The 72,089-nt window shown below is 45.8% G+C and overlaps 5 non-coding genes across 5 annotated transcripts; 2 read left to right on the top strand and 3 right to left on the bottom strand.

Annotated features, from left to right (window-relative positions):
• The first annotated feature begins 50,142 nt into the window (after positions 1-50,142).
• Positions 50,143-50,215, top strand: trnak-cuu (transfer RNA lysine (anticodon CUU)). Its single transcript has one exon. It is a non-coding gene; the product is annotated as a tRNA-Lys (tRNA).
• Positions 50,216-50,293: 78 nt separating this feature from the next.
• Positions 50,294-50,376, top strand: trnal-cag (transfer RNA leucine (anticodon CAG)). The gene has a single exon. It is a non-coding gene; the product is annotated as a tRNA-Leu (tRNA).
• A 2,065-nt stretch (positions 50,377-52,441) lies between these two features.
• Positions 52,442-52,514, bottom strand: trnav-aac (transfer RNA valine (anticodon AAC)). Its single transcript has one exon. It is a non-coding gene; the product is annotated as a tRNA-Val (tRNA).
• A 425-nt stretch (positions 52,515-52,939) lies between these two features.
• Positions 52,940-53,013, bottom strand: trnan-guu (transfer RNA asparagine (anticodon GUU)). Its single transcript has one exon. It is a non-coding gene; the product is annotated as a tRNA-Asn (tRNA).
• A 7,147-nt stretch (positions 53,014-60,160) lies between these two features.
• Positions 60,161-60,233, bottom strand: trnam-cau (transfer RNA methionine (anticodon CAU)). The gene has a single exon. It is a non-coding gene; the product is annotated as a tRNA-Met (tRNA).
• Positions 60,234-72,089: the final 11,856 nt, after the last annotated feature.

The raw sequence follows: 72,089 nt of genomic DNA, 5'->3' as shown, positions 1-72,089 counted from the left end.
GGTATCACTGTCGACATTCTGCATTTTAATTTCCGCCATTTTGTTCAAGATGTCTGTCGTACTTGCCGCCATTTTGTCAAAATGGCCGCCGTTCTTGCGGCAATTTTAACCAAGATTTTGTCCCAGAGAGCCGCCGTACTTTCCGCCACTGCGGGATCTCTGTGGGGTGACTGGGTGCATTCTGGGATCAGTCTGATGTCCCGTGTGTAATACTCTGGGATCACACTGGGGTGACTGGGTTTAGTTTTCGATCCCCAGCTGCACACTGGTATCCGTCTATGGTGACTGGGTGCGTTCTGGGATACCTGGGTGCACTCTGGATCACCCTGGGGAGAATAGATGCAAACCAGGATCACTAGGTGCACTCTGGGATCACTCTGGAGAGACTGTGTTTACTTTGGGATCCCTGGGTGCCCCCTGGGATCACTGGGTGCGACTGTGGGTTAACTCTGGGGTCACTAGGATATTGTTGGGCCACTGTGGGATCACTGGGACACTCTGCGCGGTACATTCCGCCATTTTGTCCAAGATGGCCTCCGAACTTGCTGCAATTTTGTCCAAGATGATCGCTGTACTTGACGCCATCGTGTCCAAGATTGCTGCAGTAATTGCCGCTATGCTGGCCGGGTGCAATACTCTGGGTTCACTATGGGGTGTCTGGATGCACTCTGTGATCCCTGGGTGTACTCTGGGTTCACTCTGGGTTAACTGATTTTACTCGGGGATCTCCGGGCGCGCACTGGTATCACTCTTGTTTGACTGGTTGCATTCTGGGATCACTGGGTGCACTCTGGAATCAATCCGGGGAGACTGGGTGCACCCGAAATCCCCAGGGTGCACTCTGGGGTCACTGTGGTGTGATTGGGTGCACTCTGGGATCATAGGGTGCGACTCTGGGTTAATTCTGGGGTCACTGGGACATTGTGGGGTCACTGTGGGATCAAAGTGGTCTCTCTGCGGTGTACTTGCCTCCATATAAACTAAGATGGTTGACGTACCTCCATTTTGTCCAAGATGGCTGCCGTATTTACATCATTTCTGTTTAAGATGGCTGCCGTACTTGCCGCCATGCTGTCCGTGTGTAAATACTCTGGGTTGACTGGGTGCACTCTCGGATGAGTGGGTGACCTCTGGTATCCATGGCGCACTCTAGTATCACTCTTTGGGTGACTGGGTGCATTCTGGGATCCCAGGGTGCAATCTGGGATCACTCAGAAGTGACTGGATGCACTCTGGGGTCACCGTGTTCATTCGGACATTCTGGGGTTACTGTGGGATCACGCGGGACATTCTGCGCGTTATTTCCACCATTTTGTGCGAGATGGCTGGGTGCTTGCCGCCATTTTGTCCAAGATGGCTGTCGTTCTTGCCGCCATTCTGTCCAAGATGTCGTCATGCTCGCCGTGTGTAAATACATATATATATATATATATAGTATATATCTGTTATAAATAGAAGCTGCTCTTGTTGTAGCAGTAGTTATGGCGGTGGTCTAAATATAAAGACTGCCACTCTGGGATTCCTATTTGCACTCTTTATCACTCTGGGGTGACTGGGTGCATTTCGGGATCCCTGGGTGTATTCTAGCATCACTCTGGGGTGACTGGCTGCACTCTGCGTGCCCTGGGTGCAGTCTGGGTTCACTCTTGGGTGACTGGCTGTTCCCTGGAGCGACTGGGTGCACCCTGGCATCCTGGAGTGCACTCTGGGATAACTCTGGGTTGACTGAGTGCATTCTGCGATCACTGGATGCACTCTGGAATCACTCTGGTGTGACAAGGTGCACTCTGGGATCATTGCGTGATCACTGAGCACTCTGTGTGCAATTGTTGCCGCCATTTTGTACAAGATGGCCACCGTCCCGACCGCCACTTCGTACAAAATGCCGCCATTTTGGCCGTATGTAAATAGATATATATCATAAATACAAGTTGTTGCTGTTGTAGTTGTTGTTGTTGTTGTGGTCTAAATATGAAGACTGCCAGTCTGCGATCAATCCGGGGTGATTGGGTACACTGTGGGATCCCTGGGTGCAATCTGGAAAACACTGGGGTGATTGGGTTCACTCCACAGAAACTGTGATATCACTGGTTACACTCTGCGCGATACTTGCCCACATTTGTCCAAGATGGCCGCCGTACTTGCCGCAATTTTGTGCAAGATTGCCGCCGTGCTGGCCATATGTAAATACATATATATATATATATATATATAGTGAATAGAAGTTTTTGTTGTTATATTAGCAGTTATTGTGGTGGCGGCCGAAATATAAAGAGTGCTAATCTGGATCACTCTGGGGTGCCCATTGCCTCCCTGAGAGGGGACCGGTCGAGGCCTCCTCCCGCAAAGGGAACAGACCGAGCCCTCCCCCAGAGGGGACCGACCGAGACCTCCTCCACAGGCTGCATCCAAACAGGGTCCACGTAAGTTCAGTCTGTTTATTCCACTGGGTTTAATTTCCTCTCTGGGCCCTGGTTTTGGGGCCTTGGTTTAACATGTTCCTGTTCGATTGTGACCGTTGTGATTTAACCAGGATAAAGCCTGGGGATAAAGTTGCCCGGCCTGCAATGTTATACAAACACGTTAACCCAGTGTGAGACAAACAGGGGCCGAGAGAAGATTAACATCGGGAACGTGAACCCCTGTACAGGCTGATAGGGTTTGTTATAATTTCTAAATGCTGCTTGTGTTTCGGGGAGATGGCACAACTTTGAGGAGACAGAGCGGCCATTTGAGGGGTTTTGATGGAGTAAATAAGGAGTAATTGTTTCCAGTAACCAGAGGACACAGATTCAAAATAACTGGCAAAAATGCCAGAGGTGACATGAGGAAGGATTATTTTTACGCAGTGAGTTGTTATGATCTGGAATTTATTGCCTGAAAGTGTGTTGGAAGCAGATTCAATAGTAACTTTCAAAAGGAAATTGGATAAATACTTGAAAAGGAACAAATTGTTCGGTTTGGGGAAAGGAGTGTGACCAACTGCAAAGCGGCTTCACAGGCTCGAAGGGCCGAATGAACTGCTTCAGTGAAATATCATTCTGTGATATTGCTGGCTGGTTGTTGGCGGCCATTTTGCAAAAGTTGCATGGCTGTAATTTTGCGTTGCATTGTGGCCACATTACATCGCATGTCGGTCGGCCATTTTGTGGAGTCCCAGCTGAGCTCCCCCACCCCGCGTAAGACCCACCCGGTTAATAGACCGACCGGTCACATCTATGGTACCAGTTGGAGGATGTGTGATGCAGTTTCCAGGAACCTTCACACAGGCACATGTTCCAGATTCTGACTCGTCACTGGCAGAGTCACCCAGGAGAACCGAATCCAATTATCAGTGTCCCACTGCAGCCCAGACTGAGCCCCACCCTGGGCCCTTCCTGTCTGCACATTGACCCAGTGTCCTACTGCAGCCCAGACTGAGCCCCACACTGGGCCCTTCCTGTCTGTACATTGACCCAGTGTCCCACTGCAGCCCAGACTGAGCCCCACCCCGGACCCTTCCTGTCTGCACATTGACCCAGTGTCCCACTGCAGCCCAGACTGAGCCCCACCCTGGGCCATTCCTGTCTGTACATTGACCCAGTGTCCTACTGCAGCCCAGACTGAGCCACACCCGAGGCCCTTCCTGGCTGTACATTGACCCAGTGCCCCACTGCAGCCCAGACTGAGCCCTACCCTGGGCCCTTCCTGTCTGTACATTGACCCAGTGCCCCACTGCAGCCCAGACTGAGCCCCACCCTAGGCCCTTCCTGTCTGTACATTGACCAAGTGTCCCACTGCAGCCCAGACTGAGCCCCACTCTGGGCCCTTCCTGTCTGTACATTGACCCAGTGTCCCACTGCAGCCCAGACTGAGCCACACCCTAGGCCCTTCCTGTCTGTACATTGACCCAGCGTCCCACTGCAGCCCAGACTGAGCCCACCCTGGGCCCTTCCTGTCTGTACATTGACCCAGCGTCGCACTGCAGCCCAGACTGAGCCACACCCTAGGCCCTTCCTGTCTGTACATTGACCCAGCGTCGCACTGCAGCCCAGACTGAGCACCACCCTGGGCCCTTCCTGTCTGTACATTGACCCAGTGTCCCACTGCAGCCCAGACTGAGTCCCACCCTGGGCCCTTCCTCTCTGTACATTGATTCAGTGTCCCACTGCAGCCCAGACTGAGCCCCACCCTGGGCCCTTCCTGTCTGCACATTGACCCAGTGTCTCACTGCAGTCCAGACTGCGCCCCACCCTGGGCCCTTCCTGTCTGTACATTGACCCAGTGTCCCACTGCAGCCCAGACTGAGCCCCACTCTGGGCCCTTCCTGTCTGTACCTTGACCCAGTGTCACACTGCAGCCCAGACTGAGTCATACCCTTGGCCCTTGCTGTCTGTACATTGACCCAGTGACCCACTGCAGCCCAGAGTGAGCCCCACCCTGGTCACTTCCTGTCTGTACATTGACGCAGTGTCCCACTGCAGCCCAGACTGAGCCCCACCCTGGGCCCTTCCTGTCTGGTCATTGACCCAGTGTCCCAATGTAGCCCAGACTGAGCCCCACACTTGGCCCTTCCTGTCTGTACATTGACCCAGTGTCCCACTGCAGCCCAGACTGAGCCCCACCCTGGGCACTTCCTGTCTGTACATTGACCCAGTGTCCCACTGCAGCCCAGACTGAGCCCCACCCTGGGCCCTTCCTGTCTGTACATTGACCCAGTGTCCCACTGCAGCCCAGACTGTGCCACACCCTGGGCCCTTCCTGTCTGTACATTGACCCAGTGCCCCACTGCAGCCCAGACTGAGCCGCACCCTGGGCCCTTCCTGTCTGTTCATTGCCCCAGTGTCCCACTGCAGCCCAGATTGAGCCCTACCCTGGGCGCTTCCTGTCTGTACATTGACCCAGTGTCCCACTGCAGCCCAGACTGAGCCCAACCCTGGGCCCTTCCTGTCGTTACATTGAACCAGTGTCCCACTGCAGCCCAGACTGAGCCCCACCCTGGCCCCTCCCTGTCTGTACATTGACCCAGTGCCCCACTGCAGCCCAGACTGAGCCCCACCCTGGCCCCTTCCTCTCTGTACATTGACCCAGTGCCCCACTGCAGCCCAGACTGAGCCCCACCCTGGGCCCTTCCTGTCTGTACATTGACCCAGTGCCCCACTGCAGCCCAGACTGAGCCCCACCCTGGGCCCTTCCTGTCTGTACATTGACCCAGTGCCCCATTGGGGACCATCCAGCCCCGGATATCCGGCAGAATCAGCGCTGGGGGACCGGGTGACTGAGTCTCGTGACCCTGTCGCTGGGCCTCTGACGTCACAATGGGAGACGACGCTCGCTCAGCTCGAGCTGGAAACCGTTTAAGGGCCGTTCGGATTTGAACCTGGAGCGCGGCCGGTTAAAGGGGAGAGACAGAGAATCGGCCAAAAATATTCATATAATGAGACCAGGAATGGTTATAAATTGAAATGTTCATGTAATGAGACCAGGAATGGTTATAAATTGAAATGTTCATATAATGAGACCAGGAATGGTTATAAATTGAAATGTTCACACTCCCACACTCAGTCCGGGTCTGGATTCCCGCAGTGACTCCAGGTGTCTCTTTCCGTTTGAACTGAACAGATTCCCCCCCAGCCTGAAACAGATTAAAGATTAAACAGGAAATAAACAGATTGAACAACAGTGTAAATAACAGGGAGACTGGTGTTAATATTTCAATAATAATTACAGACTAACATTACCCATAAAAGGGACATAATCCCATTGATATTTTATTTATTAGATTGAACTTTGACACAAACACTCACCGGATCCGCTCCAGACTCCTGCGTGTCAGTATGAGGGAGCGGAGAGCGGGGACAGATCGGTCTGTGAAGGAGTTTGATCCCAGGTTCAGATCCGTCAGTGACCGGTCTGTGCTGAGAGAGGAGACGAGATCCTCGGTACAAGAATCTGTGAGACCGACATCATCCAGACTGGGGATCAGAGAGAGAGAGAAATAACAGGAATCAGGGTAAATCCCCAGTGTTTATTAATAACACTATTACTGATACTAATAATAATGTACAGTTTTTATTCATAACTATATTACTGATACTAATAATGTACAGTGTCAGACATCCAGTTATTATAAACACAATCTCACACAGTCTGATACTTACTCCAGTTTCTGTATTTTACAGTCCGGGTTCCTCAGAGCCTCAGACAGTAGTTTCACTCCTGAATCTCCCAGTTTATTATTACTCAGGTTCAGAACCATCAGTGACCGGTTTGTACTGAGAGCGGAGGAGAGATCCTCGCTGCAAGAACCTGTGAGATCGTTAGCCCATAGACTGGGGATCAAATTGAGAGAAATAATAGTAAATCTCCAGTGTTTATTTATAACTCTATTGCTGATACCAATAGTAATGTACAGTGTTAGACATCCAGTTAATATAAACACAATCTCACACAGTCTGATACTTACTCCAAGTCCTGTATTTTACAGTCCGGGTTCCTCAGAGCCGCAGACAGTAGTTTCACTCCTGAATCTCCCAGTTTATTATTACTCAGGTCCAGACCAGTCAGTGACCGGTTTGTACTGAGAGCGGAGGACAGATCCAAGGTACAAGAAGCTGTGAGTCCGTTTTCCCATAACCTGGAGACCAGAGAGAGACAGAGACAGAGAAAGAAATAACAGCAATCAGAGAAGTTTCTCAGTGTTTATTTGTATTATTATTTTTTATACTGACATTAATGCAGAGTGTTCATCATCCAGTTATTATAAACACAATCTCACACAGTCTGATACTTACCCCAATGTCTGTATTTTACAGTCCGGGTTCCTCAGAACCGCAGACAGCAGTTTCACTCCTTAATCTCCCAGTTTATTGCATCCCAGTCTAAACACAAACAGACAGAGAGTGAGAAACAAACTGAGTCCAATCCCCGATCCGACACAATTTCTCTCTGATATTACAGGAAACACTGAAAAATCTTCAGGAAATTAATAACCAGATTTCCCTGTCACTGACAATGAATCTCACTCTGTCCAACTCCCCATATATTCAGTAAATGTATTTATTAAATAAAGTGCTGTCTGTGTGAAGCCTTTAAATGTCCCTCAGTCCGGTCTCATTCCCTGATGATCAGAATTACCCTCCTGGAGGTCCAGTCATGTTTGGTGAAACTTGTCTCATTTCTGCTGGTGGTAATTTCCCAGATTTATGGGAATGGGGCGATTTTCTCCGAATTAAATGATAAAGCGATGATTACCTCTCCTTTATGCAATATTATATTAATGTCGAAAATATCTCGGAGTGAGTTATATTGTGAAACAGCGCTAACGGCTGCTGTAAAATCCGTGCCCCAGGATTTTATGTGACAAGTAGAGTTTATTCTGTCCGGTTACAAGTCTTAAATGTCCCTTTACTCCTAGTTTATAGGGGAGGGGAGTCTCTCTCTCTTTATTCCCATTGAACTGGCTCTACATTTATTTCAGGTGTAACGGCTCGACAGTTTTTGGGGAATTTTTCTGAAGTTCCCTCCCCGAGCGGGGACTCACACACAAGGGGCAGATTATGGGAAATTCCCGGGTTCACTGCCCCCTGGTTAAACCAGGAACCTCCCGCTGTGTGTGAGGCCCCACCGCTGGCCGGTGTGTGTCTGTACTCCTGGGCTAATACCCCACAACCCGTTAGATTTGAACATTTTTACTGGCAGATTTTAGTTCCCAAATCCCACTGAAGTGCCGGCCTGGATTAATGAGCGAGGGGCCTGAATCCACGACCTTCTGACTCAGAGGCACGAGTGCTGCCAGCTGGGTGAAGAGATGGTGGATGTATTGGAGAGTGTGAGGGGCTGTGTCATTGATGAGTGAAGATAACGGACCGACGTCCTGTGGGGAAAGCTCAGCTCGCCCACTGGCGGTTGACTGCCCGAAAGCTGTATTTTGCTCTTTGTTACTGAATGTTCGGTGTTTCTGCTTCCCTCTCCTACACACGTTGACAGTCCGGTGACTGTCACTTGCCCCCACACCTCGGTAAGAGGGTGGGATGCTCCGACACACGGACTGCTGCAGTTAGTGTCGGTCTACGTGTCAGTAACAGTGAGAAGGAACCTCTTCAATGGACATATCTCAGGCAGTGAGAAAAACAGCAATAAATATCATTTATTGCAATTAAATTATCAGACTCTTTCAGTGACCTGTATTTACTGATCTGATAAAGACTGTAAAATCCAAACCTGTTCACAAGGATCCATTTTAGATTCTCCAGTCCTTGGGGAATTAATAACCTATCCTCTTATCATGTGTCATATTTGTGTTGAATCTGCTTCTCTCTGGTTTAACTGAACAGTTTGTTTCCCTTCATTCCGAAGCAACAATACAATCCGTGACTGTTCCACAATTGGCCAAACAGTTGGAGACAAATAAACAGTTACCTCAACACCTGACATTTGTGCAGTGCGGGTCCCAGCCACTGGAGTTCTTCACACTGAATGGAGCAGTTCTCCAGATCGAGGTGTTTTATTGTATCACAGAGTCCAATGACATGAGACAGCACCGTACAGTCAATCGGGGTCAGTCGCAATCCATTAAATGTAAGTGTTTCCACAGATCCCACTGTGACCCGAGCCAGTGTTTGATTCTGAGTCTCAAACAGGTAGTGGAATGTGTTCAGGAGGTTCCTTTTACCAGTTTCACTCCCTGTGTTTCTAATCTCTTCTTCAACCTTCTCCTTAACCCAGTCAATCACTCCGCAGATTATTTGATGAAGAAATGGACCCAGAAACTCCTCCAGCGGCCGAGCTGACTGTGAGGAGGAGAGACCAACAACAAAACGGAGAAGTATCTCAAATCGCCCATCTTCCTTGCTGTGGGCTTCACTGAGGAGTTTCCCGATGTCCCCTGGATCTGGAATCAGGAATTGTGCGAGTGCAGCTACAAACTCTTGGATGGTGAGGTGCGGGAATGTGTAAACCACACTCTGGGCAGAATCATCTCTCTCCAAAAGTTCCATCATGAACCCAGATAGGAACTGGGAAGGTTGCAGATTGTACTTGATCAAATCTCCATTTCCAAACACAATCTTCTTCTCCGAGACTCCAGTGAAGGCCATTTCACTGATCTTCAGTAACATATCACGGGGGGATTCAATCTCTCGGCCATGGTTTTTCAGAATGTTGTAAATATAGTAGGAATATAGTTGGGTGATGGTCTTGGGAACTCACTGCTGTTTCCTGTCTCTTTGTGTGAAGAAGGGACCCAGTGACAGACCGAGGATCCAGCAGTAGGAAGGGTTGTAACACATGGTGTACAGGATCTCGTTCTCCTCCACATGTTTGAAAACAGCTGCTGCCACCGACTGATCTGCAAAACACTTGTTGAAATATTCCTTCCGTTCTACACCAACAAATCCCAGGATTTCAGCCCAGACACTGATCTCAGCCTTTTCCAATAAATGTGATGCAGTGGGGCGGCTGGTCACTAGAACTGAACATCCTGGGAGCAGCTTGTGCTGTATTAAACTGTACACAATGTCAGACACTTCACACCAGTCTTCAGGATCTGTGCACATGTGCTGAGGCTCTGTGTTTCTCCGATTGTCAGCAAAATCGATACTGTCCTTGAATTCATCTAAACCATCGAATATAAACAGTAATCTCTCTGGGTTCTTCCAGAGATCTACCAGAATATTCCCAAAGTAAGGATAGAAATTTAGTATCAGGTTCCATAGATTTATCCTACAGTTAATAGCGTTTAACTCACGGAATTTAAAACTGAAAACAAATTGAAAGTGTGGGTATATTTTCCCAGTGGCCCAGTCATAAACATTCTTTTGTACCATTGTTGTTTGTCCAATCCCCCCGACTCCACTCACTGCTGCTGAATTCCCAGATTTTGATTTTCTCCGGGAAAAACTGCTCTGGAACAATTGATCAGTTCGGATTTTTTCCAGTTCTCTCCGGAGATGTTTCTCTCTCCACTCTTCATGGTCTCGGCCTCTTGCCAGCAGTTCATGTTCTACAAGTGTCCAATCTCGAAAAGTAGAAATGACCGTTAGCTCAGTGTATAGAGTGACCAGCTGGAAAATCTTAACCTTCTCCTTTATTAGGATCGTGTTCACTCTCAGTGTTTCAGTTTGGACCCGGAGTGTTTCCTTGTGTTTCTGTTGAACATCTTCAATTAGAACAGACGGAAAGTGGGGGGAGATGGCTTATCAGGGGAAAGCAGCAAGAGCCCAGTTCGGGGCACCACGGGTGGCTCTGCTGCACAGGAGGGGAGAAATAAGAGTGGCAGGGCTATATTGATAGGGGATTCAATCGTAAGGGGAACAGATAGGCGTTTCTGCGGCCACAAACGTGACTCCAGGATGGTCTGTTGCCTCCCTGGTGCGAGGGTCAAGGATGTCACGCAGCGGCTGCAGGGCATTCTGGAGGGGGCGGGTGAACAGCCAGTAGTCGTGGTCCATATTGGTACCAACGACATAGGTAAAAAAAGGATGGGGCCCTGCAAGGTGAATTTAAGGAGTTAGGAGATAAATTAAAAAGCAGGACTTCAAAGGTAGTGATCTCAGGATTACTACCGGTGCCACGTGCTGGTGAGTATAGGAACAGGAGAATCGACAGGATGAATGCGTAGCTGCATGGATGGTGTAGGAGGGAGGGATTTAGATTCCTGGGACATTGGGACCGGTTCTGGGGAAGGTGGGACCTGTACAAGCGTGACGGGTTACACCCGAGCAGGACCGGGACCAATGTCCACGCGGGGGTGTTTGCTAGTGCTGTTGGGGAAGGTTTAAACTAGAGAGGCAGGGGGATGGGAACCTGAGCGGGGAGTCAGAAGGGAATAAAGTTGAGAGCAGCAAGAGCGGGGAAGACCCAGGAGAAATCTACAATACAAATAGTACAAAGAGTTGTTCAAGAACAAGTGAAAGGGAAAAGCGTAGAGCAGCGGAAAGAAAGTGTACTTTAGCACGACAGCTAAAATAAAATCTAGAAGGCTAAGACGATTAACCCAACATTAAAGCTGTGGCAGGGGGTTGGGAACCTGAGCAGGGAGAAAGACGAAAGCGTATCAGGAAGGGACAGAAGGTATGGAGTGAAAGGTAAATTGTTAAAAAAGGAAATAGCAGGAACTAAGTGTCACAAAATATATTTGAAAGTTCTTTATCTGAATGCACGTAGCATTCGTAACAAATTGGACGAGTTAACAGCACAAATAACTACTTTTGGGTATGATCTTGTGGCCATTACAGAAACATGACTGCAGGGTGACAACGACTGGGAATTAAATATGCCAGGGTATTTAACAATCGGGAAAGACAGGCAGGAAGGAAGGAATCACTGTAATACAGAGAAAAGATATTGGGACAAAGGATCAGGATAATGAAACAGTTTGCGTGTAGATCAGGAATAATAAGGGGAGAAACACTCGTGGGCGTAGTATATAGGCCTCCTAATAGTTGCAACTTTGCTGGAAGAAGTCTTAATCAGGAAATAGTCGGGGCATGTAATAAGGGAACAGCTATAATTATGGGGGATTTTAACTGTCATATTAACTGGACAAATCAAATTGGGCAGGGCAGGCTGAGGAAGAGTTTATTGATTGTATTCGGGATGGATTTCTTGAGCAGTATGTAACTGATCCTACAAGCGGGCAAGCAACCTTGGACCTGGTCCTGTGTAATGAGCCAGGAATAATTAATAATGTCCGAGTTAAGGACCCACTTGGAAGGAGTGACCATAACATGGTTACATTCCATATCCAATCAGAGGGTGAGAAGGTTGGTTCTCAAACAAGCGCACTGAGCTTGAATAAATGAGACTATCATGGTATGAGAGCGGAATTGATTAAAGTGGACTGGGAAAAAAGTTAAAAGGGTAAGACGGTACATGAACAGTGGTGTTCATTTAAGGAGTTATTTTGCAACTTTCAAAAAATATATTCCACTGAGAAAAAAAGGGTGCAAAAGAAATGACAGCCATCCGTGGCTAATTAAAGAAATTAAGGATAGTATCCGACGAAAAACAAGGACATAGACTCATAGAATCATAGAAGTTTACAACATGGAAACAGGCCCTTCGGCCCAACATGTCCATGTCGCCCAGCTCATACCACGAAGCTAGTCTCAATTGCCTGCACTTGGCCCATATCCCTCTATACCCATCTTACCCATGTAACTCTCAAAATGCTTTTTAAAAGACAAAATTGGACCCGCCTCTACTACTGCCTCTGGCAGCTCGTTCCAGACACTCACCACCCTTTGAGTGAAGAAATTGACCCTCTGGACCCTTTTGTGTCTCTCCCCTCTCACCTTAAATCTATGCCCCCTCATTATAGACTCCCCGACCTTTGGGAAAAGATTTTGACTATCGACCTTATCTATGCCCCTCATTATTTTATAGACTTCTATAAGATCACCCCTAAACATCCTACTCTCCAGGGAAAAAAGTCTCAGTCTATCCAACCTCTCCCTGTAAGTCAAACCATCAAGTCCCGTTAGCATCCTAGTAAATCTTTTCTGCACTCTTTCTAGTTTAATAATATCCTTTCTGTAATAGGGTGACCAGAACTGTACACAGTATTCCAAGTGTGGCCTTACTAATGTCTTGTACAACTTCAACAAGACATCCCAACTCCTGTATTCAATATTCTGACCAATGAAACCAAGCATGCCGAATGCCTTCTTCACCACCCTATCCACCTGTGACTCCACTTTCAAGGAGCTATGAACCTGTACTCCGAGATCTCTTTGTTCTATAACTCTCCCCAACGCCCAACCATTAACGGAGTAGGTCTTGGCCCGATTCGTTCTCCCAAAATGCATCACCTCACATTTACCTAAATTAAACTCCATCTGCCATTCATCGGCCCACTGGCCCAATTTATCAAGATCCCGTTGCAATCCTAGATAACCTTCTTCACTGTCCACAATGCCACCGATCTTGGTGTCATCTGCAAACTTACTAACCATGCCTCCTAAATTCTCATCCAAATCATTAATATAAAGAACAAATAACAGCGGACCCAGCACCGATCCCTGAGGCACACCGCTGGTCACAGGCCTCCAGTTTGAAAAACAACCCTCTACAACCACCCTCTGCCTTCTGTCGTCAATCCAATTTTGTATCCAATTGGCTACCTCACCTTGGATCCCATGAGATTTAACCTTATGTAAAAACCTACCATGCGGTACCTTGTCAAAGGCTTTGCTAAAGTCCATGTAGACCACGTCTACTGCACAGCCCTCATCTATCTTCTTGGTTATAAGGTAGACAAACTTAGTGGGAGGATAGAAGATTGGGAAGTCTTCAAAAGACAACAAAAAGTAACTAAAGGATTGATTAAGAAAGGGAAGATAGATTATGAAAATAAATTAGCAAAAAATATGAAAACATAGCAAGAGTTTCAACAGTGATATAAAAAAAAAGGTGGCTAAGGCAAACGGAGGTCTCTTAGAGGATGAGACCGGGAAATTCATGGTGGGAAACACGGAGATGGCAAAAATGCTGAACAAATATTTTGTTTCAGTCTTTACGGGAGAGGACACTAAGAATATCCCAAAACTGGACAAACAGGGGGCTCTAGCGGGGAGGAGCTAAATACGATTGAAATCACGAAGGAATTGGGACTCAGTAAATTATTGGGACTCAAGGTGGATAAATCCCCTGGACCTGATGGCTTAAATCCTCGGGTCTTGAGGGAAGTGGCAGTTGGGATTGTGGATGCTTTGGTAATAATTTTCTAAAATTCTCTGGACTCGGCAAAGGTCCCGGCAGATTGGAAAACTGCTAATGTAACACCCTTATTTAAAAAGGGTAGTCGGCAGAAGACTGGAAATTATAGACCAATTAGCCTAACATCTGTGGTGGGTAAAATTTTGGAGCATATTATTAAGGAGACAGTAGCAGACCATTTGGATAAACATAATTTAATAGGACAAAGTCAGCATGGCTTTACGAAGGGGAAGTCATGTGTAACAAATTTGCTTGAGTTCTTTGAGGATATAACGTACACGGTGGATAAAGGGGAACCAGTGGACGTAGTGTATTTAAACTTCCAGAAGGCATTCGACAAGGTGCCACATGAAAGATTATTGCTCAAGATAAAGAATCACTGGATTGTGGGTAATATTCTGGCATGGGTGGAGGATTGGTTATCTAACAGGAAGCAGAGAGTTGGGAAAAATGGTTCATTCTCGGACTGGCAACCAGTAGCCAGTGGTGTTCCGCAGGGGTCGGTGCTGGGTAACCAACTCTTTACAATCTATATTCACGATTTGGAGGAGCGGACCGAGTGTAACATATCAAAGTTTGCAGATGATACAAAGATGGGAGGGAAAGTAGAGAGTGAGGAGGACATAAAAAATCTACAAGGGGATATAGACAGGCTGGGTGAGTGGGCGGAGATTTGGCAGATGCAATACAATATTGGAAAATGTGAGGTTATGCACTTTGGCAGGAAAAATCAGAGAGCAAGTTATTATCTTAATGGCGAGAAACTGGAAAGTACTGCAGTACAAAGGGATCTGGGGGTCCGAGTGCAAGAAAATCAAAAGGTTAGTAAGCAGGTGCAGCAGGTGATCAAGAAGGCCAACGGAATGATGGCTTTTATTGTTAGGGGGATAGAATATAAAAACAGGGAGGTATTGCTGCAGTTATTTAAGGTATTGGTGAGACCGCACCTGGAATACAGCATACAGTTCTGGTGTCCATACTTAAGAAAAGACATACTTGCTCTCGAGGCAGTACAAAGAAGGTTCACTCGTTTAATCCAGGGGATGAGGGGGCGGACATATGAGGAGAGGTTGAGTAGATTGGGACTCGACTCATTGGAGTTCAGAAGAATGAGAGGCGATCTTATTGAAACATATAAGATTGTGAAGGGGCTTGATCGGGTGGATGCGGTAAGGATGTTCCCAAGGATGGGTGAAACTAGAACGAGGGGGCATAATCTTAAAATAAGGGGCTGCTCTTTCAAAACTGAGATGAGGAGAAACTTCTTCACTCAGACGGTAGTAGGTCTGTGGAATTTGCTACCCCAGGAAGCTGTGGAAGCTACATCATTAAATAAATTTAAAACAGAAATAATCAGATTCCGACAAGTAAAGGGATTAGGGGTTATGGGGAGCGGGCAGGAAATTGGACATGAATTTAGATTTGAGGTTAGGATCAGATCAGCCATGATCTTATTGAATGGCGAAGCAGGCTCGCGGGGCCGATTGGCCTACTCCTGCTCCTATTTCTTATGTTCTTATGTTCTTATTGTGTCCGATGCCGCGTGGTCTGATGCCGTGTGATCCGTCCGATTTTATTCTTGTTGTGAATTTTTTTTTACTGAGATTTTACAACTGAGTGTCTTGCTAGGCCATTTCAGAGGGCAATTAAGAATCAACCACATTGCTGTGGGTCTGGAGTCACATGCAGGCCAGACCGCGTAGGAACGGCAGGTTTCCTTCCCTCAAGGACATCAGTGAACCAGATGGGTTTTTATGACAATTCGGTAGTTTCATGACCACCATTACTGATACTCGTATTTTAATTCCAGATTTTTCATTTTAGTTTAATTAATTGAATTCAGTGGGTATTTCACCGCGTTCTTCAGCTCCTCTCTGAATTTATTCTGGGTCAGGACATAAATACACGTGTTTGTGCAGGAACTAAGAAGCTGCAGCATTGTTGCAGTTTGTTGAGTGATATAAACAGGGTCAGAGAAGGAGTAATAATACTGAATGTCTGCAATTCGCACATAAATGTAAAATACAACCTGTGTCAGCCACAACAGTATAAAACTGCCCGATATACTGAAGAGTAAAATGATGGATTTCTTTCGGTTCTCCATCTCTGGATCACTCTGATTCTCTCCATTGCTGCGGCCCCGGAGTCACCTGCGGACTCGACTGGACACTAAAATACGCCTTACCGTCAGAACATTGAGTAGCAAAATAAGACAGAACGGGATACAAGGTGTTAAAATGAGGTGATACATGTCATATGCGGCCCATGCGGGGGAAGTACGGAAGCTCGGTTTAGTCTCACAAAACCAGGGAACATTATCAACTATATATACAGGTTTCAATGTAAAGCACCACGGGACACTCTGTAAACAGCCCAGCACACTCACTGTTCCCAGAACCACAGCCGCTGTTTTCTCGGTGCAATATTCATTTTTCAGCTTCTCGCAACAAATGGCCACAAATCGATCAAAGGTGAAAGCGACGGTGAACCAGACGGAAACCACAGTGACTGCAGCATTCAAGGAGGTAATACAACTACACACGGGAGTAATGAGCAGGAAGGAACCTCTGAAATAAATCATACCAATCCATTTCAATGTCACACTAATGATAACGACCAGGAGATCGGCCACTGCCATTCCCACCAGGTGGACACTGATACATTTAGAGAGACCGCACTTTCCTCGGGACAGGATCACAATCGCCACCAAGTTAACTGTAAGAGAGAGAAAAGGAAGCTGAGAAATTATTCATCAGGCCTGGAGCCAAAGCAGCGGTTTGAGAGGATCTGAGGCGAAATTTCCAGCTTTGTTGCTGCATCGAAGGGTGGAAAGTGACTCATTGACCTGAGCAGTGCTTTCGGGCAGAGAGATGTTTTTAAACACAATGATGAATAATTAATTGGGAGATGGATACAGAAAGAGAATAAATTGAACATCAGATCCACAGGAAGGGCTGAGTGAGGGCGCAGTGCTGGTGGGGAAGGGAGAACGGGTTTGACACACCGGGAATCCAGCGGATTAAAGCAGGATTTGGGCTCCAGACGGACGAGGAAAGAAAGCGAAGGGTCGGGAATGTGATGGAACAGGGGGAGGGGCAGCTAGTTTTTTGCTCTGCGTTCAGAGAGCCGTCAGGGGCTGGCACTAAACGGGAAATGCAGCTGGAGTCCGAGCCAGTGAGTGAGATTGGGAGGGAGACAAGGAAAAGAACATATCGGAGCTGGAGGGGAGTCAGGAGCAAATGGTTTTGGAAAGTGAATGAACTTAACCAAGGGATGAGGAGACCGAGCAGTCAATGCAGTGGGAGGAGAGGCTGGGACTGACAGGGAGAGACTGGAGCAGAGTGTTAGAGGAAATCTATTCTATAGGTTCCACCAACACAATCCAACTAATACATTCAACAGTTCATTTCTGTGGTTATTGGTGTCAGAAAACCAGTGTTGGGAATAAAATGTGTTCAATAAATTTACTTTGCACAATCACTTAAAATTAAATTCATACATATTAATTAAATCAACCTCATTGTTTATTGAATTCAGCCGAGTTTTATCGTACAGTATCCGAATAATTCATTTCGTTCAAGGCATTTCTGATTCTATTCTTTGAGCAAATTTTATTTATGTTGAGTGTCAATGTGCAAAACAAGGAACATTCATAAAAACAGACTGAGGACCTGACAGGGATATAAACACGAGGAGCGAGTCCCACAATAAAAACTCACCCAATCTGACCACATCATAATAACACCTACAAATCACATTTTCTATGTTTTATTGTACTCGAAGTTTCAGCAGTTCATTCTGATGAATTATTCACACCACAGCCTTTCGCTTTCCCTCTCAGTCGCCCTCTCTATCACTCACTCTACTCTCTTTCTCAAGTCCATTTTCATATCCGATTAAATCCTATCACCCTGTGCCTGCATTCTGTTCACCAGCCCCGTGTTCCACCGATCCTATTCTCGGTGTCAGTTTGTTAAATAGTGAACCCTCTATGGAATAGTTTAATGTTTCTACAGATCATTCAAGTCTCCACCTGTTCACCTACACTGTTCACTTCATCTACAAATCATGGAATAAACAGCATCGAAAGCCTCTATCAGACAGATCTCACAATAATTGGGATTCCTTTTCTGCAATTATAAAGTCAAGGGATAGATGGCGTGGCTGTTCAATTAACAAGACGCCAACATTACACTTATCATCTACAGATAAATAGAAGGGCTCCTGATAGCTGCGGATACAGTGCAAGCTACAAAATAGGAATTAAGAGCAGGAGTAGGCCATTCGGCCCCTCGAGCCTGCTCTGCCATTTGTTAAGATCATGGCTGATCTGATTGTGAGCTCAACTCCACTTTCCCGTCTACCGACTATAAGACTTTGACTCCCTTGCAAATCAGGAATCTATCTAACTCAGCCTTAAAAATATTAAATGACCCTGCCTCCACCGCTCTCTGGGGAAGGGAGCTCCACAGACTCACGATACTCTGAGAGAAAAAAATATTCTCCTGATCTCCGTCTTAAATGGGAGACCCCTTATTGTTAAACTGTGGTGCCTAGTTCCAGTCTCTCCTACAAGGGGAAACATCCTCTCAGTATGTAGCCCTTCTAGTCCCCTCAGGACCTTATATGTTTCAATAAGATCACCTCTCATTCTTCTAAACTCCAATGTATACAGGCCCAACTTGTCCAACCTTTCCTCGTAAGATAAACGCCTCATCCCAGGAATCAGTCGAGTGAACCTTCTCTTAACCGACTCCAAAGCAATTATGTCCTTTCATAAATAAGGAGACAAAAACTGCACACAGTATTCTAGTTGTGATCTCACCAATGACATGTACAACTGCAGTAAAACTCCTCTACTTTTATTTTCCATTCTCCATGCAATAAATGACAACATTCCATTTGCCTTCCTAATCACTTGGTGTACCTGCGCACTAACTTTTTGTTATTCATGTACGAGGACACCCAGATCCCTCTGTACCTCAGAGTTCTGCAATCTCTCTCCATTTAAATAAGATACTGCTCTTCTATTCTTCCTGCCAAAGTGGACAAGTTCACATTTTCCCACATTGTAATCCGCTGCCAAAATTTTGCCGACTCACTTAACCAATCTATATCCCTTTGCAGACTCCTTATGTCCTCTTCACAACTTACTTTCCTACCTTCATTTGTGTCATCAGCAAATTTAGCAACCGTACACTCAGACCCTTCATCCAATGCAACATAATATCAAAACATTTCATTTTACAGTGAAGTCCAGTGACAGTCAGTGAATTCATCCACAGTGAAGCGGAGAAGGAGATGTGAAAGATTCATCAGAAAACTCATTTCAGTAACCAGACATCTGAAGCGGCGTCAGATACACACATAATGAAATAATGTTTCATAACAGTGATCACCAATAAATACATTGAAATCCCAGTTAAACTGAAGCATGTTATTGGGGAGGGGGACATTGCGCTGCCTCCTTGTAAACACTGTAACCTCGAGCTGTCTCATTATCAATCACTGAAAACACATTGATGGAAACATATTCCAGGGCAGGTTAGATCCACAACACGAAATTGTTATCAGCTCCTGATGGTCTGATACCAGCCCTTTGCCCAGACACCTGATTCCAATACATTCAGTACAGAGAATGATCCAGTAACAATGCCTGTGTTGGATATACAAAGTTCATTACAGATATAATGCAGCTCCTACAAGACCGAGAGAGCAGAGACTTAACACATTCCATCATTCAACCGATAGAACAGAACAGGTGAATGTCTAAAATATGCAGGGGGAAGAACAATTTGCCAAATACAGCTGCTGGGATAACATCGATTTGCATCATTAACAGCTGAGATAATGGCTTACCCGGAACTCCAATAGCTGCAAGAAGAGGATAATAAATGCGTTGTATCTGATAGATTACTGGATATCCCATTTCTGTGAGAAGCACTGACTTCTGTTATCGTGGGAACCACAGCTCCGGCAGGCACTCTGAGCTGATCCATTCCAACAAGCCCTGATTTATACAGGGGATATGTCTCCACTGATACGGTTACACTCCTGACCATTGCTATTAGTTACAGTCAGTTTAACAAACACATTAGATCAGCAGCTTTGACTCCGATGTAAATAATGTGGTGAATAAAACACAAACATCTCAAAGTCCATGTTATTATCTTAATCAGACCTCTCTCAGGAATAAAGTTTAAATCTGTTCTCATACAGGACTGATCCAATAATAATGAGCGGCTCCATTTACAGTTTTTATATAATTGTATTGACCATGTTCACTCCTGGAGATTCATTTATAAATGTTACCGATTCTCTGCCGTGTGGACTGAATCCAGGGACACAAGCAGACCCGTTTCACTCTGTTCCTGCAGTTTCCCAGTTAAAATATGAATTGTGAGTCAGTGACACGATGACAGTTAAAGGGCAGGTTGAGGATTGCAGCCGAGAAATGACTGTGGGTGATATTAGGGGACGGACACTGAACGTGTCCCATTGACATTCCTCTCTCCGCTATTTTACTGCAGATGTTTACCCGTTTATTCTACATTGGTTAACGGCTCCAGTAACATTGGTCCCGTGTAACACCGAGCTGAGCTCATGACCCAGTTTGACCTCCATCACAAAGGCCCCGCAATTCCATTACCCGCTTCCATTCCTTCCTCAGCCCATTTTCATTGAAACCCTCATGAATGCCTCTGTCCGCCCCCCCCCCCCCCCTAGACTCCATTCTTACAATGCACTCCTGACCGGGCATTCAACCTCCACCTTCTATAAACGTGAGCTCGTACAAAACTCTGTTGTCTGTGTCCAACCAGCACCAGGCTCTCATTGGCTCCCAGTTCCATATCCCTTAAATTTAAAATCCTCATCCTTGGGTTTAAAACCATCCATAGCCCACCCCTCCCTGTCTCCTTACCGACAGACAACTAACCCGTCGCCTGCTCATTCATTGGACACTGGCCTCTTTTGCTGGGACTTCCATCACTTGGTTCCACTCACCTATCTGATCAGAGCCAGGAGAAGCTTCTCTTCCCACCCTATCACCGTTATCTCTTATGTTTCTATAGGTTCAATTCTTGACTCCTTCCTCTCCCTCATCTACATGCTGCCCTTTGGTGACACAGTCCACAGACATGGACCAGCTTTCAGATGGACGCTGACAAAACCACCGCCTCTCTTGACCCTTCCAATATCTTTGTGTTGTAGACCCACATTCTGTTTTAGATGAGCCACCAGTTCCTCCAGGTAAAAATTGGGAAGTCATGATATTTGGCCCCAAAATCTCCACATCCTTGCCAGGGATTCCATCCCCAGCCCTGGCTTTTTGATTGGTGAGTTGCTCACCAACCACCGAAGCCCTTACTGACCTGCATTGGATTCTAGTCTCCTAAGCCTGTAATTTATTTTTATTCTTTCTTACACTTAATTCAATCAGAGCCTCACCCCTCCCTATCTCTCTAAACTCCCCAGTCCGACAGCCCCTCCCAAACACTCTACTCCTCCACCTCTGCCCACTTGTGCATCAGCAGTCCATTTGCCTATTTATGACAGCCGTGCCTTCAGCCATGGCCACGCTCCTGAATGCCCTCCCGAAGCCCCTCCATCTCCCTCTCCTCCTTTCAGGTGTCAGACGTGGATCATTGGTAGCAGTCTCATCTGTGAGTTAGAAAGCTGTGCATTGAAGTCCAATTCCAGAGACTTGAACACATAATCCAGGCTGACACTGCAGTGCAGTACTGAGGGGCCACCAGTACAGGTTAGTAGTGAGGTAGTGGTGCACTGTCGGAAAGTCACGACTGAGGGAGTGTAATACTACCAGAGGCTCAGTACTGAAGGAGTGCTGCATTGTCGGGCGGTCAGTACCGAGGGAATGTTGCAATGTCGGATGTTCAGTACTGAGGGAGTGCTGCATTGTCGGAGGGTCAGTACCGAGGGAATCTTGCAATGTCGGATGGTCAGTACTGAGGGAGTGCTGCATTGTCGGAGGGTCAGTACTGTGGGAGTTTTGAATTGTGGGAGAGTCAGTACTGAGGGAGTGTTACACTGTCGGAGGGTCAGTACTGAGGGAGTGCTGCACTGTCGGAGAGTCAGTACTAAGGAAGTGCTGCACTGTCGGAGGGTCAGTATTGAGGAAGTGCTGCACTGTCGGAGGGTCAGTACTAAGGAAGTGCTGCACTGTCGGAGGGTCAGTATTGAGGAAGTGCTGCACTGTCGGATAGTAAGTACTAAGGAAGTGCTGCACTGTCGGAGAGTCAGTACTGAGGAAATGCTGCACTGTCGGAGGTTCAGTATTGAGGAAGTTTTGCACTGTCGGATAGTAAGTACTAAGGAAGTGCTGCACTGTCGGAGAGTCAGTACTGAGGGACTGGCACTCTGTTGGATGGTCAGTGCTGCGGCAGCTCAGTACTGTTGAGGATCAGTACTGAGGGAGTGCTACACTGTCGGAGGGTTAGTACTGAAGGAGTGCTACACTGTCGGAGAGTCAGTACTGAGGAAGTGTTGCACTGTCGGGTGGTCAGTACTGAGGGAGAGGCACTCTGTTGGATGGTCAGTGCTGCGGGAGCTCGGTACTGTTGGAGGGGCAGTAATGTGGGAGCGCTGTACTGTCGGAGGTGCCAACAGTAGGATACGTTAAATCGAGGGCCCATCTACCCTCTCAGGTAGATGTAAAAGATCCCATAGCAATATTCGAAAACGTGCAGGGGACTTCTTTCCGGTGTCCTGGCCAATATTTATCCCTCAACCAACATTACTAAGGCCGATTTTCTGGCCATTTATCTCATTGCAGTTTGTGGGATGTTGCTGTGTGCCAATTGGCTGTCACGTTTCCGACATTACCACAGTGACTGCTCTTCACAATATACTTCATTGCCTGTTTTGGGCGTCCTGAGGCCTTGGATAGCGCATTGTAAAGGCATGTTCTTTCCATCTTTCAGACTTTCCATGAAACCTATTTCTTGCTTCAAGCTTTTGTCATCCCTCCTAATATCTCCTTCTTTAGCTGGGGGTCCATTTTTGTCCTTCAGACATCGAAATTCTACTCTTGAAAACCAATCTTATCCCCTCCGACTCTCCATTTACTTCTCCTTTTACACCCTCCTTAAAAGCACCCTTTGACCAAGGTTTTCACCAGTCCTCCTGATATATTGTTACTCCTTTTACTTCTCCATGAATCCCCTTGGAAATGTTTATTAAATAAAAGGCGGACTGTGAATTATTTTTTATTTTTATATTCGTTCGTGGGATGTGGGCGTCGCTGCAAAGGCCAGCATTTATTGCCCATCTCTAATTGCCCTTGAAAAAGCAGTGGTGAGCCGCCTTTTTGAACCGCTGCAGTCCGTGTGGTGAAAGTTCTCACTCCCACAGTGCTATTAGTTAGGGAGTTTCAGGATTTTGACCCAGCGACGATGAAGGGACGGCGATATATTTCGAAGTCGGGATGGTGTGTGACTTGGAGGGTAACGTGCAGGTGGTGTTGTTCCCATGTACCTGCTGCTCTTGTCCTTCCAGATGGAAGAGGTCGCGGGTTTAGTAGATGCTGTCGAAGAAGCCTTGGCGAGTTGCTGCAGTGCATCCTGTGGATGGTACACACTGCAGCCACAGTGCGCCAGTGGTGAAGGGAGTGAATGTTTCGGGTGGTGGATGGGGTGCCAATCAAGCGGGCTGCTTTGTCCTGGATGGTGTCGAGCTTCCTGAGTGTTGTTGGAGCTGCACTCATCCAAGCAAGTGGAAAGTATTCCATCACACTCCTGATTTGTGCTTTGTAGATGATGGAAAGGCTTTGGGGAGTCAGGAGGTGAGTCACTCGCCGCAGATTACCCAGCCTCTGACCTGCTCTTGTAGCCACAGCGTTCAAGTGTCTGGTCCAGTTCAGTTCCTGGTCAATGGTGACCCCCAGGATGTTGATGGTGGGGGATTCGGCGATGGCAATGCCGTTGAATGTCAAGAGGAGGTGGTTAGACTCTCTCTTGTTGGAGATGGTCATTGTCCGGCAGTTGTCTGGCGCGAATGTTACTTGCCACTTATCAGCCCAAGCCTGGATATTGTCCAGTTCTTGCTGCATGCAGGCATGGACTGCATCACGATCTGAGGGGTTGCGAATGGAACTGAACACTGTGCAATCATCAGCGAACATCCCCATTTCTGAACTTACGATGGAGGGAAGGTCATTGATGAAGCAGCTGAAGATGGTTGGGCCTTGGACACTGCCCTGAGGAACTCCTGCTGCAATGTCCTGGGGCTGAGGTGATTGTCCTCCAACAACCACTACCATCTTCCCTTGTGCTGGGTATGACTCCAGCCACTGGAGAGTTTACCCCCTGATTCCCATTGACTTCAATTTTACCATTGCTCCTTGGTGTCACACTCGGTCAAATGCTGCCTTGATGTCAAGGGCAGTCACTCTCACCTCACCGTTGGAATTCAGCTCTTTTGTCCATGTTTGGACCAAGGCTGTAATGAGGTCTGGAGCCGAGTGGTCCTGGCGGAACGCAAACTGAGTATCGGTGAGCAGGTTATTGGCGAATAAGTGCCGCTTGATAGCACTGTCGACGACACCTTCCATCACTTTGCTGATGATTGAGAGTGGACTGATGGGGCGGTAATTGGCCGGATTGGATTTGTCCTGCTTTTTGTGGACAGGACATACCTGGGCAATTTTCCACATTGTCGGGTAGATGCCAGTGTTGTAACTGTACTGGAACAGCTTGGCTAGAGGCGCAGCTAGTTCTGAAGCACAAGTCTTCAGCACGACAGCTGGGATGTTGTCGGGGCCCATAGACTTTGCTGCATCAAGTGCACTCAGCCGTTTCCGGATATCACGTGGAGTGAATCGAATTGGCCGAAGACTGGCTTCTGCGATGGAGGGGATATCGGGAGGAGGCCGAGATGGGTCATCCACTCGGCACTTCTGGCTGAAGATGGTTGCAAACGCTTCAGCCTTGTCTTTTGCACTCACGTGCTGGACTCTGCCATAATTGAGAATGGGGATGTTTGCAGAGCCTCCTCCTCCCGTTAGTTGTTCAATTGTCCACCACCATTCACGACTGGATGTGGCAGGACTGCAGAGCTTTGATCTGATCCGTTGGTTGTGGAATCGCTTAGCTCTGTCTATAGCATGTTGCTTTCGCTGTTTAGCATGCATGTCGTCCTGAGTTGCAGCTTCACCAGGTTGGCACCTCATTTTTAGGTACGCCTGGTGCTGCTGCTGGCATGCTCTTCCACACTCCTCATTGAACCAGGGTTGATCCCCTGGCTTGTTGGTCATGGGAGAGTGAGGAATATGCCGGGCCATGATTGTGCTGGAATACAATTCTGCTGCTGCTGATGGCCCACAGCACCTCATGGATGCCCAGTTTTGAGCTGCCAGATCTGTTCTGAATCTATCCCATTTAGCACGGTGGTAGTGCCACACAACACGTTGGATGGTGTCCTCAGTGCGAAGACGGGATTTCATCTCCACGAGGACTGTGCGGTGGTCACTCCTACCAATACTGCCATGGACAGATGCATTTGCGACAGGTAGATTGGTGAGGACGAGGTCAAGGAAGTTTTTCCCTCGTGTTGTGTCGCTCACCACCTGCCGCAGGCCCAGTCCAGCAGCTATGTCCTTCAGGACTCGGCCAGCTCGGTCAGGAGTGGTGCTACTGAGCCACTCTTGGGTGATGGACATTGAAGTCCCCCACCCAGAGTCCATTTTGTGCCCTTGCTACCCTCAGTGCTTCCTCCAAGTGGTGTTCAACATGGAGGAGGACTGATTCATCAGCTGAGGGAGGACAGTCGGTGGTAATCAGCAGGAGGTTTCCTTGCCCATGTTTGACCTGATGCCATGGGGTCCAGAGTCAATGTTGAGGACTCCCAGGGCCACTCCCTCCTGACTGTATATCACTGTACCGCCACCTCTGGTGGGTCAGGACATACCCAGGTATGGGACATTGGCTGAAAGATATGATTCTGTGAGTATGGCTATGTCAGGCTGTTGCTTGACTCGTCTGTGGGACAGCTCTCCCAATTTTGGCACAAGTCCCCAGATGTTAGTAAGGAGGACCTTGCAGGGTCGACTGGGCTTGGTGTTTTGCCGTTGTCGTGTCCGGTGCCTCGTGGTCCGTCCGGTTTTATTCTTATTATGACTTTTCGTAGCGAGATTTTACAACTGAGTGGCTTGCTCGGCCATTTCAGAGAGCAATTAAGAATCAACCACATGGCTGTGGGTCTGGAGTCACATATCGGCCAGACCGGGTAAGGGCGGCAGGTTTCCTTCCCTAAAGGACATTGGTGAACGAGATGGGTTTTTACGACAATCCGGTAGTTTCATGGCCATCATTACTGATACTAGTATTTTAATTCCAGCTTTTTATTTAATTAATTGAATTTCAATTCGCCAGCTGCTGTGGCGGGATTTGAACTCATGATTCTGGATCACTAGCCCCGTAACATAACCACTATGCTACCGTACCCTTATGTACAACACACTGTGGGTTGGACTCAGTCCATATCTTATATTACATTCTGCACATTACAAGGAGGGTTGGACTCAGTCCATATATTATATTACATTCTGTCCAATACAAGGTGGGTTGGACTCAGTCCATATCTTATATTGCATTCTGCACATTACACGGTTGGTTGGTCTCAGCCCATATGTTATATTACATTCTGTACAATACACAGTGGGGTGGACTCAGTCCATATCTTTTATTACATTCTGGACAATACACAGTGGGGTGGACTCAGTCCATATCTTACATTACATTCTGTACAATATAAGGTGGGTTGCACACAGTCCATATCTTATATTGCATTCTGCACATTACAAGGTGGGTTGGACTCAGTCCATATCTTATATTACATTCTGTACAATACACAGTGGGTTGGACTCAGTCCATATCTTATATTACATTCTGTACAATACACAGTGGGTTGGACTCAGCCCATATCTTACATTACATTCTGTACATTACACAGAGGGTTGGACTCAGCCCATATCTTACATTACATTCTGCACATTACACAGTGGGTTGGACTCAGTCTTTATCTTATATTACATTCTGCACAATACAAAGTGGGTTGGACTCAGTCCATATCTTACATTACATTCTGCACAATACACAGTGGGGTGGACTCAGTCCATATCTTATATTACATTCTGTACAATACACAGTGGGTTGGACTCAGTCCATATCTTATCTTACATTCTGCACATTACAAGGTGGGTTGGACTCAGCCCATATCTTATATTACATTCTGTACAATACACAGTGGGTTGGACTCAGTCCATATCTTATATTACATTCTGCACATTACACAGTGGGTTGGACTCAGTCCATATCTTATATAACATTCTGTAGATTACACAGTGGGTTGGACTCAGTCCATATCTTATATTACATTCTGTACAATACACAGTGGGTTGGACTCAGTCCATATCTTATATTACATTCCGCACATTACAAGGTGGGTTGGACTCAGTCCATATCTTATATTACATTCTGTATATTACAAGGTGAGGTGGACTCAGTCCATATCTTATATTACATTCTGGACAATACAAGGTGGAGGTAGAGATTGAACAGGGAGGGGCGAGCTTCGAATTCAAACAAGAGAAAACAGTTGAGGGAAAAGCTGTTGACCTTTCGCTGACAGCGACCGACAGAATTAAAGTTGCAACAATGTCCAGAGCAGGTGTGGGCGGGGCACAGGGACAGAAGAGAAAACACACCCAGGGGGAGGGTTGGACCCTGCAGCAAACACTGAGCAGCTCAGACAGGCAGTGCGGCACCGGTTAGAGACATTCAGAGGAAAGGCAGGGGACAAACAAGCTGCAGACTTGGATTAGGGAGAGATTCTGTGGCAACTGGGGGAGTGTGAGAGAGGGAGAGGGAGAGGGGTCGAGAGAGGGAGAGAGAGAGAGAATGAGAGGGAGAGGGAGGGAGAGAGGGAGGGAGAGAGAGAGGGAGAGTGAGAGAGGGAGTGGGAGAGAGAGAGAGGGGGAGAAAAAGAGAGAGTGAGAGAGGGAGTGGGAGGGAGGGAGTTCTGGGCTCTTGCTGTGCCTTTTTAATCCCTTGCTTTTGTATTTTAATCAATTCCCTCTCTCTCTACCCTCAGGAATCTTTTTGATGAAATGCTGCAAGGAGATGATCCAGAAAGAGACATTTTGTGAGGAGGAGGAGGAGTGGGAGAAATCCTGGGCCAAGAATCGTTGTCTCCGCTGGGGACTGACTGACTGAGACCTTCACCACAGCCTGGACCCGATGGGGAGCACGTGAGTAATGTCTGGGTTACTCTGGGGTCACTGGTTGCACACTGGAATCACTGGCACATTTAGAGGACACTGGGGTGGTCACTGGGACATTCAGGGGACACTGGGGGGGGGGGTCACTGGGACATTCAGGGGACACTTGGGGGGGTCACTGGGACATTGTTGTGGTGGTTCTTGTTGTTGGTGGTGGTGGTCTGATGATAAAGACCGCCACTCTGGCATCACTCTGGCATGACTGGGTGCAAGCTGGGAACCCTGGCTGCACCCTGGCATCATTGTGGGTTGACTGCGGGATCACTGGGGACACTCGGTTGGCTACTTGCCGCCATCTGACTAAGATGGCGGCTGGCGCAGCCGCCATTTTTCCAAAATGTTGGCCTGGCTGTCCTCCATTTTGTCCAAGGTGGTGGCGACGCGGGCTTCATTTTGTACGGCATGGGAGCCGCGGCAGCGGCGACTTTTTTTGATATGGTGGTCGCGCTCGCCCCCATTTTGTCCGGGACGGACTCCCCGCTGGCATCCATTTGGTCCAAGCCCAGCTGCCGTACCTGCAACCGTGTTGCCCCTGTGCAAATACACTTCAAAATATATAAATACATCATAAACATACAGGTAATATATATATATATATATTATAAATACATGTTGTTGTTGGTGGTGGTGGTCTGATGATAAAGACCGCCACTCTGGCATCACTCTGGCATGACTGGGTGCAACCTGGCATCATTCTGGGTTGACTGCGGGATCACTGGGGACACTCTGTTGGCTACTCATTACATATCTGGTGTTCTCATTACATATCTTATATTACATTCTGTACAATACAAGGTGGGGTGGACTCAGTACATATCTTATATTACATTCTGTACAATACAAGGTGCGGTGGACTCAGTACATATCTTATATTACATTCTGTACAAGACAAGGTGAGGTGGACTCAGTCCATATCTTATATTACATTCTGTATATTACAAGGTGAGGTGGACTCAGTCCATATCTTATATTACATTCTGTGCAATACAAGGTGGCGTGGACTCAGTCCATATGTTATGTTACATTCTGTATAATACAAGCTGGGGTGGACCCAGTACATATCTTATATTACATTCTGGACAATAGAAGGTGGGGTGGACTCAGCACATATCTTATATTACATTCTGTACAATACTCGGTGGGGTGGACTCAGTCCATAACTTATATTAAATTCTGTACTATACAAGGTGGATTGGACTCAGTACATATTTTTTATTACATTCTGTACAATACAAGTTGGGGTGGACTCAGAGAGAGGGGTTATTGCACGGAGAGGCGGAAATTACACAGAGGGGAATATTACACAGAAGGGAATATTACTTGGAGAGGGAATATTGCAGAGAGGGGAATATTACACGGAGATGGGATATTACACGGAGGGGAATATTACACAGAGAGGGAATATTACAGAGAGGGGGAATATTACACGGAGAGGGGGAGAGATTGAATAGGGAGGGGCGAGCTTCTAATTCAAACAAGAGAAAACAGTTGAGGGAAAAGCTGTTGACCTTTCGCTGACATTAACTGACAGAACAGCCGTGCTGCCCCTTTGCAAATGCACTTCAAAATATATCAAAACATCATAAATATATAGGCAATATATACATATTATAAATACAAGTTGTTGTTGTTGGTGGTGGTGGTGGTCTGATGATGAAGACCGCCACTCTGGCATCACTCTGGCATGACTGGGTGCGACCTGGGAACCCTGGCTGCACCCTGGCATCATTCTGGTTTCACTGCGGGATCACTGGGGACACTCTGTTGGCTACTTGCCGCCATCTGACCAAGGTGGCGGCGGCGCAGCCGGCTTTTTTCCTAAAGGTTGGCCGCGCTGTCCTCCATTTTGTCCAAGGTGGTGGCCAAGCTGGCTTCCATTTTGTCCAAGGTGGTGGCCAAGCTGGCTTCCATTTTGTCCAAGGTGGTGGCCAAGCTGGCTTCCATTTTGTCCAAAGTGGTGGCCAAGTTGGCTTCCATTTTGGCATGGGAGGCGCGCCAGCAGCCTTTTTTTCCAAAATGGTGGTTGCGCTCGCCCCCATTTTGTCCGGGACGGACTCCCCGCTGGCCTCCATTTCGTTCAAGCCCGGCTGCCGTACCTGCAGCCGTGCTGCCCCTGTGCAAATACACTTCCAAATATATAAATACATCATAAATATATTGGTAATATATACATATTATAAATACAAGTTGTTGTACAATGCAAGGTGGGGTGGACTCAGTACATATCTTATATTACATTCTGTACATTACAAGGTGGGGTGGACTCAGTACATATCTTACATTACATTCTGTACAATACAAGGTGGGGTGGAGTCAGTACATATCTTACATTACATTCTGTACAATACAAGGTGGGGTGGACTCAGAGAGGCGGAATATGACACAGAGGGGAATATGACACAGAGGGGCTATTACATAGAGATGGAATATTACAGAGAGGGGAATATTACACAGAGGGGAATATTACACAGAGAGGGAATATTACAGAGAGAGGGAATATTACAGAGAGGGGGAATATTACCCGCAGAGGGGGAGAGATTGAACAGGGAGGGTCGAGCTTCTAATTCAAACAAGAGAAAACAGTTGAGAGAAAAGCTGTTGACCTTTCGCTGACAGCAACTGACAGAACAAAAGTTGCAACAAAGTCCAGAGCAGGTGTGTGCGGGGCCCAGGGACAGAAGAGAAAACAAACCCAGGGGGAGGGTTGGACCCTGCAGCAAACACCGAGCAGCGCAGACAGGCAGTGCGGCACCGGTTAGAGGCATTCAGAGGAAAGGCAGGGGAGAAACAAGCTGCAGACTTGGATTAGGGAGACATTCTGTGCAACTGGGGGAGTGTGAGAGAGAGAGAGGGAAAGGGGTAGAGAGAGGGAGAGAGAGAGAGAATGAGAGGGAGAGGGAGGGAGAGAGAGAGGGAGAGTGGGAGGGAGGGAGAGTGAGAGAGGGTGTGGGAGAGAGAGAGAGGGGGAGAAAAAGAGAGAGTGAGAGAGGCGAGTGGGAGAGAGGGAGAGGGAGAGAGACAGAGAGGGAGAGAGATTGAGAGGGAGGGAGAGAGACGGAGATAGAGAGGGAGAGTGTGAGGGACGGAAAAAGAGAGAGTGAGGGAGGGAGTGGGAGGGAGGGAGTTCTGGGCTCTTGCTGTGCCTTTTTAATACCTTGCTTTTGTATTTTAATCAATTCCCTCTCTCTCTCTCTCCCCTCAGGAATCTTTTTGATGAAATGCTGCAAGAAGATGATCCAGAAAGAGACATTTTGTGAGGAGGAGGAGGAGTGGGAGAAATCCTGGGCCAAGCATCGTTCTCTCCGCTGGGGACTGACTGACTGAGATCTTCACCGCAGCCTGGACCCGATGGGGAGCACGTGAGTAATGTCTGGGTTACTCTGGGGTCACTGGGTGCACACTGGAATCACTGGGATATTCAGGGTACACTGGGGGGAGGGGGTCACTGGGACATTCAGGGGACACTGTGAGGGGGGGTCACTGGGATATTCAGAGGACACTGGGGGTTTCACTGGGACATTCCGGGGACACTGGGGGGATCACTGGGACATTCAGGGGACACTGGGGGGATCACTGGGATATTCAGGGGACACTGGGGGGGTCACTGGGACATTCAGGGGACACTGGTGTGGGGGTCACTGGGACATTGTTGTGGTGGCTCTTGTTGTTGTTGTGTTGGTCTGAACATCAAGACCGCCACTCTGGCCTCACTCTGGGCTGACTGGGTGCACCCTGGCATCATTATGGGTTCACTGCGGGATCACTGGGGACATTCTGTTGGCGACTTGCCGCCATCTGACCAAGATGGCGGCGGCGCAGCCGGCTTTTTTCCAAAAAGTTGGCCGGGCTGTCCTCCATTTTGTCCAAGGTGTCCGTCCCCAAATATCACCCACAGTCATTTCTAGGCTGCAATCCTCAACCTGCCCTTTAACTGTCCTCGTGTCAGAGACTCACAATTCATATTTTAACTGGGAAACTGCAGGAACAGAGTGAAACGGGTCTGCTTGTGTCCCTGGATTCAGTGCACACTGTGAAGACATCTGTCTAAATTATAAATGAAACACCAGGAGTGAACATGGTCAATATAGTTATATAAAAGCTGTAAATGAAGCCGTTTATTATTGTTGGATCAGTCCTGTATGAGAACAGATTTAAACTTTATTCCTGAGAGAGGTCTGATTCAGTAATAAGGTGGACTTTGAGATGTTTGTGTTTTATTCACCACATTATTTACATCGGAGTCAAAGCTGCTGATGTAATGTGTTTGTTAAACTGATTGTAACTAAAAGCAATGATCAGGAGTATAACCGTGTCAGTGGAGACTTATCCCCTGTATAAATCAGGGCTTGTTGGAATGGATCAGCTCAGAGTGCCTGCCGGAGTTGTGGTTTCCAGGCCAACAGAAGTCAGTGCTTCTCACAGAAATGGGATATCCAGTAATGATTCAGATACAGCTCACGTATTATCCTGTTCTTGCAGCCATTGGAGTTCCGGGTAAGCCGTTATCTCAACTGTTAAAGGTGTAAATCGGTGTTAACTCTGCTGCTGTACTTGGCAAATTGTTTTTTGTCCCTACATATATTACACAGCGAATTGTTCTGTTCTATTGGTTGAATGATGGAATGTGTTAAGTCTCTGCTCTTTCGGTATTGAGGCGCTGCATTATATCTGTCATGAATTTGTCTATCCAACCCTGGCATTGTTACTGCATTATTCTCTGTACTGAATGTATTGGGCTAAGAGTTGGTATCAGACCATCAGGAGATGATAACAGTTTCTTGTTGTGGAACTAACCTGTCCTGGAATATATTTTTCATCAATGTGTTTTCAGTGATTGATAATGAGACAGCTCACGGTCTCAGTGTTACAAGGAGGCAGCGGAATGTCCTCCCTCTCCAATAACATGCTTCAGTGTAACTGGGATTTCAATGTATTTATTGGTGATCACTGTTATGAAATATTATTTCATTATGTGTGTATCTGACGCCGCTTCAGATGTCTGGTCACTGAACTGAATTTGCTGCTGACTCTTTCACATCTCCTTCTCTGCTTCACTGTGGATGAATTCACTGACTGTCACTGGGCTTCACTGTAAAATGAAATGTTTTAATGTGTTGTGGTCTCAATTTGCACTGTCCCTGTTGGAATCAGCAGCCCTTCTATGTACCTGTAGATTATAAGTATGATGTTGGCGTTTTGTAAATTGAACAATCCCGCCATCCATCCCCATACCCTATAATTACTGGAGAAGGAATCTCAATTATTGTGAGATCTGCCTGGGAGAGGGATTCGATTCTGTTTATTCCATGATTTGTAGATGAAGTGAACAGTGTAGGTGAACAGGTGGAGAATTGGATGATCTGTAGAAACATTAAACTATTCCACAAAGGCTTCACTATTTAACAAACTAACACTGAGAATAGAATCGGTGGAACACGGGGCTGGTGAACAGAATGCAGGCACAGGATGATAGGATTTAATCGGATATGAAAATGGACTTGAGAAAGAGAGTAGAGTGAGTGATAGAGAGGGCGACTGAGAGGGAAAGCGAGAGGCTGTGGTGTGAATAATTCATCAAAATGAACTGCTGAAACTTCCAGTAAAATTAAACACAGAAAATGTGATTTGAAGGTGTTATTATGGTATGGCCAGATTGGGTGAGTATTTATTGTGGGACTCGCTCCTTATGTTTATATCCCTGTCAGGTCCTCAGTCTGTTTTTATGAATGTTCCTTGTTTTCCAACTTAACACTAAACATAATTAAAATTTACTTCAAAAATAGAATCAGAAATTTCTTGATTGTAATGAATTATTCGGAAACTGTATTTTTCAAGCTCGGATACGTTCAATAACAACGTGATTAATTGTATTAATGCTTTTCATTTTAAGTACAATTGAATTTTCAACTTAAATTTATTAAACACATTTTGTACCAAACACATGTTTCCTGACACCAACCAATAACTGCAGAAATGAACTGTTAAATGTAATAGTTGGATTATGCACAGTCTCTCCCTGTGAATCCCAGCCTCTGCTCTCACTGCAATGAATCCTCTGTCTCGTCGGTTCCTTCAGTTTGTCCGTTCTCCCAAACCATCTGCTACTGACACCTCTCCAGCTCCGACACGTTCATGTACACCACTCTTTTCCTTGTCTCCCTCCCAATCTCACTCACTGTCAGCTCTCTTAACCGAGAGCAATACACAATCTGCACCTCCCTCGTCCCCTCACCTTCCTGACCCTTCCCTCTCTTTCGCGTCCATCTGGAGCCCAAACCCGGCTTCAATCCGCTGGATTCCCGGTGCGTAAAACCCCTTCTCCCTTCTCCACCGGCACTGCGCCCTCACTCAGCCCTTCCAGTGGATCCGGCGCTCACTTTATTCACTTTCAGTATCCATCTCCCAATTCATTATTGATCATTGTGTTTAAAAATATCTCTCTCCCGAAAGCGCTGCCCAGGTCAATCAATCACTTTCCACCCTTCGATGCAGCAACAAAGCTGCAAATTTAACACCAGATCCTCTAAATCTGCTGCTTTGACTCCAGGTCTGATCAGTAATTTCTCTGCTTCCTTTTCTCTCTCTTCCAGTTAACTTGGTGGCGATTGTGATCCTGTCCCGAGGAAAGTGCGGTCTCTCCAAATGTATCAGTGTCTACCTGGTGGGAATGGCAGTGGCCGATCTCCTGGTCGTTATCGCTGATCCGATATTAAGCCGGATTAATTTGAAGTATCTCCCAGTGTCATTCCTGGACATCACTCCCGTGTGTAGTTTTATTTACTTCTTGGGTTTTGCAGCCACGGGTGTTTCTGTCTGGTTCACAGTCGCTTTCACCTTTGATCGATTTGTGGCCATTTGTTGTGAGAAGCTGAAAACTAAATATTGCACCGAGAGAACGGCGGCTGTGGTTCTGGGAACAGTGAGTGTGCTGGGCTGTTTGGAGAGTGTCCCCATGTACTTTACATTTGAACCTAAATTTATAATTGATACTGTTCCCTGGGGTTGTGTGGGTAAACCGAGCTTCCGTACTTCCCCCGCATGGGCCGCATTTGACATGTTTCACCTCATTTTAACCCCTTTTATCCCGTTCTGTCTGATTTTGCTGTTCAATGTTCTGACGGTCAGGCGTATTTTAATGTCCAGTCGAGTCCGCAGGGGACTCCGAGGCCGCAGCAATGGAGAGAATCAGAGTGATCCAGAGATGGAGAACCGAAAGAAATCCATCAGTTTACTCTTCAGTATATCGGGCATTTTCATACTGTTGTGGCTGACACAGGTTGTATTTAAGATTTATGTGCGAATTGCAGACATTCGGTATTTTTGCTCCTACACTGACCCTGTTTATATCACACAACAGACAGCAAAGATGCTGCAGCTTCTCAGTTCCTGCACAAACACGTGTATTTATGTCCTGACCCAGACTAAATTCAGAGAGGAGCTGAAGAACTCGGTGAAATACCCACTCAATCTAATTATTAAATTAGTGAAATCATAGAAAGAACTGAAGGGTTTCAAGCACTAGAACTAAATCCCATTTCATCCTCCATCCCCTACACTTCCCAGGGTATGGAAAGTACATTTTATATTAGCAGCACAGAGTCCTGAAATGATCTTAAATCTGATTCTGAGATTATATTTTATTGATAATCTGACCTATTGTGGCGGGATTTGCTCTGCAGATGATCCGTGAATTGTTGCTCGAAATAGCGGCGCTAAAGAGCTCAGCTGGACTTAATTAACTGACCGCAAGGCAAAATGGGCAAAGCTGAAAATCAAAGTCACTTCTGTGGACCTGATCAGGATGTGTGCACTTCATATAAATGGTGAGAGAGAGGGAGAGAGGAAGGGAGAGAGAGAGGGGGGAGACAGAGAGAGGGACAGAGAGAGAGAGGGGAGGGGGAGAATGGGAGAGAGAGAGAGAGTGAGAAAGAGGGAGTGGGGGAGCGGGAAAGAGCGAGAGAAAGGGCGAGGCAATTAGAGAGAGACAGAGTCATCGAGAGGGAGACAGAGAGAATGAGAGTGGGAGAGGCAGAGACAAAGAGAGAGTTGGAGAGAGACAGGGAGAGAGAGACAGAGAAAGAGAGACAAAGCGGAAGAGAGAGGGAGAGAGAGTGGGAGAGAGAGAGGTAGAGAAAGAAGGAGAGGCAGAGAGACAGAGAGGGAGATATAGAGAGAGGGAAGTGAGGGAAAGAGAGAGACAGAGAGAGAGAGACAAAGAGAATGGCACAGAGAGAGGCCGAGAGAGAGAGAGAGAGACCAGGAGGAAGACACAGAGAGAGGGAGAGACAGAGAGGGCAGAGAGAGGGAGAGAAAGAGACAGAAAGAGAGGCAGAGGGAGAGAGACGAGAGACAGAGAGAGGGACAGACAAAGAGAGAACCTTAGGACAAAATAAATGTACCACTGAGAAAACTGCAGAAATAAAGAGGGGCAGAGACAGAATTACTCAGAGACGGAGAGAAATAAGGAGTAAGTTATTAAGACAAGAGAGAAAAATAAGGAGAGAAAGAAATCATATCGATATATATATTTCTCTTTATATATACACACATAATGAGAGAAAGAGACACTGCCAAATAATTACAAAGTGAGAGGAGAGGAGAGGTAAACAGACAGATGAAATCAATTCAAAATAACTGGAGACTGAGAGAGAGTCAGAGCAGGAGAGTGTCAGACATAAAACGACAAAGAGAAAGAGAAAAAGAGATACAGAAAGCAGGGAGAAAATAGAAAACTGGAGAGAGGGGAGAAATATAAATATTAAAACAGAGACTGAGAGAAATGGAATGAAATACAGAAACAGATTCAAAGAAGAGTTCGAGAAGTGAAATAGAAACAGTCAGAAAGAAGTAGGCAGAAGTAGAGCTGGAGAGAGTGAGAAGCAAACATAATGATATAAAGACAGATGGAAAGGGAAGGAGGAAGAGACAGATAGAAAGAAGGAAAAGGGAAAAGTAGATCCACAGAGAGAAACAAGGAGAGAGGTGATGCCTGGAGGCTGCACAATAAAGTCACTCAGCCTTGTGTACCTGACCCTGACCATTACTTACTGCAGGCGTTTCCCAGCTGTCCTGTGTAGTAAACATTCATCTGATAAACGAAAGCCTGAGACTAAATCCGCTTCAGCATGTCTGAAGGAAAAGGACGATTAAAAGGAGGAAGGGCTGTTGGAAGGATTGTTAATGACACGTTGTGAAAGACCACACAGCAGAGGATAGATCACCAGAGCAATAATAACGATTCCAGGAGGGCTCGAGGTGGTTTGAACTCCTGCTGGCTTGACTTGGCTACGTTGTGGACACTGAGAGAAAACAAGTGAAGTGTCAATCAATCATGGGTTGTATTTGTCGGAAACTATTTTTGATAAGCTAACGCCCCAGAGGTGTGGTTCTATGTTACAAAGAAGCTGGGCAGAAGTTGAGTGGGGAGAGACGCAGATCCACCAATGCCGCTCAAAACTCACCTTTCGCTTCCTGTCAGCAGCACCTCACCTGGAATCTTCCTGACTGCTCGCTACCTCCCAGCTTGATGCCTCGATGCTGGTTTACAGATTGCCTGTGAAGCACATGATCTGGATGCCAGAGTGAGACAGGCTACACTACAACGGTATCCATCAAAACGCCTGGAATCTTCCAGGCAAGCTTGAGTCAACCATAAGGATATAACTTTCGTTATCAGCTTCGTCGAAGATCGAGATTGGATTTCCAAACGGTTATGCATTTTGGGAATTCAGACTATGTTGTTTTATTGGTGTTGAAGCAATTCTAAATCGGGTATAACCCCCAGATGTTGATTAAATTCTAATGTAATTTTTTCTAGTGTAATAAGAATAATAAATGATTGTTTTGTTCATAAATCCATGGTTTGTGCCTGAAGTTTGTTTAGGAGAAAGAGCCCATTATTTAAACATAAATTTTAACCTTTTGGAGATAAAAAGGCACTGCCCCAAATTAAAGTGTAAAATCACTTTGCACCTTTTTGCTCCTCCATCTGTACCATGTGTAACTTTCCCAGTGAGCTGCTGGGATTCTGTAATAAATCACAATGTCCTCTTACCCCTTCTGCTATCTTACTAAACTGGACAGGGTCCTGCAGCACTCTCCTGTTCTGTTACTGTTACAAATACTGTTATTGTTTTAGATTAAAGTAAAATATGAATAATGGAGAAATGAACCAAACCCGAGATCAGAACTGCATTCAGATTGAGTCCAATTTTACTCTGATTTATTTAATAGAAGATAGAATTACAAACTCTACACAAAATGGCTCATTTGATCTTTCCTCCGAATGTTTAGTCTTTCCTTCTCCATAGCATTACATCCAAATAACCAAATGTTAATCCATTTTTTTGGAGAAGTTCACAATTTGGTCCTTGATTTCCTCACTGCTCCGTTGTCTTTGTGTAAAAGACCAGCTAGTGCCAGTCTCACTCCGTTTGTATCTTTAACTATAGTTCAACAGTGATTTAACAGGATCAGCAAATGAACCCTCTCCGTGTCTCACAACACAGCTAGCTTCATCTTGCCCCTCAGTAAGATGGTTGCCTTATTGGTGGCCATTCGGTTTCAGGATCAAAGCGTCCAATTTGTTCAATGTGACCATCTTGTCCCCCAGTAATTTGGCTGCCTTGCCCCTCAGTTAAATGGCCGCCTTGCCCCTCAGTAAGATGACTGCCTTACTGGTGTCCATTTTGTTTCAGGTTCATGACAGTGAAGTTGTTGTTCATCGATTTAAGTTTTCATGGTAACTATGGCACAAGAGGAGACCTTTCGGCCCACTGTGCCTGTGCCAGCTCCTTGAAAGGGCTGTCGAATTAGTCTCATTTCCCCATTTGCTCTTTCCCCACATCCTTTATGGAGGCTTTGTAATAGTAGTTGTATTATGCAAATACATATATATGTATATGTGCAAATTGATGTTGTAATAGTTGCTGTAAGATATAAATACAAGTTGTTGTCGATTAAGATTGTCTCTCAATCTTTTACCACTTAGATTCTTCTTCTTTATAAACTGGACTTTGTTTCAGTGTTAATGAATGTTGCTGATAGATTGTCCCTGTAACTGATGAGGGATCTTGCTGTGTGTTAGGTTTTTTAAATAACTTTTTGCTTTGGCTCTTTTGAATGTCATGAACTTGTTTGAACTCTTTGGCTGATTGGAAAAATCCACAAACTGTAAGTTGACCACAAACTACAGGCTTTCTCTCCACAGGACACTGACCGAGGTCTTTAACACAGACTGCACCCAATGAGACTCACGTGAGTTTTGTCTGGGTCAATGTGGGATCAATGGGAGCACTGTGGGGTCACAGGTTGTTGTGGGATCACTGGGATACTGCAGGTTCACTGGGATATTTTGGGATCACTGGGACACTGTGGGATAAGTGGGACACTGTGGAATCATTGGATTAATGTGGGAGCATTGGGACACTGGCGACCACTTTATTTAAGATGACCGCCTTAATGGCCACCATTTTGTTTCAGCTTTATGGCGTTACAGGAGGAATTTCATTACCCATTCTATGTAATATGTAATATACATACACATAGAACACGTTATTGTATATGCACACGTTGTTGCACATAAAGAAAGTCTCTGAAAAGTTTGCACAGATGCAGTTTGGATACTGGTACCTCTGGGTACACCGCGGAATCACTGGGTGCACGGTGGGGGCACTGTGGGATCACTGGGATCACTTTGAGAGAACTGGGACACTTTGGGATCACTGAGACATTTTGGATCACTGCGACAATATCACTGGGTGCACGATAGGATCACTGGGTCACACTGCGATCACTGTGGGATCACTGGGTGCACTGTGGATCATTGGGACACTGTGCATGACTGAGGCAATATCACGAATGCACTGTGGTATCAGTGGGTCACTCTGCAATCACTGTGGGATCACTGGGTGCACTGTGGATCATTGGTACACTGTGCATGACTGAGGCAATATCACGAATGCACTGTGGTATCAATGGGTCACTCTGCAATCACTGTGGGATCACTGGGTGCACTTTAGATCACTGGGACACTGTGGATCAATGGGGCACTATCACTGGGTGCACTGTGGGATCACTTGGTCACTGTGGGAACACTGTGGGATATTTAATTACCCAGATTGGCCGAATGGCCTGTTTCTGTGACGTGCTGAATTCTATGTAATATTTATATAAAGATATACTGTATTGTATTTTACATAAAAGAAGTAGCTGTTGTAAAACAGAAAGAGTAGTCGGGCCGAATGGACACTGTACAGTGCTGTACTGTACATTCGATGTTAAATATATATACATATAACATTTGATTATATATTGTATCATATTTTATACTCCAGTAGTTGTTGTCAAATAAGAAATTCAGGGCAACTTCTTTACCCACATGGGCTGAATGGCCTGTTTCTGTGTCGTGCTGTATTCTATGCAAAATGTATATCAAGATATATTCGGGGTTAAATTCGATAACCCCCGAATCCGGGCGCGGGGGTCGATTAACTCCCATGTGATTAACTTGCACCCGGTCGTTGAGATGCAGACAGCCCGTGAGATTGGTGCAGCCTGGTGATTTACCTGATTCCTGCGAGCAGTCAGGCCTGGCTGAGCTGTTGAGCGGCTTCTCACCAGCAGGGGGCCTCGATATTGCGTGAGTGGTCAGCACCTCTTCAAGGCAGCCTGCACCTCTTAAAGGCAGGTTGCACCTCGCAAAGTCAAACATTTGATTCAGATACAAACCTCAGGGGTCATTTTTTCTCGTACAATTTTCATTGGCAGCTTCTTTCGAATTAAACAGATCATTGCTTAAAATGACTGGCTCCCAGTCACTGTTTTCAAGGCATTTATCAGCCTGTATTTTTCAAACTGGTGAGTCTGTTTGGAATCTCTGAGAATGTTAATCAAGTCGACAGCTTCCATAGTTTGTGAGAAAAAGACAACAAAGAACCAGGATGTTCGAAAGTTCGGTCACAGTTTCGTAAAATATTTGTGAATTATTTATTATTTTCTTTTCCAATAAGGATCTGGTTGAGCTTTACAGTAAAACTGTTGTCTTACTGCTACTACTCTGTTTGTTCTCTTCCTGTTTCACCAAATTGTTTTGCAGTTAAAGTCTAAAAAAAGATCTCGTGTAGTGTGAATCTGTCACCCTCTGAAGAGCAGGCAATATTAGGCACTGGATAGAACGAGTGGGCTGAGATAATCTGAAGGGGTTTCACTGTTCATTACCTGGAGCCCTTCAAATGTTACACTGATATCAGGACAAGCGGAAACACTGAGACATTGGGAGTGAAACCTCACCTAACAGAGGAGCTGCTTTTTCAAGCTTAGAAATACAGCTGGTTTTAAATCAGCAAAATTTCACTTCTTTAAAGTAGGCAAAAAGGCAACTATCTCTGAACTGTCCCCACTATCTGAAAAACACGGACATTTCACTGATCGGGGAATAATGATCTTGTTCAAAAAGTGCAAAATAAAAATCAGTTGAAATCTTTTTAAAATAACGACCTGATAGAAAGCATTCTCCAACCAAACAAATGCACCAAACATCCCCAGGAAATTGAGAGATTATGTGAGTGGGCAAAACTGTGGCAAATGGAGTTCAATGTGGGAAAATGTGAGGTCATCCACTTCGGATCTAAGAAAGATAGATCAGAGAGTTTTCTAAATGGTGAGGAGCTCGGAACTGTGGAGGAGCGGAGAGATTTAGAGTCCAAGTACAGAAATCATTAAAAGCTAGTGGACAGTTACAAAAATAATTAAAAGGTTAATAGAATGTCGGCCTTTATTTCAAGAGGGCTGGAATATAAAGGGGTGGAAGTTATGTTCCAGCTGAACAGAGCTCTGGTTAGAGCCCATCTGGAGGACTGCATTCAGTTCAGCCCTTGGAAGGGCTGCAGCGCAGATTCACCAGAATGATATCGGGGCTAAAAGGGTTAAATTGTGAGGACAGGTTGAATTGACAAGGCTAGTATTCCCCTGAATATAGAAGATTAAGGGGTGATTGAATTGAGATGTTTAAGATGATGAAATGAGTTGATAGGGTAGATAGAGAGAAACTACTTCCTCTGTTGGGGGAGTCGAGAACAAAGGGGCAGAACCTTAAAATTATCGCTCGGCCGTCCAGGGGTGATGTCAGGAAGCACTTCTTCACACAAAGGGTAGTGGAAATCTGGAACTCTCTCCCACAAAAGTCTGTTGAGGCTGGGGGTCAATCCGACATTTCAAAACGGAGATTGATAGACTTTTGTTAGGCAAGGGTATAAAGGATTCTGGAACCAATGTGGGTAGATGGAGTTAAGATACAGATCAGCCATGATCTACTTGAATGGCGTAACAGGTTGAGGAGCTGAATTGTCTACTCCTGTTCCTATGTAACAGGCTCGTGTGGCTGAATGGACTCCTCTTGTTGCTATGTAACATACGTGAGGGGCTGAATGGCGTCCAGATCCTGTATAACAGCCTCGAAGGGCTGAATGGCCTCCTCCTGTTCCAGTGCAACAAGCTCGAGGGGCTTAATGGCCGTGTCATATTCCAGTGTAATAGGCTCGAGGTGCTGAATGGCCTTCAGTTCCCGTATAACACGTTCGACGGGCTGAGTGGCCTCCTGCTGTTCCTATGTAACAGGCTTGAGGGGCTGATTGGCCACCAGATCTGGTGTAAGGTGCTCGAGGGGCTGAATGGCCTCCTCCTATTGCTATCTGACAGGCTTGAAGGGTTGATCGGCGTCTAGTTCCTATATAACAGGCTCGAAGGGCTGAATGGCCTTCAGTTCCCAGATAACATGCTCGAGGGGCTGAATGGCCTCCTCTTTTTGATATTTGACAGGCTTGAGGGTTTGATTGGCCTCAAGTTCCTGTGTAACAGGATCGAAGGTCTGAATGGCCTCCTCCTGATTCTCTGTAACAGGCTTGAGGGGATGATCGGCATCCAGTAACGATGCAACAGGCTTCAGGGGCTGAATGGCCTCCTCCTTTACCTTTGCAACAGCCTTCAGAGGCTGAATAGCCTTCAGTTCCCATCTAAGAGGCTTGAGGAGCTCAATGGCCTCCTTCTGTTCCTGTCGAACAGCCGTGAAGGACTTGACGCCATTTTGTCCAAGATGGCCGCCGTACTTCCAGCCATTTTGTCCAAGATGTCGGGCGAACTTGCCACCATTTTGTCTAAAAATTCGAGCCGAACCTTTCAGGAGCGAGATTAGAAAACATTTCTACACACAAAGGGTGGTAGAAGTTTGGAACTCTCTTCCGCAAACGGCAATTGATACCAGCTCAATTGCTAAATTTAGGTCTGAGATAGATAGCTTTTTGGCAATCAAAGGTATTAAGGGATATGGGCCAAAGGCGGGTATATGGAGTTAGATCACAGATCAGCCATGATCTTCTCAAATGGCGGAGCAGGAACGAGGGGCTGAATGGCCTACTCCTGTTCGTATGTTCCTATGATATTATTTATGTGGAATTCCGACAGGCATTTGATAAGGTTCCACACAAGAGACTGTTGGCAAAAATGAAAGCGCATGGAACTTGAGGCAATATATTGACTTGGGTAGAGAATTGGTTCGGAGAAAGGAGACAGAGAGTAGGGATAATGGGTACATACTCCAATTGGCAGGATGGGACTAGTGGTGTCCCCCAGGGATCTGTAACTGGGGCCTCAGCTTGTCACCATATTTATCAATGACTTAGGTGAAGGAACAGGGAGTCGTATATCCAAGTTTGCTGATGACACTAAGTTAGTTGGTACAGTAAGTAGTGTGGAATGCGAGTGGAAAGTTGTAACGGGACATTAATAGGTTGAGTGAGTGTGCAAAACTATGGCAGATGGAGTTCAATGTGGGGTAATCCACTTTGGACCTACGGTCAGGGAATTTTCCAAATGGTAAGAAGCTCGGAACTGTGGAGAAGCAGAGAGAATTAACGGTTCATTTACATAAATCAGTAAAAGCTAACAGACGGATCCAAAAATAATTTAAAAGGCTAACGGAGTGTCTGGAATATAAAGAAGTGGAAGTTATGTTACAGTTATATAAAGCTCTGGTTAGACTGCGTCTGGAGTAACTGCGTTCAATTTTGGACACTGCACCTCAGGAAGGATAGATTGGCCTTGGAGGGGTTGCAGAGCAGATTCACCAGAATGTTACCGGGGCTAAAAAGCTTAAATTATGAGGACAGGCTGCATAGACTAGGCTCGTATTCCCTCGAGTATGGAAGATTGAGGAGCGGTCTGAGCGAGGTGTTTAACATGTTTAAATGATTCGATAGAATAGAGAGAGAGAGAATCAATTTCCTCTGGGGAATGAAGAACGAGGGGGACATAACCTTAAAATTAGAACCATGCCGCTCAGGTTCGAAATCAGGAAGCACTTTTTTACACAAAGGGCAGTAGAAGTCTGGAACTCTGTCCCCCAAAAGGGTGTGGATGCTGGGGGTCAATTGAAGCTTTCAAGACTGAGATCGATACATTTTTGTTGGGTGAGGGTATCGAGAGATAGGGAGCAAAGGCGGAGAAATGGATTTGAGGTACAGATCATCTCTGATCTAATTGAAGGGCGGAACAGGTTCAAGGGGCTGAATGGCCTCCTCCTGTTCCCAGTCGAAATGTTGAGAATATGTTTTGTTGAGGCTGTGACGTCTGGGTCAACCCCTGTCCAAACAAGACAGGCCACATTTGGGAGTTTAATAACTTTGAAATTAACATTTTTCTTTTGTGACTTGTGCAACTTCGATCAATTGAATAGATATGAAAGAGAATCAATGCAGTTAATCGAACTTCTGGCTGATAAATCCAGCAGAGGTTTTCGTAATCTGGTGGTTATCACATTCACCTCATACACGAAAAATCTCCGGTTCGATCCTGGGTGGGGCCATTATGTTGGGACAGAATTTTTTTCTTTCTCTGTGAAATAGCCTGTCCTGTTAAATTGAACACTAATTCGTGGTCTCACGAGCACTGAACATTTTCAACCGAGCCCTTAAAAATACAGTGTGTAAAATGAGAAGGGATAAAAAGTTCATCGCACAACATAAATTGTTAAACTTTTTCAACTTCCCTCAGTAGGCTTTCATTCTGCAAAATAACGTTATCGTTTAATTAATGGTAATTAAAACAATAATTGTTTTTTTTCTTCCCGCAGAGTATGAAGAATCCATGCAATTAATAAAACAAGTGTTCAAAAGTTGCTATTCTGACTGGGATTCGAACCAGCGCCTCGGCAATGAGAGCGCCGAATCCAAACCACTGGATCACCAGGGAGCTCAGTTTCTATCCTTATCAGATGTAACATGGATTGCCCTTTCTCTGTGATTCAGCTTTTAATCCTTTTTAGTTCCTGATTGCGGATATTCCAGTGATTAAACAGGAATAAATTACAATAGGCTCAGGAAAACCCGGGGAGGTGGCATCCCGCTCACCGAGCCTTTCCAGCAGCATTTATCTTACCAAGCACTGGAGTGGGTGAAACTTTTTTCCGCGGGGGGGGGGGGGGGGGTGGGGGGTCTCAGCGTGGAAAGTGTGGCTAGTGAAGAAGGCATTTGGTAGTTAAGATTGCCGAGTCGTCGAAAGCGCTGCGTTCAGGTCGCTTTCTCCTCGCGAGGCGTGGGTTCGAATCCCACGTTTAACATTGGTTATTTTGACTCCTGTTTTATTTTTACCTTGAGCTGCAGTTGATTTTTCGTCACAGTTGATTTGCTCTTCCCGCAATAACCAACCCGGTCTCCATCCACGGCACGTTTTAACGCCCACCGGCTCATCCCTAAACCGAGCTGTAAACGAAAATATGCTGGAAACTCAAGGCGGTCATTCAACAACTGTGGAGCTGGCCACAGTCACAGAATCAGAATGGCGACTTTCTGAGCGGGGGAGGCCGGTTCATGTGGAAAAGGATCCGGACGAGAATGATCTGATTCATAAGGTTAGGGGAGGGAAATTAGGGAGCTCCTTCGGAACGTTAATGACTTGAAAATGAAGTCTTTTTCCCGTGTAACTTGTGTGGTTTTAATGAATGAAATGTTTGTAAAAAGGCATCCATGGAAAAGGATTGAAAGCTTTTTAGGACCAGAGGGGAAATGAGGAGATTTTTTTTCACACAGATGGTTGTTCCGATCTGGTAGCCACTCCCTGAAAGGGTGGTGGAAGCAGCTTTCATAGGAACTTTCAAAAGGCAATTGGACAGGTACTTGAAGAGGACTGATTTGCAAGGTTACGGGGAAAAGGCTGGGTTTTTTGGACTAAATTGGACAGCTCTTTCAAAGAGTAGGCAGGGCAACACGGCCGAATGGCCTCCTTCTGTGCTGTAATATTCTATGATTCTATTCCATGATTTTAGTGTGGGACAGGAGAGATGTTGTTTGAAGAGAAGTAAAACTGTCCCAATCAGAGCAGAGAGAGGTGACTGGTCAGTTCCCCTCTGTCCAGTATAAGGCACCAACGGTTTTTTGTGGGGTAGTGGTTAAAAGTTCACTTAACACGCGAAGGGCCCTGCTTTCGATCCTGGGCGGACAATTTGTGTTGCAATTGCTGTTTACATTCTATATTAATGACTTAGGTGAGGGGACCGAGTGTAATGTATCCAAGTTTGCTGATGGTACAAAGGTAGGTGGGAAAGTAAGCCGTGAGGAGGACGCAAAGGGAGGTGGACAGGTTGAGTGATTGGGTAAGAGTTGGAGTATAAGGTGGGAAAATGTGAAATTGTCCACTTTAGTAGGAAGAATCGAAAAGCAGAATATTTTTTAAAAGGTGAGAGTCCAATAAATGTTGGTATTCAGAGGGAGTTGGGTGCACTTGTAAACAAATCACAGAAAGTTATCATGCAGGTACAGCAAGCAATTAGGAAGAAAAATGGTATGTTTGCCTTTTTGCAAGGAGGTTGGAGTATAAGAGTAAGGAAGTCTTGATGCAATTAAATAGGGCTTTGGTAAGAACACACCTGGAGTACTTTGATGTGGTCTACATAGATTTTAGCAAGGTTTTTGACAAGGTCCCAATTGGCAGACTGGTCAAAAAAGATGTGATTGCACTAGAGAGGGTACAGAGGAGATTTACGAGGAGGTTGCCAGGGCTGGAGATTTTTGGCTGTGAGGAAAGATTGGAGAGGCTGGGGTTGTTTTCTTTGGAACAGAGGAATCTGAGGAGTGATTTAATTGAGGTGTACAAAATTATGAAGGGCCTAGATAGAGTGGATGGGAAGGACCTATTTACCATAGCAGGGAGGTCAATAACGAGGGGGCATAGATTTAAAGTGATTGGTAGAAGGATTAGAGGGGAGCTGCGGAGAATTTTTTTCACCCAGTGGGTGGTAGGGGTCTGGAACTCACTGCCTCAAAGGGTGGTAGAGGCAGAATCCCTCGTTACATTTAAAAAAAAATACTTGGATTTGCAGCTCAAGTTGTGTAACCTGCAAGGCGACGGACCGATTGCTGGAAAGTGGGATTCGGCTGGGTGGCTCATTTTCGGCCGGCGCGGACGCGATGGGCCGAATGTCCTCCCTCTGTGCCGTCAATTTGCGATGATTCTGCAAAAGTGTTTTTTGTAAGAGCAAATTCCCTGACCGGGAATCGAACCCGGGTCGCAGCTTTAAAAGCGCCGAATCCTAACCACTAGACCACGAGGGAATGTGTGGAACATTTCTAAATATATCTGGGAGTGTTTGTATTAGGTACAAATAATATTTATGCTTTAGTGACTGTTAGTTGCAAATGTATTTACATGAATCTGTATTATTTATTTATTTATTGGGGTGTATAGATTCTAAATCTACTTCTGGCGCTGATAAGAGTCCATATAATTCCTCAATTAATGTTTCATTTGCGTTTTGACAATAACAGGTCTGTCTCACTGGTTCCCCAGTATCAGGGAGGGAAGTGTCTGATGCCCTCTTTTATTTGATGTTAGAAACAGAAGACAAACACTCGTTTTCGTTCAAAATCAACCTGAAGGTGGACACACACACAGAGATAAACACAGCCAATGATATGGTCGTTATGTTGGGATTGCTGCACATGCATACCCAGGGGCGAGTTTACTGCAATGATAGACAAGAGCGGTTGAATTTTTCAGGCCCGGTTAGCTCAGTCGATAGAGTGTGAGACTCTAAATCTCAGGGGTGTGGGCTCAAGCCTCATGCCTCATGTTGGGCGTGCTCTGATTTAAACTTTTTATGTTGCTTTCAGGGGTGAACCCAAGCTCTGACTCCCCCCGACATCCCGTGCAGTGTCACCGCGCACATTGTGGCCGCGCCCGGGCTGATTTCTCACTCTCTCACCCGGGACCGCTGAGTCTGCTACACCGTGATCACCAACTCATCCAGTTTGTGAATTTAAACCGGAACAGGTGACTCGCAAAGGGCAAGAGAAGTAGGGAAGGCTGCAACCTCTGAAAAATCTCATTCCCATTAAAGGTTTGTGAAACTGAATCCCTAGCACTTTCTGCAACTTTAAAAAGTTTTGACATTCACTGTACAGGACGCAGCACCGAGAGACTCGTCTCTGACACTCACAGTGATGCGTTGGAGTGTTTTCACTCGTAAAACAGCTTTTGTGATATTGTGATATTGTCTTTGACTCCCTCACCAGCGGAAAGGGTTTGCCTATCTCCCTTTCAAAATCCTAAAAAGCCTTCTATATTCCAGGGAATACAAGTATGTAACCGCTCCTCATAATTTAACCCTTCGAGCCCTGCTAACATTCTGGTAAATCGGGGCCGCGCTCCTTCCAAGGCCAATATACCCTTTTGGAGGAAAAGGGAATAACATTTAAAATGAGCGTCACTGAGGATCAGTTTTCTGTCGCTCAGAGTTATCTGCTCAATGAAGTAAAAGATGCAGCTTACAAAGAATAAGGGAGCAGCCACTGTCTCCTTTTTTGGCAGGAGAAGAAAATCAACCTGGATGTTTATGGAGACCAAGTTCCAACATAATGTTTCCGCCCGGGATCGAACCAGCAACTTTTCGCGTGTAAAGCAAATGTGAGAACCACGACACTACAGAAACCGATGGTATCTTGTTCAACGCAATGGGCAACTGAATGGTGTCCTCTCTCTGCTCGTACTTGGAATGTGTTCTTTCAAGTATAGCAAGAGATTCAGACAGTGGCTGCTCCACCTTTTCTTTAAAAACTCTCAGGGTGGTGGGTTTGAGCCCCACGTTGGGCGAGTACCGTTTTAAACTTTTATGCTGCTTCCACCGGTGAGCCCCAGCTCTGACACTTCCCCCACCCCCCTCCATCTCACCGCGCACGATGGGGCCACGCCCGGGCTGAATCTCTCCAATCAGGTTTCCGCCCCAGTTGCAGCATGAAATGGTCCTTATCAAAGTCACAAATGATACTCCATGTGACTACCACCATGATAAACTATCCCTCCTCATCCTTCTCAAATACAATATCTCACCGTGCTGTTACGCTGTTAGACGAGTTTCCTCTCTCTGCTCTTATTTGCAATGTGTTGCTTTTCCGACTGATAACACTTAGTATCATTGTATTCTGTGAGTCCATGAGAGGAGATCATTCGGCCCATCGTGCTGTGCTGGGTCAAACACACGTATTCGTTCAAAATTCGTTCAGAGATGGATTGAGTGCCTTGTTGTCAGAAAATTGCCTGAACCCCCACAGTCTGCAGCTTTCCTCCTCGCTATCAACGACATGGCCGATTTTTGTGTCACCCGCAAATTTCTTAATCATGTCCCCTAAGTTTCGGTCCAAATCGTTAATGTAGAGCACAAAAAGCAAAGGACCAAGAACCGAGCCATGCGGCACCCCACTGGAAACAGCCTTCCAGCCACAAAACACCCGTCGACCATTACACTTTCCTTCCTGCCACTGAGCTAATTTTGGATCCAACAAGCCACATTCCCTTGGATCCCATGGTCCTTTCCTTTTTGGACCAATCTGCCATGTGGGAATTTTTCAAAAGCTTTGCTAAAATCCATGTAGACGACATCAATTGCGCTACCCTCATCAATCCTGCTTATCACCTCCTCGAAAAATTCAATCAGGTTAGTCAGACACAACTTCCCCTTAACAAATCCATGCTGACTGTCCTTGATTCGTCCGTGCCTTTCGAAGTGACAGTTCATCCTGTCCCTCAGAATTGATTCCAATAATTTGAAATGGAGTCTTTCTCCTGCTTGCTGCAATAACAGATAAGGTGATTCAAGGAAGCAAGCCCGGCTAGCTCAGTCGGTAGAGCATGAGACTCTTAATCTCAGGGTCGTGGGTTCGAGTCCCACGTTGGGCGAGTATCATTTTAAACTTTTATGTTGCGTTCACTGGCCAACGGTGCAGAATTGATGCAGAATGGAACATTAAATTTGTAGTCAGGATGGCCGAGTGGTCAAAGGCGCTGCGTTCAGGTCGCAGTCTCTTCTGGAGGCGTGGGTTCGAATCCCACTTCTGACAATCCTTATTTTTACGAAGACGTGAAAATATTTTATTTGTGGATTGTGCTGCAGCTGATTTTTCGACCAAGTTGATTTACTCCTCCCACAAAAACAACTGGCTTTGTGATGGAATTGTGACTTGAGAAGTTTCAAACAGTGAAATGTTTGACATATTAATGACCTGGACAAAGAAATAGAACAACAGTGGGAAACATTTAAAACGGTGATCAATAGAGTCCAGGAGAAATATATCCCACTAAAAAGCAAGAACAAACCAGCCAGAAATGACACACCAGGGAAGAATAAAGAAACAAGGGCAAAATTGAAACTGAAGAAAAAGGCACACACTAGACAATAAAGGAGAGAGGGGAATGTGAAAAGACTGGGAAAGAAGTCTAAAGAACTATTAGAAAGGCAAAAAGGAATATCAAAAAAAGAAAAGTATTCTGGACACATCAACAGCCAAAGAAAATTTCGGATAGGAATAGGGCCACTAAGGGATACACACGACAAACTCACAGGAAATGACAGCGAAATGGCAGAAATATTAAATAATCACTTTGCTTCAGTCTTTACCAGCGAGACGAGTATTGTGGGCGTGACAGTAGAAGAAGAGATCAAAAAGATATGTAAAGACATTTAAGATCGAAAGGGGGAGATAATTGATCAACTAATCAATCTTGGAGAGGAAATTTCCAGTTAGGAGCCTAACCAGAGTTTCAAACCGCTCAGCCACACTAATTTCCGTATTACTGTTCAGGAGCTTATTTCACAGGGACACGATTACTGCGCTCCATTTAGGGAGGCTACGTGAAAGGCGGAAATTGATCTATTAATAGAATCATAGAATAAGATAGCGCCATTCGGCCCATCGTGCCTGTGTCAGCTCTCTGAAAGAGCTGTCCAGTTAGTCCCACTCGCCTGCTGTTTCCCCATAGCCCTGAAAATGTTTCCATCCAAGCGTTTATCCAATTCCCTTTTGAAAACTGTGAGTTAAGAAAAACAATATTGAAAGGGGTGCTGGGGCCTCTGCAGTGTCGATGTGGAGTGTGTGATGATTGAAGTTATCAAGATGGTTGCTTTACACATGGTATGTTGTGCAATCATCCTGAAATATCTTCAATATCCAATACAAATTGAATTGCAAACCTGACGGACCAACACTGGAAAACAAATCACGAGTGAACGCAAATCATCTGGGACCCGTTTTTAGCCTCACGGCACTTTAAATAAAGTGAAATTACTTTGCATTGAAAGGATTTGGAACTTGCGTCTGTGCCTTTATCTGTTCCATTTCTTAAAGTTGCTGGCGTCTGATGATGGACACGCCTCTGCTCCCTCCATTGCACAAGAAATGAGGTGTTTGACGTTGACGGGACCTGTTGGTTATGAGCTCATCCTTTACATTGAGTGGGTTCGCGTCCTTTAAACAGCGTCAACTTTTGCCCAGCGGTGAACTTCGCAGCAAACAAGTTCATCACCGTCTCACCGCGGGCACTGACTGACACGTTTATCGTTATTTCTTTCAGACCGAAATAAATAGGAACCGTGATTTTAAATTTGCACTAAGTGATTTTTAGGTCGTCGCCTTTAAATGTTTCAAAGGCGAATCCGAATTTATGATAGTCTGGCCATTTCACCAGCCGTGTTGAAAACAGAACATGTCTCTAACTTTCGCGTCTTTTTTCGAAAGGCAAAAAACATATTTCCCATGACCTCTGAAGGATGGGCAAGTACTTTTCAGAAATCAGAAGCAAGTTAACCAGCCTTTTAATCCGGAGTCAGACCTTTGCGCCACGCACTCTGAAGACAGGATCCTGGATGTTATTATATTTTTGAATGTTTCTGAAACACCGTTTCATATCTTGGTTGAATGGATGAGTCTTATCAAATCTCCGCCAGGTCCCACCGGGTGTGAGACAGTATTGGAAGCAGCCTTCACCCCCAATATCACGCTGGCTTTCATCGCCTGCTCTCAGCGGACTGCATTAACAGGGCTGGGAGATATGGACTTTGTTCACATTTAATTAGCAATGTGAATCGTGAAACATTTAATCATTTTTAATGGGGACAAGGTTTCAAAATATTTCCGCCCGGTTTCGAACCGGGGAATTTTCGCGTGTTAGGCGAACGTGATAACCACTACACTACGGAAACCTGACACCTCCAACCTCGTGATAGGGATATAACTCCTCAGCCAAACTAATTTCCGTATTACTGTCCAGGAGCTCATTTCACAGGGATACATTTACTGCGCTGTATTTCGGAAGGCTGCAGAGAAGGATCGGTGGCGATGGTCAGGCAGGGAATCCCAGAGCATCGCGCCGAAACAAACATTTCACTGGTTTTTTTTCATGTGCCTGATATCCGACCGCAGTGTAAATTATGGCGAATCAGGCATGCTCAGATGACATTGTTCACAGAGTGTTTTCTTGCAGCCAAATCACACATTAGAAAACTTGAAATGAGATGAAGAGATCGCAGCCATTTAAAGTGCTCCCAGTTTCTGCAGATCAGGAATCGAAACTTGGCACCGGCTTCAGGGCCATCAGAATGAGGCAATGAATCCGAAGTGCAATTTCCGTTCCTGGGTGGGCTCGAACCACCAACCTTTCGGTTAACAGCCGAACGCGCTAACCGATTGCGCCACAGAGACCGTCTGTTTTTTTTTTCTTGCAAGATACACTAAAGCAGCGTGTCACCTACCCAAAGTTACATGTTGCAGCCACAGAAATGCAATTGTCCACTATCAGTGTTACTTTTCCAGAAATAAAGGATGGGACATTGTTTGTGGAAACATGGGAACGGTCTGGTCTCGCTCACAGCGTCGATATCACCGCCAACCAGCTCTCCTGCAACCGGCGTGCACACCGGTGCTTTGTCTGTTCGTTAGTTGCACTGTGGGAGAATCTTCACCACACTGACTGCAGCGGTTTCAAAAGCCGGCTCACCACCACCTTCTCAAGGGCTTTTTGGGATGGGCAATAAATGCCGGCCTCGCCAGCGACGCCCACATCCCATGAACGAATAAAAAAAATATTCTGAGCGTCCTGATGCTGATGTCAGGATTTGATGCCTGATCTGCAGTAACTGGGAGCGGTTTAAATGGCTCCGACCTCTTAATTTCACTCATAACATCAGAGTAACTGTTCCAGGGGGACATGCCGACTCAACTGCGTCTTGGCCGCCTGTCTGGACAGTCCTTTATTCGTCTCCAATTCCGTTTCCCAAAGCGTATGTGCAGATTCACAAAGCTGTTTGTCATTTCGGTTCCTTTCGATTTGTCCAGCTTCCGACTGGCAATAATTTTCAAACCTGGTTGCAAACCTCCGCCTTGCATCGTGTCCAGGGATGGGTTATGTGGAGAGACTGGAGAAGCTGGGATTGTTCTCCTCGGAGCAAAAAAAGGTTAAGGGTAGATTTAATAGAGGTGTTCAAATTATTTTGATAGAATGGATGGGGAGAAGCTCTATCCATTGGCAGGAGGGTCGATATCCAGAGGACACAACTTGTATTTACATAGCGCCTTTAACGTAGTAAAACGTCACAAGGTGCTTCACAGGAACGTTATTAAACAAAACTTGACACGAAGCCACATAAGGAGATATTGGGACAGGTAACCAAAAGCTTGGTCGAAGAGTTAGGTTTTAAGGTATGTGTTAAAGGAGAGAGAGGCGGAGAGGTTGAGGGAGGGAATTGCAGAGCTTCGGGTCGAGGCAGCTGAAGGCACAGCCTCCAATGGTGGAGCAATTAAAATCGGGGATGCGCAAGAGGCCAGAATTGGAAGAGCACAGAGATTTGTTTTATTCGTTCATGGGATGTGGGCGTCGCTGGCGAGGCCAGCATTTATTGCCCATCCCTAATTGCCCTTGAGAAGGTGGTGGTGAGCCGCCTTCTTGAACCGCTGCAGTCCGTGTGGTGAAAGTTCTCCCACAGTGCTGCTCGGTAGGGAGTTGCAGGATTTTGACCCAGCGACGATGAAAGAACGGTCGATATATGTTTGATGCAGTGTTCCCTAGTGATTGGGAATAGTTCATTGCACAAAAATAATTCAAGTCTGTGAGACACTTATTGTTCTGTTTAATCACCATTCATACGTTCTGTTGCACACCGAAGGAAATGCTAACTTGTTTACCAAGTGACAATTAAAACGTTAATAAACCTTTGTGCTTTGCATGTCATGAACTTTTATCCCTTCCCATTTTACATACTGTATTTTAGGAGTCTGCTTAAAAATGTTTACTGCTTATTACACCAAGAATCTGGTGCATCCGCTGTTAAATTTAAAAAGGTTTGTAGCCCCTTCCACGCTTGAAGAAACTCGACCCTGGAGGTTTATGGGGAGCAAGTCCCAACAAAATGCTTCCCTCCGAGATCAAATCGGGGACTTTCTGCGTGTAACTGGTGAACATGATAACCGCTACACTACGGAAACGACAAACTTTTCCGTCTCAGGTCTGAAGGAAGTGTCTCGGGAAAACATGAACCGTTGACTCTCTTTGCACTGACTCTTTTCACGAATATTTCATCGATCGAAACGATACAAGTCACAGGGAAAAATGTCAAAGTCATTAAACTCCCGAATTAGCCCCAAAATCTATCAATCTCAGTTTTGAAATTTTCAATTGACCCCCAGCCTCAACAGCTTTTTGGGGGAGAGAGTTCCAGATTTCCACTCCCCTTTGTGTAATGAAATTCTTCCTGACATCACCCCTGAATGGCCCAGCTCGAATTTTTTAAGGTTACGCCCCATTGTTCTGGACTCTCCCCACCAGAGGAAATAGTCTCTATCTGCCCTGTCAAATGTTTAATCATCTTAAACACCTCAATTAGATCACCCCTTAATATTCTAAACTCAAGGGAATGCAAGTGTCGTCCATGCAACCTGTCCTCATAATTGCTTATCAAGGATAGCCACCAAAAAGCGTTTCACGATGGCTAGCTCTAGAGTGGATTGGTCGTTAGTAGTGGGCTCGTTGGTCTAGGGGTATGATTCTTGCTTCGGGTTTGTTACTATGAATATGTGAGAGGTTCCGAGTTCAAATCCCAGATAAACCCTTATTTTACTTTGGATCTTGAACTTCCAAAGACAAAAAAGTACCCAAATCACCCCACATGAGTGAAACAATTCCTATGTTTCATACTAGTACCGAACACAACTGCCCAACTTGGTTCTGATGAAAGGTCATTGACCTGAAACATTAACTCTGTTTCTCTCTCCACAGATGCTGCCTGACCTGCTGAGGGTTTCCAACATTTTCCATGTTGTCAGAGTATCACTTCCCTCATCACCTAACTACACTCCTCCACTAGATGTCGCCTTGTGGTGCAAACAGGCTCCTTCCGCACAGCCAGGTGTTCTGCTTCAGGCATTCATCATAACTATAACTTTTGAACTTGATAGTTAAAACATATGGCCTTGCCAATTGACCAGAAAACAGAATGGTGTTTATCTCTCACCAGTACAGTCCTTTCCCGCAGAATCAGCTTGGAATGATACGTAGCAATCATACAGATGTCACACCTCTCCTGCTTGCCTGTGAAGCTGGTAAGACGAATAGCACACAATGCTGCCTGACACACATACACAGCAGCTATGAATGACTTAAAGGTCTTGTTATGATTGTCAGGCAATTGTTTATATCAAAAGGATAATTAAACTTACGAGTATAATGATATCAGCAACAATCCAAGTGTTTCTGGACTTCAGAATCTACTCGTCTCTATATTAAACATATGCATGCATATAAAATGAAGCAAATCTGTCTTATGATTGTAGTTTCATTCTCCCAACGGAGATTTATACTTCCTCACTTAAGAGGCAAAAGCTAAAGGTTAATATTACTTCAATATAAAGACTGACTCTTTCCTTACAATACAGATACCCCAAACTAATATAACACCTCAAACTGATGGAGCTCCTCAAACTAAAACAGTATCTCAAACTGATACAGTACCTCAAACGGATAGAGAATCTGAAACTACTATAATACCTCAAGCTAATTCATCATCTGAAACTAATGAAGTACCTCAAACTAATACAGTACCTCAAACAAATACAACACCTTAAACTAATGCAGTACTTCAAACCGATACAGAACCTGAAAGTAATATAATACCTCAAACTAATACAGCATCTCAATCTAATACAGTATCTCAAACTAATAAAGTACTTCAACTAATACAGCACCTCAAACTAATAGAGCACCTCAAGCCAATACAACACCTCAAAGTGATACAGCACCTCAAGCGAATACAGTACCTCAAACTAATATAGTACCTCAAATTAGTACAGCGTCTTAAACTAATCCAGCACCTCAAACTATGTATCGTTGTCTCTCCACTGCTTTAAATGTATCTATCTATCTATATATTTATCTATCCATCTATCTATCTTTCTATCCATCTATCTCTCCATCTATCTATCAATCGATTCATCTATCTCACTATCCATCTATCTCTCTATCTATAAATCTCTCTATCCATATATCTATCCATCCATCCATCTGTCTTTCTATCTCTATATCTCTCTATCCATCTATCTATCCATCCATCCATCCATCCATCCATCTATCTATCTATATATCTCTATCCATCTAACCAGATATCTATCTACCGATCGATCTATCTCTATCTATCCATCTATCTATCTATATAGCTATCTATCTATCTACCTTTATCTCCCTATCTCTCCATATCAGTTCCTCGTTCAACCTGTTTATTGCTCTGTTGTTGTTTCTCTATCGCTTTCTGTCTCTCCTCCTTCATTACTCAAGTTTATCAAATAACTTTCTAATCTTTATTTAAAAAATGCAATATTAAAGCATGAGCATGAGGTAAATGAGCAAATTACAAGGTGGGGTGGACTCAGTATGTTGGTCTGTGAGGTCTTCCTTCTTCAGGCTGCTGATCACAGAAGTCTCCCTGAGCAGCTTCTGGAAGAAGAAGCGCGAGCACTTCTCGTCCTGCTCCACGGAGCGGACTCTGGAGCGAAAGATCATTTTTGAAGCCCCATTAACTGGATGCATCACACCGTGAGATCACAAGGTGAGGCCCCTTTAACTGGACGGTTCATAGCATAAGATCACAGCATGAGGCCCCCTGAACTGGACGGTTCACACCGTGAGATCACAGCATGAGGCCCCTTTAACTGGACGGTTCATACCGTGAGATACGGTCTGTATTGTACTGTATTGCTTCGAAATTGTGAAATTTAGTTTTAACTCTGTGTATTCTTAAATTTTATGCAGTAATATATGTTTTTAATAAAAAAAATTCGCAGAAACTTTCGAATCAAACGGGTATCGACCCTCCACACGTTATCCATTGCTCCACTGGCCCAGTTTTCAAAAAGCATGCAGTAACTCACACTCCCACAGCGCTGGAGAATGAGCAGTTACCGAGTCAGTCTCGGTCATGCCCACGCGATTCCACGAGTCCGGGCGTGTCAATAGGTGCACGGTGAACAATCACCAAAGAGAGAGACATCAGCTGCTTCCTTTCGATCGCTCAACTTGTAGAGCAGAGGTCTACAGTACAATTAACAGATCAAAGTTTGCTGGTTCGAAGTAATAAACGTGCTTTTGGAGTAAGTAGCTCTAGGCCATTCTCTTAACTTTACAGGCAGCCTACGGCTTAACATGTTGGCGCTGAGGCACAGGAGACCACTTTTCCTTTGTCAAACCTTAAAGCTTTCTGTGTCTTTCAGAACACGGCTGTTTTGCTCGAGCATTTGACTCTGCTCACCAGCAAGGAGTGCCTTTGAGCTACAACACCGCAAACCGATTTCAGGCAAAAATGTCTTCGATCAGTCAGACAGGGCTCTCGCTGCTCCCTCAAGCTCGGGGCCACTGTTCCTTTCCTGAGATCTCGTCTACCTTCCGCAGGCTCGGGCTCTTCTCAGCATCATTCATGATTACTGTGGCTTCCCGTTCTGCTGTTGCTCACTTGCTTATGCTCGATACCACCGATTGGAGCAAAGTATTGATTGTCGTCAGGGAGGGGGCCATCCCAAGGCAAGATTTCTCTGCTGATCGTGGAACTGCTTGGAGGCGAGTGCGAAACAACTACTGTGAAGGGCATTGAATAAAGGGGGCAGTAGCAACATGGATACAGAATCGGCTAAGGGACAAGAAACAGAGTAGTGGTGAACGGTTGTTTTTCGGACTGGAGGGAGGTGGACAGTGGTGTTCCCCAGCGGTCGGTGCTGTGACCACTGCTTTCCTTTATATATATCAATGACTTGAACTTGGGTGCACAGGGCACAACTTCAAAATTTGCAGATGACACCAAACTTGTAAGGGTAATGAACAGTGAGGAGGATAGTGATAGAATTGAAGAGAATATATGCAGACTGGTTGCATGGGCGGACACATGGCAAATGACACTTAACGAAGAAAAATGCGAATTGATGCATTTCGGTAGGAAGAACGAGGAGATGCAAAATATACTGGAGGGCACAATTCTAACAGTGATACAGGAACAGTGAGATCTGGGGGTATATGTGCAAATATCATTGAAAGTGGCAGGGCAGGTTGAGATATTATTAAACTAGAAAGAGTGCAGAAAAGATTTACGAGGATGCTACCGGGACTTGATGGTTTGACTTACAGGGAGAGGTTAGACAGACTGGAACTTTATTCCCTGGAGAGTAGGAGGTTAAGGGGTGATCTTATAGAAGTCTATAAAATAATGAGGGGCATAGATAAGGTCGATAGTCAAAATCTTTTCCCAAAGGTAGGGGAGTCTATAACGAGGGGGCACAGATTTAAGGTGAGAGGGGAGAGATACAAAAGGATCCAGAGGGGCAATTTTTTCACTCAAAGGGTGGTGAGTGTCTGGAACGAGCTGCCAGAGGCAGTAGTAGAGGCGGGTACAATTTTGTCTTTTAAAAAGCATTTGGACAGTTACATGGGGAAGATGGGTATCGAGGGATATGGGCCAAGTGCAGGCAATTGGGACTAGCTTAGTGGTATAAACTGGGCGACATGGACATGTTGGGCCGAAGGGCCTGTTTCCATGTTGTAACTTCTATGATTCTATCTATGATTCTAAAGCGGTTGAAAAAGCATACGGGATCCTGGGCTTCATAAATAGAGGCAGAGAGTACTAAAGTATGGAAGTCATGATGAACCTTTAGAAAACACTGGTTCAGACACAACTGGAGTATTGTGTCCACTTCTGGGCGCCGCACTTTAGGAAAGATATGAAGGCATTAAAGAGGGTGCAGAAGAGATTTACTAGAATGATTCCAGGGATGAGGGACTTTAGTTACGTGGATAGACTGGAGAAGCTGGAGATTTGATAGAGATTTTCAAAACCATGAAGGGTTTAGACAGAGTATATAGAGAGAAATCGTTCCCATTTGCAGAAGGGTGAAGGACCAGAGGACATAGATTTAGGGTGATTGGCAAAAGCACCAAAGATGACATGAGGAAAAACGATGGGGCGGGGGAGTGGGACTAGCTGGATTGCTCTTGCATAGAGCTGGTGTGGTCTCGATGGGCCGAATGGCCTCCTTCCGTGCTGTAATCTTTCTATGATTCAAGTCGAATGCTCGCTGAGCAGGTGAGAGATAGCAAGATAGATTCTTGCATTCTCCACTCACCTTTTGACTTGGGTCAATTGTCCAGAAACAAAAGTGGCGTCAGTTTTCAGCGAGCCCATGGTCCATGTACTTCTTAAGCTTCACTGCGTTCTACTGTACAGAGAGGTCAAGGGGCAGAAAATATTTTGACGTGCTGCAGGACGAAAAAAATATTGATTTTGGTCTTGAGCAAAGATGGAAAATAAAAGCTTAATGATGCCTTCTCTGAGGATTGAACTCAGGACCTTCAGATTATGAGACTGACGCGTTGCCGACTGCGCTAAGAAGGCACTTGCTGCATAAATATCCAGGCAGCTCTATCAAGTAGGACAGTTTGCAAGGTGTAAAATCATAAACTAATCGGCAGTTTGCAAAAACTCTCCATCCAGGTGGAAATCGAACCAACAATCTTCTGAATTTTGGTCAGACACGTTCCCCATTGCTCGACTGGCCAAAGGTGTGTCGAGTAAGTCGGAGCTCACACGCTCACAGCGCTGCGGTATGAGCAGGTACCGAGTCAGTCTCGGTCATGCCCACACGACTTCACGAGCCCGGGAGTGTCAAAAGGCACACGGTGAACAATCACCAAAGAGAGAGACCTTTGCTGTTTCCCTTCGATAGCTCAGCTGGTAGTGTGGAAAACTTGTAGAGATTAAAACTTGAAAGCACAATCACTCTTAAATCGTTGGTTTAATTCTGTCTCAAAATAACGAACGTGCTTTTGGATTAAGCGGTATTGAGCTCAAGGCCGCTCTCTTAACTTTACAGACTGTTTACTGCTTAAAATGTTGGCGCTTTTCCTTTCTCAAACCTTAAAGCTGTTTTGCTCCAGCATTTGCCTCTGCTCACCAGCAGGGAGTGCCTTTGAACAACAACACGTCAAACCGGACATCACTTTCAGGCAAACAAAGACTTCTGTCAGTCTTTCGGACAGGTCTCTCGCTGCTCGAAGGAGTGCCGTTGAGCAGCAATTTTTTTTAATTTTCAAAATATACTTTATTTCATAAAATTTAATGATACATAAAGTTCAGGGTTAAAGTTCGCAATTTCAATTCAAAACAATACAAATCATACCGCACACACTATGATCCCATTATTTCAATACAATACACAGTACATGTCTGATAATACATTCCGTATAATAAAAGGTGGGATGCCTTTACACGGTGCTCTTTCCCCATAGAGCCCTTGCGTAGGCCGCAACGCGCCTCAGTGCGTCCCGCAGCACGTTCTCCTGGACCTTGGAGTGTGCCAGTCGGCAACACTCGGTCGTGGATAACTCCTCCAGCTGGAAGACCAGCAGGTTCCGGGCGGACCAAAGGGCCTCCTTCACCGAGTTGATGGTCTTCCAGCAGCAGCTGACATCTGTCTCGGTGTGCCTCCCGGAAAACAGTTCATGGAGCACAGCGTCCTGTGTTACCGAGGTGTTGGTGATCAGCCGGGACACACACCAATGCATCTCTCTCCAAACTTTCTGCGTAAAGGTCCAGTCCACCAGGAGACGGACGACGGTCTCATTCCCGTTGCAGCCTTGAAGGCAGCTGGAGGTGGTGCTGAGGTACCGTACATGTTGGAAGGACTGCAGGGGAAGGGCCCTTCTCACCACCATCCAGCCCACATCCTGGTGCCTGTTGGTCAGTTCTGGTGACGAGACGTTCTGCCAAATGGCATCGACCGTCTGGTCGGGGAACTGGTCGATCGGATCCACCCTCTACTTTTCCTGCAGGACCCCCAGAACGTTCCACTGTCTGACGGCCTTGTGGTCGAAGTGGTTCCTCCTCAGTAATTTCTCCACCTGGGACAGGTTTTGGGGGACGGTCCATCTGGACGGGACGTCCTGTGTCTGCTCGGCCAGCATGACCAGGCCCAGTTTTCTCAATGTATTTCACAGGTAGAAACTCAGCACGTAGTGACACTTGGTGTTTGTGTACCAGGGCTCTACACACATCCTGAGGCAGCCACACACAAAGGTGGCCATCAGGATCAGGGCAGCTTTGGGGACGCTCCTCCTCACTTTGTCTGGGGCCTTGTACATGGTGTCCCTGTGGACGCATCCTACCTTGGACCTCCAGACAAAGTGGAACATAGCTCGGATGACTGTGGTGACGGAGCTGTGAGGAATGGGCCAGACCTGGGCCCCGTAGAGCAACACCGTGAGTACCTCACACTTTATCACCAGGTTCCTGTTGGTTATGGAGAGGGATCGTCCCCCCAACATACCAAGCTTCTGCTTGGCCTTGGCGACTCGCTCCTCCCATTTCTTGGTGGAGGCCTGGGGCCCCACGAACCAGATCCCTAGCATCATCCGGTAGTCGGATCTGACTATGAAGGGGACAAAGGATCGGCTCTCCCACCTACCATAGAACATGGCCTCACCCTTCCTGCCGTTCACTCTGGACCCCGAGACCAGCATTTGAAGCATAGCCAATAGGAGCACAGTAGGCCATTCAGCCCTTCAGGCCTGCTCCGCCATTCAAAATGATCATGGCTGATCGTCTAACTCAGTATCGTGTTCCCGCTTTTTCCCGATATCCCTTGATCCCTTTAGCATTAAGAAATATATCTATCTCCTTCTTGAGTACATCTAATCATTTGGCCTCCATTGCCTTCTGTGGTCGAGAATTCCACAGGTTCACCACCCTCTGAGTGAAGTCATTTCTTCTCATCTCGGTTCTAAATGGTATACCCCGTATCCTGAGACTGTTACCCCAGGTTCTGGACGCCCCACCCATAGGGAACATCCTCCCTTCATCTCGTCTGTCTAGTCCTGTTAGACTTTTATCTGTTTCGAAGAGATCACCTCTCATTCTTCTAAACTCTCGTGAATATAGGTCTAGTCGCCCAATCCCTCCTCATGCATCAGTCCTGCCATCCCAGGAATCAGTCCGGTAAACCTGCATTGCACTCCCTGCATGGCAAGGACATCCATCCTCAGATAAGGAGAACAAAACTGCACACAATACACCAGATGTGGTTTCACCAAGGTCCTGGAAAACTGCAGTAAGACATCCCTGCTCCTGTACTCAAATCCTCTTGCAATGAAGGCCAATGAAGGCTCGGAACGTTCGCAGATGCCGATCAGTCTTGGACCGACTGCTGATCGGAGCAAAAGACGGCGACGTCATCCGTGTACAGGGGGGCCTTAACCTGAGAGCCTCCGCTGCCTGGGATCGTCATCCCCCTGATACCTGTGCCCTTCCTAATGGACGGGGCAAATGGCTCGATACAACACATGAACAAGACCGTGGAGAGAGGACAGCCCTGCCTGACTTCAGATCTGTTCAGAAATCTCTCCGACTCCCGCCCATTGATTAGAACTGCGCTATGGAGGTCCACGTAGTAGCAATCGGATACAATCGCAGATTCCCTCCCCAAACCCCATTTTGGAGAGCGTGTCCATCATGTACCTGTGGGATATTTTGTCGAAGGCCTTCTCCTGGTCCAGGCTGGTGAGGCAGGTGTTCACCCCTCTCTCCTGCACGTTGGCGATTGTATCCCTGAGCAGCACAAGGCTATCAGAGATCTTCCTGCCGGGTACAGTTACAGGTCTGATCCGGGTGGATCACCCACTCCAGAGCAGACTCGAGCCTATTGGCGATGGGCTTCGACAGAATCTTATAGTCGGCATTTAGCAAGGAAATAGGTCGTCAATTTCTGTTTTCTTTCCTCTCCCCCTTCCGCTTGTAGATGAGGATGATGATGCACTCCTCATGGACTCTGACATGCTGCCTGCCAGAAACATACCCCCGTACACATCCAGTAGGTCTGGGTTCATCCAGTCTCATAGAGTCGAGTACAACTCAACCGGTAAACCATCGCTCCCGAGAGTTCCACTCTTCTCGAAGGACCGGACGACCTTTGTCAGCTTGCCAAGGTCAGTGGCCGATCCAGGCTCTCCCGCTCGCTGTCCTCAAAGACCTCCGATATAGAGGAAATGAAGGACTGGAGGCCGTACTTTCTCTGGGATTTGTGTCATACAGCCCGGCATAAAAGGACTTGCTGATCCTCAGTATGTCGGTCTGTGAAGACGGCACCGCGCCCTCTTCCTCCTTCAGGCTGCTGATCACCAGAGGTCTCTCTGTGCAGCTTCTGGATGAATAAGCGCGAGCACTTCTCGCCCTGCTCCACGGAGCGGACTCTGGACCGAAAGGTGATCTTCGAGGCCTCGGAGGTGAAGAGCGAGACTTTCTGGCCCTTCAACCCTCTGGTTCCTCCCCGACATCGATCCCCATCGACTGCAGCTGGAGCAGATCCCGTATGCTTTTCTGGAGCTGGGACAATTTCCTCTGTCTCTCTCTCGTCCCTTTAACAGGACGGGTCAAACAGTGAGATCAGATGGTGAGGCTACTTTAACTGGACAGATCAAACCGTGAGATCAGAGGGTGAGGCCCCTTTAACTGGACAGGTCAAACCGTGAGATCAAACGGTGAGGCCTCTTTAACTGGACGGGTCACACCGTGAGATGACAGGATGAGGCCCTTTAACTGGACGGGTCACACTGTGAGATCTCAGGCTGAGGCTGCTTTAAATCGATGGGTCACACCGTGAGACCTCAGGGTGAGGCCCCTTTAACTGGATGCGTCACACTGTGAGCTTGCACCGGGCACCGGTGGCCAATCCAAACTCTCTCCTTCTGTGCTGTAATTGAGCAGCAATAGATGGGGAATGGGCTGGAATGGTCAGCAGGAAACTGTCATCATTTGGTCGAGCGGGTTAATCGATTGGATTCCACTGTATGAACATTTGAACAGATCCTGTAACAGTGACGGCACAGCAGGGTCGAGTGATCCATTTGTTGTTACTGCCAGACCTCCTGCGACTTTATCCACATGCAGGTCGAGGCCTGGAGTGCGGTTACTGATATTTACTGGGCCACCAAGTGGAAAATTAGGGCTGGAAGTTCTCCCTGGGCAGTAATCCCACTGGAGCTGCATTGACCGAGCTTGAGACCTGCCCCACCGCTCCTGACACTGGCCCAGGTGGTAACTCACAGATGGGAATTAGATATCTTTCCCTTTGCGTAAAGGAGATATTTCCAGGCCTCTGGGGAGAGAGCAGGGGAGTGGGACTAATTGGAAAGCTCGTTCAAAGAGCTGGCACAGGCACGATGGGTCGAATGGCCTCCTTCTGTGCTGAAGGGTTCGATGATTCGAGGTGGGATTTCATCGCTCTGATAATATAAATGTGTGAGGTGCCGAGAGTGTTGGAAAAATGAAGGCTTGAGATGGCAGAACAACAGATCAGGGTCTCAGCAGCAGTGGGACCAGGATTGTACTTTTTAAGTGATGCAGGAAAACAGCAGTGGGAACGGAAATCACAACATCACAAGAGACTTCGAGGTCCATGTATATAGATCATTAAAATATCATGGACAGGTACAGAAAATAATCAAAATATGGCGAATGGAATACTGGCCTTTATATCTCGAGAACTAGGATACTGGGGGGGTAGGAGTTATGCTGCAACTATACAAAGCCCTGGTTAGACCACACCTGGAGTACTGTGTTCAGTTCTGGGTACCACACCTTAGGAAGGATATATTGGCCTTGGGAGTGCAGCGCAGATTTACTAGAATGATACCTGGATACTCAGGATTAAATTACGAGGAGAGATTCCACAAACTAGGCTTGCATTTCCTGGAATTTAGAAGATTAAGGGATGATTCGATCGCAGTTTTCAAGGTATTAAGGGGAACTGATCAGTTGAATAGAGAGAAACTATTTCCGCTGGTTCAGAAGTCTAGGACTCGGGGACACAGCCTGAAAGTTAAAGGCAGGACTTTAAGGAGTGAAGTTAGGAAACACTTCGACACGCAAAGGTTAGGAGAAGTTTTGAACTCTCTTCATCAACCGGCAGTTGATGCTAGCTCAATTATAATTTTAAATCTGATATTGAAAGATTTCTGCAAACCAACGGTAACAAGGGATATGGGAATAAGGCAGTTGTATGAAGTTAGGTCACAGATCAGCCATGATCTCATTGAAAGGCGGAACAGGCTCGAGGGGCTAAATGGCCTAATACTGTTCCGATCTTCCTAATTACCTATGTGTCAGTTTTCTGTCTTTATAAACACTTCACTGTATTTCACTCCGTGTCCAATACTGTGAGGCCTCCCCTGGTTTATCAGCTTTCGGTGCTTATCAACACTTCACGGTATTTCACTCCGTCTCCAACACAGTGAGGCCTCCCCTGGTGTATCAGCTTTCAGTGTTTATAAACACTTCACTGTATTTCACTCCGTCTCCAACACAGTGAGGCCTCCCCTGGTGTATCAGCTTTCAGTGTTTATAAACACTTCACTGTAATTCACTCCCTGTCCAACACTGTGAGGCCTCTCCTGGTGTATCAGCTTTCAGTGTTTATAAACACTGCACTGTATTTCACTCCGTCTCCAACAATGTGAGGCCTCCCCTGGTGTATCAGCTTTCAGTGTCTATAAACACTTCACTGTATTTCACTCCGTCTCCAACAATGTGAGGCATCCCCTGGTGTATCAGCTTTCAGTGTTTATAAACACTTCACTGTATTTCACTCCGTCTCCAAAACTGTGAGGCCTCCCCTGGTATATCAGCTTTCAGTGTTTATAAACACTTCACTGTATTTCACTCCGTCTCCAACACTGTGAGGCCTCCCCTGGTGTATCAGCTTTCTGTGTTTATAAACACTTCACTGTATTTCACTCCGTCTCCAACACTGTGAAGCCTCCCCTGGTGTTTCAGCTTTCTGTGTTTATAAACACTTCACTGTATTTCACTCCGTCTCCAACACTGTGAAGCCTCCCCTGGTGTTTCAGCTTTCTGTGTTTATAAACACTTCACTGTATTTCACTCCGTCTCCAACACTGTGAAGCCTCCCCTGGTGTTTCAGCTTTCTGTGTTTATAAACACTTCAATGTATTTCACTGCATTTCCAACACTGTGAAGCCTCCCCCGATGTGTCACTCTCACTGGGCGACAAACTGGGTCGTGTAACGCCCGTTGTCTAGGCGCTATGAGGCCTCCTTCTGTGCCCAGATGGCGTCCGGAATGCGCGCGCATAAATCTAGCTCGACATGCTCCGTCGGCCACCTTGGAGGTGATGCTCCCACTGACACTATGGGATAACATGTTGAATGTAGTCGCTTATTAATAGCAGGGAGAAACATTCCAGTGATACAAGTAGGGCCCATGGAGATTGATATTAATTACAGGCACTGAACAAACAGATTCAGTTATCAACTTTAAATCCAACAATGTTTCTATCACAACAAATATTTAACCAAATATTACACAGATGGAAAACCCAAAGCCCAGTACATTATTTTAATAAATATTTGGAAGAAGAGAATCTATGAGACCCACAGTCTGACAGCACTGATGTGAAGCGAGAGCAGTTTTATTTACAGATTGCAGATTATTTCTGAGTGAAATCCTTTCATTTCAGAGAATTTCTACACACTTAACAAGGGATGGGTTTAAACTCAGAGATGGGAACTGAACCATCCTACTGGTCAGTTTGGAGACCATTCTGCGAATATTGGTACAATCTCTGGAGACCCCGTCAATATTGGCAAGTCTATGGATCCTCTTGTAAATAATGGAGTTGTTGGAAAGATGGGCACGGATTTGGGAGACGACGAAACTTTCATGGACTTTGGGGAGGAAAGGAAGGTTGGAGATGGAGGAGATAGCTTGCAAGGACAGAGGGGTCAAGGGTGGGTTTTTTGAGGAGGGGGCAATGATGGCAGATTTGATGGAGAGGGGGACAGTACCTGAGGATAGAGAACCGTTAAGAATATCAGCTAGCATGAGGGCCAGGAAGGGAAGTTGGGTGGTCAGCAGTTTAGTGGGAATAAGTTCGAGGGTCCAGGAGGTGGATCTCGTTCAGTGTCCGTCCCCAGTCATTTCTGGGCTGCAATCCTCAACCTGCCCTTTAACTTTCCTCGTGTCAGAGACTCACAATTCATATTTTAACTGGGAAACTGCAGGAACAGAGTGAAACGGGTCTGCTTGTGTCCCTGGATTCAGTCTACACTGCGGACAATCGGTAACATTTATAAATGAACCACCAGGAGTGAACATGGTTAATATAATTATATAAATCTGTAAATGAAGCCGTTCATTATTATTGGATCAGTCCTGTATGAGAACAGATTTCAACTTTATTCCTGAGAGATGTCTGATTGAGATAATGACCTGGACTTTGAGATGTTTGTGTTATATCCACAGCATTATTTACATCGGAGTCAAAGCTGCTGATTAATGTGTTTGTTAAACTGACTGTAACTAATAGCAATGATCAGGGATATAATCGTGTCAATGGAGACTTATCCCTTGTATAAATCAGGGCTTGTTGGAATGGATCAGTTCAGAGTGCCTGGCGGAGCCGTGATTTCCTGGTCAACAGAAGTCACTGCTTCTCACAGTAATGGAATATCCAGTAATCCATCAGATAATGCTCATTTATTATCCTGTTCTTGCAGCGGTTGGAGTTCCAGGTAAGCCGTTATCTCAGCTGTTAATGATGTAAATCAGTGTTAACTCTGCTGCTGTACTTGGTATATGATTTTTTTCTCCTACCATGTTTAACACAGTCACCTGTTCTGTTCTATCAGTTGAATGATTGAATATGTTTAGTCTCTGCTCTTTCCGTCAGTAGGAGCTGCATTATATCCAGAGTGACCCTTTTATATCCAACCCTGGTATTGTTAGTGGATTATTCTCTGTATTGAATGTATTGTTGAATAATGATATCACTTCAACTTCCAAACTTTCGATATTGTAGGAGTTACATTATATCTGTTATGAATTTGTATATATAAAGCTGGCAATGTTACTGGATTATTCTCTGTATGGAATGTATTGGAATCGGGTGTCCGGGCGAAGAGTTGGTATCAGAATATCAGCAGCTGTTAACAGTTTCATTTTGTGGAACTAACCTGTCCTGAAATATGTTTTCATCAATGTGTTTTCAGTGATTGTATAATAAGACAGCTCAGTGTTACATTGTTACAAAGAGGTAGAGCAGTGTCCTCCCTCGCCAATAATATGCTTCAATTCAACTGGGATTTCAATGTATTCATTGGTGATCACTGTTATGAAATATTATTTCATTATGTGTGTATCTGACGCCGCTTCAGATGTCTGGTTACTGAACTGAGTTTGCTGCTGATTCTTTCACATCTCCTTCTCTGCTTCACTGTGGATGAATTCAATGACTGTCACTGGACTTCACTGTAAAATGAAATGTCTGTTGTTATGTTGTCTCAATTTGCACTGTATCTGATGGAATCAGGAGCGCTTCCATTTATCTGTAGATCGTAAGTGTAATTTTGGCGTATTGTTAATTGAACAATCCCGCCATCTATCACTTTACTTTATAATTACAGGAAAAGGAATCTCAATTATTGTGAGATATGCCTGGGAGAGGGATTTGATTCTGTTTATTCCATGATTTGTAGATGAAGTGAACCGTGTAGGTGAACAGGTGGAGAATCGGATGATCTGTAGAAATATTAAACTACTCCACAGAGGGTTCACTATTTTACAAACCGACACTGAGAATAGGATCGGTGGAACATGGAGCTGGTGAACAGATTGCAGGCACAGGATGACAGGATTTAATCGGATATGAAAATGGACTTGAGAAAGAGAGTAGAACGAGTGATGGAGAGGGCGACTGGGAGGGAAAGCGAGAGGGAGTGGTGTGAATAATTCATCAGAATGAACTGCTGAAACTTCCAGTACAATTAAACAGAGAAAATGTGATTTGAAGGTGTTATTATGATGTGGTCAGATTGGGTGAGTTTTTATTGTGGGACTCGCTCCTCATGTTTATATCCCTGTCAGGTCCTCAGTCTGTTTTTGTGAATGTTCCTTGTTTTCCAACTTAGCACTAAATATAATTGAAATTTACTTCAAGAATAGAATCAGCAATTTATTTATCGTGATGAATTGTGAGGATGCTGTGTTTTCAAAGCTCGGCTGAATTCAATAAACAACAAGGTTGATTTAATTAATTCTCAACACAGGTTCCCTGACACCAATAACCACAGAAATGAACAGTTGAATGTATTAGTTGGATTGTGTTAGTGGGACCTATAGATTAGATTTCCTCTCACACTCTGCTGCAGTCTCTCTCTGTGAATCACAGCCTCTCCTCTCACTGCATTGAATCCTGTGTCTCCTCATCCCTTACTTCAGTTCGTGCAAGTTCCCAAATTATCTGCTCCTGACTCGCCTCCAGCTCCTACATGTCTTTTTCCTTGTCTACCTCCCAATCTCACTCACTGGGCAGGTCCTCAACCGCCTTTCCCGTTTAGTGCCAGCGCCTGTCAGCTCTCTTAACCCAGAGCAACAAACCAGATGCACCTCCCTCTGTCCCCTCACCTTCCCGACACTTCCCTCTCTTTGCCGTTAGTCTGGAGCCCAAATCCGGCTTTAACCCCTCTGGATTCCCGGTGTTTAAAACCCCTTCTCCCTTCCCCACCGGCACTGTGCCCTCACTCAGCCCTTCCAGTGGATCAGGTGCTCACTTTATTCACTTTCTGTATCCATCTCCCAAATCATTATTGATCATTGTGTTTAAAAACATCTCTCTGCTCCGAAAGCGCTGCTCAGGTCAATGAATCACTTTCTACCATTCGATGCAGCAATAATGCTGGAAATTTCACCCCAGATCCTCTCAAACTGCTGCTTTGGCTTCAGGTCTGATCAGTAATTCCTCTTTTTCCTTTTCTTTCTCTTACAGTTAACTTGGTGGCGATTGTGATCCTGTCCCGAGGAAAGTGCGGTCTCTCCAAATGTATCAGTCGCTACCTGGTGGGAATGGCAGTGGCCGATCTCATGGTCATTATCACTGATCCGATATTGAGACAGATTAATGCGCTGTATCTCCCATTGTCATTCCTGGACATTACTCCCGTGTGTAGTTTTATTATCTTTTTGAGTGAAGCAGCCACGGGGGTATCTGTCTGGTTCACAGTCGCTTTCACCTTTGATCGATTTGTGGCCATTTGTTGTGAGAAGCTGAAAACTAAATATTGCACCAAGAGAACGGCGGCTGTGGTTCTGGGAACAGTGAGTGTGCTGGGCTGTTTGGTGAATATCCCCTGGAACATTTTATATGATCCGTACTATATAATTGATAATGTTCCCTGGTTATGTGAGATTGAATCGAGCTTCCGTACTTCCCCCGCATGGGCCGCATTTGACATGTTTCACCTCATTTCCACCCCTTGTGTCCCGTTCTGTCTGATTTTGCTGCTCAATGTTCTGACGGTCAGGCGTATTTTAGTGTCCAGTCGAGTCCGCAGGGGACTCCGGGGCCGCAGCAATGGAGAGAATCGGAGTGATCCAGAGATGGAGAACCGAAAGAAATCCATCATTTTACTCTTCAGTATATCGGGCAGTTTTATACTGTTGTGGCTGACACAGGTTGTATTTTACATTTATCTGCGAATTGCAGACATTCGGTTTTATTACTCCTTCACTGACCCTGTTTATATCACACAACAGACAGCAGCAATGCTGCAGCTTCTCAGTTCCTGCACAAACACGTGTATTTATGTCCTGACCCAGACTAAATTCAGAGAGGAGCTGAAGAACGCGGTGAAATACCCACTCAATCTAATTGTTAAATTAGTGAAATCATAGAAAGAGCTGAAGGGTTTCAAGCACTAGAACTAAATCCCATTTCATACTCCATCCCCTGCACTTCCCGGGGGACGGAAAGTACATTTTATATTTGCAGCACAGAGCTATTAAATGATCTGAAATATGGTTCCAATATTATATTTTATTAAAATCTGACCTATTGAGGCAGGATTTATTCTGCAGACGACACATGCATTTTTGCTCGAAATGACGGCACTAAAGAGATCAGCTGGACTTGAAATATTACAAAGCTTGGAATAAAAGTAGCTGCAGCAGGCCTGATCAGAATGGGCGGACTCCACATAAATGGAGAGGGAGAGAGATAGGGAGCGAGAACGGAAGAGAGAGGGAAGAAGAGAGAGAGAGAGAAAGACATAGAGATAGATAAAGAGGGAGCGAGAGGGAGAGGAAGTGAGGGGGAGGGATGGTGAGGTAGAGAGGGAGAGAAACACACACACACAGATTGAGAGTGAGAGAGAGCCAGATCGTGATACAGAGAGCGAGAATGAGACA

This window comes from Heptranchias perlo, unplaced genomic scaffold (genome assembly GCF_035084215.1).
Source record: "Heptranchias perlo isolate sHepPer1 unplaced genomic scaffold, sHepPer1.hap1 HAP1_SCAFFOLD_52, whole genome shotgun sequence".
Lineage (NCBI taxonomy): Eukaryota > Metazoa > Chordata > Chondrichthyes > Hexanchiformes > Hexanchidae > Heptranchias > Heptranchias perlo.
Note: the sequence above shows the minus strand (reverse complement) of the source record. Positions and strands in the feature narration are given on the sequence as shown.